This window comes from Saccostrea cucullata, unplaced genomic scaffold, assembly GCF_032062105.1.
Source record: "Saccostrea cucullata isolate Sc308-1 unplaced genomic scaffold, CSIRO_AGI_Scuc_v1 ctg3477, whole genome shotgun sequence".
NCBI lineage: Eukaryota > Metazoa > Mollusca > Bivalvia > Ostreida > Ostreidae > Saccostrea > Saccostrea cuccullata.
In genome coordinates this window covers 1-54,292 of record NW_026932867.1, presented here as the reverse complement: position 1 = coordinate 54,292, position 54,292 = coordinate 1, and the positions used below count along the sequence as shown (strand labels likewise).

Sequence of the window (54,292 nt, the reverse complement as noted above, 5' to 3'; positions counted from 1 at the left end):
TTAGGATTTTACATTTGCAAACATCCATACGAGGCCTGTTCAAGAAATAATGTCCTGAACTGTATGACATACAATACAGATATCATATGACATTAAACTTGAATTTCTCTCTTATTGAATCTTTACTGAATTTATAACAGTTTATGTGACCACTTTTCATCACATAGTTTCATTGTGAGAAGCTGGGAAACAATGGCTATTCGAGACACTGCATTATAAATGAATGGTAAAGAATCAGTAAACTAGAGTGAAAATAAAGGCTACATTCAAGCTGCTGTAAAACTTGTTAAAAATCCCAAAGAAATATGCACTGAAATATGAGTCATTTACAGCTACCGATGCCTGTTTATAGACAAATAACCAGGTGGATTTCAATGATAATTATATAATGGGCATCAAAAATGGGTATCTTCCTTGCCAACAAAACCTATAACAGCCCTCGTACACTGAAGATTTGTATTTTTTCCTCTACATCTCACTTTTCTACAATTGAATGATAGTACAGATGTAAGTTTAAAGTCAAAATGGTGGATATTCCTTTTTTCAAATTATTTCTTAATGTCGTTTACAGAGGAGAAAGGATTTGTGAATATCTTAATGAGCAAGTATAGTTAACTATGTAAAATTCCAAAAGGACACTAATATGATCACTTTAAAGCGGAAAATTTAGTTGCTTAGTCCGACACTTTATACTTGGATATTTTACTTGAAAAAGACGCTAATGGTAATCGAACAACCAAGCTATATGATAAACGGAATGACTTTAACTTTTGTATCGTCAACTTCCCTTACTTATGCAGCAATATACCTTCATCACCTGCATACGGAGTATAAATATCTCAGTTGATTCGATATGCAAGAGCATGGTCTACGTATGAACAATTTCTTAAACGAGGTAAATTATTGACAAGCAAGTTGATGAAACAAGAATATCAGCAGTCTCATTTAAAGTCATCATTTCGTAAGTTCTATGGTCGACACAATGACCTTGTCAGCAAACACAATTTATCATTGAGTCAAATGCTGACTGATGTTTTTTCTTACCAATTGTTAGACCATTATTTATACACTGAATTGACGACGGATTTTTTCCCGTTATTTCCTGATCATGACAACGAGCACACGGTGGGTGTGAACGGTTGGCAGGGGATGCTAACTCCTCCATGGCACCTGATCCCACCTCTGATGTTTCGGGGGTCCGTGTTTGCTCTGCTCTTATTTTGCCTATTGTTTAATGGACTTTGAGATTGAATACTGTTCGTTATCTCTATATACTTCCTTTGTTTAAATTTAAAATGAGTTCATTAGCTCAAAATGGCGATTCAAAATGACGTAAAAGATCGTTTCGCTGGAGTTCGAAAAAGATTAATCTCACTGTGGGCCGCTAGAAAAATCGAAATCCTTCCAAAACGGATTATTTAAACTGATAGTCCTCCGAAACATGGCTGAAATCTTGCCGACTCAGCGTTAAACAATATACAGTCAATCAATCAACACTTAAGGAACAACACTTTTGTGTTCAAATTTTAAAAGTCTATTTTGTTTTCCAAAACCTTCAAGGAATGTGTCTCTTTATTTCGTGACAGCGTATAGATTTTTTTGTCTTTTAGGGCAGAAAGATCATTCTATTAGCAAGAAAATTCTCAAACTTTGTCATCTGGAATCACAATGTGTGCATATTTTAGTACTAAAAGTTGTATAATTATGCAATTCAAGTGTGCCTGCAGATTCCTCGTGATTACTATCACTTACAACCTTTCGTACCAATAGGCCTGAGCCATTCTTGACTTCGATCTAGTCAACACTTCTCTTGACAACACAATTTTCTTGTCTAATACTCCAAGAACTTTACAAGGCAACTTGATCCACACTTCTTTGTTAGGATTGTGTGCAGTTGAAGTTTTGACTGAGAATAACAAAATGCAAATATAGGGACACAAAATTAGAGCTGGACAATGAAGAAAAAATGATGGTTTACGTATATCATACTGATAATTTTGTAATAAATATGTTTATAATTGGATATTTTAATATATTCAGATTTATATAATGTAACAATTACTAGTCCTCTAATTGGTCGTGGTTCATCATTTTAAAAACTCTACTAAGTTATGTTGCACTAGACCTTCCGCATGAACAGAAATATTTATTAATTTTATTTCTTTTTCTACACTTGACTAAAAATAGATCAAGAATTTCTAACATCTGAAATGATTTGGCAGCCCTCGAACTAAAATGTTCACTCGCCTTCATGCTCGGGGTATATTGCTCTTGGGGTAGCTTAATTTTCATATTGTCCCCAAAACAGCAATTATTGTATGATATTATGAACTTTTTATATAAGGAAGCATGATAAGACGGGTAATAGGTAAAATGTCTTTGAAATTTATCTTAATAATGGAAGTAATTAAACAAAAATCCGTGTTATAAAAATTAATAAGTCATCAACAAAAATATCCCCCAACTTTCATTATATGTTTTAACATTATTTCATGAATAAAGTAAAACATATTATTTATTTTCTGCAAAACGAATCCGAAATAGTCAGTTTGGGTATTTCAACATATCTAGTGTATAAATCATCATTTGAACTGCCATTTTGAGCCAAATAACACATTTTAAATTCAAACGACAATTTTTTTCCGATTAAAAGTGATCATATTAGTGGAATTTTACATAGTTGTATTTCGCTCAGAAAAATAATTGTAAATCCTTTTCCTATGTAAACGGCATTAAGAAATGATTTGAAAAGAGGAATATCCGCCATTTTGAATCGGCATTTTGACTTTTAACTTACAGCTGCACCATCATTCAATTGTAGAATAGTGAGATGTAGAGGAGAAAATACTAGCCTGCAGTGTATGGATGTTTGCAAATGTAAAATCCTGAACAAAGAAGAAAAAAGAAACAATAGACAAATAAATCAAAGAAAATTCAAATTAAGTGTAGAAAAGATTAAATTTTATGGGCTAAACTAATAATGTTAGCATTCTATTGTCCTTTTTATAGTTTTATTGCACTCAGTTAGATATTCACTCATTACCTCTCCATTTTGAACGACATAAAAAGAACATTAGAAAAAATGGATGTCCATCATTTTGAATCGCCATTTTTACCTCTTAAATGCCATTTTTATGAAGACCAGCATATTTTTTCGGATTAAGCATACCCGGAATAGTTTAAAAAACTATGCTGGACCAAATAATAATTACTTGCCGTTAGAAGTTATTTCTAGTCTTCTATTTAAAAATCAGGAATAGACTATTATAAGTTACAGAGTTTATACTTAAAAGCATAATTTTAAAATTATTTGAAACTTCTTTAAGGATTTCTTTTTAATATGAAAAAATAAAAATTGTACAGAAGTACAATTATTGACTATTCAAAAATTTTCTTAAAACAGGAAATGATGTTATCCATCAATTAACCAATGGAAGACCTTCATACCTATATGCTTCGATCACTCTAGACGACGGAAGGAATCTGTACGAGTTGTACGATAAGTTTTCTGTTTTCGGTGAAGCAGAGAAATATAAACTGTTTTTGGCTAGACCTGCCACGGGGACCTTAGGTAATTAAAATTAAATTAACTATGTACAAAATGAACAGGAGAGAGAAAGAGAGAAAGAGAAGATTGAAAATAATTATTAATAATTTATAATTCGGGAAATAAATATTTTTACAAGTAAAGTGTTTAGTATGGAGTCTAAAATTATCTAAATTTATTTTAAAGATACATGTAACACATTTGTTATTTATATTACATATTTGTTAAATACATACATTTTTCACCCACCCATTAGATGAGTATTCAAATTAAGTAATTTTGTTCTTTCTTCCTCTAATCATAGACGATTTTTTTATGTTAATATTTTTTTTCAACGTCTTAAAGCTCTCATAGGCCTATTCAAATTAGACAGAATGTCCACCAGGCACTTTTTCTGTACAGGTACAATACATGTAGCTTATTTATTCAATTGTTCATTATCCCCATATTCCAACTTTTTATTCTTAGTTCAAGTACATGTATTTGTTTCCAATAGCCCTGAATCTGACCATTTAGATTATGTATATATGGTATATTTTAATTAATGGCATCAAACAAGGATGTCTTCTAGTCTTCTATGCCCCTTTCGCTATGTACCCGTGACACACATACTTTTTCAGATCATTTAATTCTTAATTTAGGTACCATTGTCCTCAGGTTTACTATGTTACATTTTAAATGATGGCATCAAAAAAAGATATCTTTAATGCCCCTTTCTCAATGTATGCTTGACAAACCTTTTTTATTGAAATGTCCATTCTCTTTGTCTGGAATGCACTTCCCACTGTCCTTAATCGGACTATAAACTATAGATGTGCTACAGTGTATTATACAGTTAAAGTATATCATTGAGGGAGTTAGCAAATTCCAGTTCCCCCAAGGCCAGGACTATTCCTTGGGGCGCAGCCGAGGGAAATAGTCCTGTAGCCTTTTTCACAAAGAAATCTTAATTGTTTCTTACTATTTAACTTACGAATCTCTTACGACAAATCTTAAGTGCTTTTCACGAACGCATTTGTAGCATATTGAACTTAAGAATTTACTTACAATAAACTTCGTCCTTAGCAACATTCTAAAAATACTTTATAATCCTTAAATTAGTAGATGATAGTAAAAATATAGCTCTGTTTTCATCATTTACCAGCAAATATAAACGTTATTGACAATAAATAACAAGTGCAAACAACAAGTTTGAAATGTGACGTCTCAATCACAAGTCTGACGTACGAGTAGGTCGTACGAAAATCTTCGGTGAAACTTAAAACATAAATATTTTGTAATGTATTTCATGTAATTTTTTTTTTAAATAAGCGTGAAAAAATATGAAATATTATTGGAAGTTACTTTCAAAAGATCAATTCAATGTGTATTTTGATTTTGTTGTTATATTTTAACAATAAAATCGATCGGTTTGAAAATAATTAATAGAGGGTTGGGGTTCTCGTAAAGTAACGATAGATTTGGCACTTGGGACGTTCTTAAAATTTTTTTGTGAAAACGACTTTTATCGTAAGTTTTCACTTAAGATAAAAAAAAATGTCGTAAGATTTTTTTGTGAAAATGGGTACTGATCCAGGGGAAGTGGAATCTTGCTAACTCCTCAATATTATATTTTTTCATTGTTCTTTTATACAAAAATAAAAGATAGAGAATTCCGAATAACGGGGAATCAGCTTTTGGGGCGAGGATAACCTAACTTAACTAACGCACGGGGATAAGGCCAATTATAGCATATTATACCGATACAAAAGTAAAATCTAGAGGATTACAAATAAGTGGCTTAATTAGCTTCCCGAAGCGTGAATTTGACTAACGCAGGAGGATAAGTTTCATTACAGTGATTTCTATTTATTATTCACATTTTACTATCTTATTTTATATTTGAAAATAATCAGTAGAGGTATAATAAATCTAAATAAAACATGACATCAAACAAGTATGTCTTTTATGCCCCTGTTATGTTATTATATATATCTTAATATTTTTATTTATTCCGTAGGTGACACTATGATGAACACGGCCGACCCTGCCTATAATTTGTCCGGTATGTACTTCAGCACATATGACAAGGATAACGACAGGTGGACTGACAACTGTGCCTCGTATAATCAAGGAGGTTGGTGGTTTAATGAGTGTCATTACGTCTTCCTTAATGGTGTCTGGTTATCCAACCATCGCTGGCAGAACCCCTGGTTTCCTATAGTGAGGAGAGGTATTTTTGTACGGGAGACAGTGATGCTGATCAAACGTCATTATTAGGTAATCATCTTTTTTATCATATATATACAATTTATTTGTGGATTATTGAAATGCAAAAATATAAAAGATGTGATTTGTTTCATGTATTTAGGGTTTTTGAGGATTCTGTACAATTGTTAAAGGATATAAATAAATATTATTGTTCTTTTTATTTAAAAGAAATATATTTCTTTGTTTATGCTTTGCAGATGTGGAGAGCTTGGAAGAGAAGAGAAGCCATAGATTAACTATGCTATAAACGCTGACAACAGAAGTGTGACAAAATAAGCATTTTTCCTTATGTTAATCATTTGGTCCTTATCAATTTGATTTTGACAAGCAAGTTGCATAGATTTTTTTAGGGGGAGGGGACAGAAAATAAACAAAAAAGCAGGGTAATACCAGGGTAAAAACATTGCATAAAAGGGAAAACTGATAACCCAAAAACTAAATTCAATGGAAAGAGTGGGGCGAACCAACCTTTCAATGAAAAATCAATATTAAATTAAGAACAAAACTTAGTGTTTGGAATTGTAATATTTAAATAATATTTCATAAAAAAGTGGAAAGTATATGACCCCCAACCTCAAAGTTCCCTGCTTTTAATTGCATGCTTCTTTTTTAAATAATAAAGAAATAAAGATTAAAGATAACGCGTTTTGCTGATTTTTTTCTACATTGAATGAACAGTGTAATGTTGTATTTCTAAGTGTTGTTTACAAATAAATTAGAATGAAAAATATTTTGTTGAAACTTTCAAGTACTGCAATCTGAAGAGAGAGAGGCACAAAAGTAAACAAAAAGCAGATGTAATTACGCAGACAACAGAAGTGTGACAAAACAAACTGTTAATCATTTGGTTCTTCTCAATCTTTATGTTGACAAGCACGTTGCATATAATTTGACGGAGTACAATTCTACGAAGGTTATGGTTTTTTTTTCAAAGAGAGATACACGTGTATATCTCCCATTATATACATGTACCTTATCTTTGTAATATAAACATAATTAACAAGTTATGCGTTTCATAGTCCCTATTTATAAACATGCTATAACGTGTCACAATCCCTTTTCACAAACATGCTCTCATTTATTAAAATCGCAAGTAGTTGTGTAATTTTATTTTTTTCAACGAATTGTTATGCTTTATTATATGCAAATATTACAAACGACTGACGACACATCTTTGCAACTGAAAAAAATAAGGTAACTTTGGATGATAAAGTATTTTTAAGTATCAACAAACAAAAAAAGAGGTCCGTAAATCTTTTTCGAAGCCTTCTTACTGAGAAGAATACAAGCTAGAGGTTTGAAAGCTTTCTAAACGCTAACTTCGAAATAATTTTTTGACAGTCGAAATCAATAATATTCAATATAAAAAAATAATAGTGCATGTTTTTAGTGTAGCAGTTTGAATTGACTGCCCCCCGGAAACCATTGGCGATTATTTTTATCTGCTAATATGTTGGCAAATCAAATGTCACATATTTCAGCAAAGGAGGATAGGCAAAGACAAGATCCCCTTCCCGATAGGTATTACGGGCAGGGGTTTCGATGGGAGCTATTTTTTGCAAACTCTAAAATATCTAGGATTGTCATTTATAATTTGACAAGTGAATATAATAAAAACATTTTTTACAGGTATATTATTATATAAACACTACTTTAAAAAACACTGAACTTACTTTTTACTCTGCTTAGAAAATATGGAAACTTTCATAAATTTAATATGATTCACAAATTCATTAACATTTTAAAATTATATTAAAAGAGGAAAGAATCTTATTTTGCTAGGGTAGACGTACTTTTTTCCACGGGATCATAATTCCGCAAAATCTCAATTTCTCTGTAATCCGCGGGTAGAAAATTACGCCGATTTTCTAGATTTTTACTATATGCCATACATTTATCTTAAGTACGCTTGGACAGATTTCCGCAAAAAAAAAGGTGACCGCGTACATAGCGTAAATTAATACCATGCGGAAAAATAGTACTTCTACAGTATTACCAGAACTGCTTTTATTTCCATCTGATATTTGATATAACTCACAAAGGCACTCCTCTCACGCCATTGTGTTTTTTCTCGCATTTAGAAAAATAAATATATACAACATATTCTTTTGTAATGGTTAGGGCCGTGGATTTCGGCCTGGATAGCTCAGTTGGTAGAGCACCTGACTAGAGATGCAGGGGTCCCGGGTTCGATTCCCGGTCCAGCCATGCATTTTCTCCTTTCCTGTTACAGATTTGGTACCGTGCCATGCCCTGGAATTGACAGGTGAAAGACTTGCCAGGGATGAACCTGGGTTGGGGTCTTTGGAGGGCCAAAGACCTTTAAGGAGGGAGGAATGTAATGGTTAGGGCCGTGAATATGGGCCTGGATAGCTCAGTTGGTAGAGCACCTGACTAGAGATGCAGGGGTCCCGGGTTCGATTCCCGGTTCAGCCATGCATTTTCTCCTTTCCTGTTACACTTTAATATCAAGATTACGTCCTGTTTAAATATATCCTTTGTAAAATTGATGTAATCCCCACCTTTCAATTTTTCTACATTTTATAAGTAAAATAAAGGGCTTTGGTTTAGATATCGTAAATATCAAAATATCTATTGAGAGAATATATTCAAAAAATGAGTTTGTCTTTAAATTTGTTTCGAAAATTGCGTATTTTATTCAAGCTATATGCAGTTTGGAATAAAAAATCTTGCCTTAAGAAGCACATTTTGAAATATTTCTTTAAAAAAGATACCTCCTCCACCTCTTTTTTTTGTTTGTTTTTTTTTTAATTCTAGCTATAAATTCAGTGATATCAACACGAAGAATCAAAACTTTATACAGACACGGTAAGGAACAATATTTCTTCCGCAATATCTCATTATTAAGGCCAAGATCTAGTAAATGCCTTACTAACTTTTTGGTGCTAGATCTATCATGTCATAATCTTTTCCAACGTTCCTTTCCCTTTACTTTACCTTTCTAATACAATTACGAGGTCGTAAATTTAGATCTAAGATCGCCGCAACATAGGAAAAATGCATAGTTGCCAACTCACCCGATTTCATCGGATCACATCCGATTTTTCAACCCGTAACCCGGATTTGTTTCGTAAATTAGGTTGCACTTTTAACTTCCAGTTACAACCCAAGCTTAGATCTACGTGAACAATGCCGATGGATTAATTATCAATGCAGATGTAAACAATTAATTGGGTGTTGTTTTGACAAGTCAGTGTTTGAAGTCAGTTAAAATGGCTTCCAATAGACCTAGATCGTTATCAGGGCCAGCAGGAACAAACTGAAACAAACACATGTCTCTGATTGAACCAAGAAAAAGAGAAACGATATTTATGTACATATCAAGGGAAAAAAACTTTCATTCTAGATAAAACAAAGTGATCAAAGTCAGTGTAGGCCTAACTTCACATTTAAAACATATTGCAGTAGTTAATTAATCAAGAGAAAGAGGAAAAATAACTTCAAAACTGAAATTGGTATACTTTCAGTTTCAAATTGAGCAGAAACTGAAAAGGCTTTTTTTTAAGAAAATGCACACTTACTTCAGGTCAGTACTGATGAAAAATGAAAGCTTCAATTCTCATTTTTAACATGTAAATTAAATCAAATTATGTATGACTTTTTTGTCATAGTTAATAAAATCCTTTTTCAATAAAGGAAATCTCAATACACAAATACATTGTATATATATGTGTATAGAATTTAAACATGGTAAATATGTCGTGAATGCTGTTACGCGTTATGACCAGATTTTTTACTTTCCAAATCTGGTCATGACCAGATTTTTACATGCTGGAGGTTGGCAAGTATGAAAATGATTATTGCACATATATTTGACCAGCTCATCAAAAGTCTATTGTAAGACCGCATAATCATGCAGAAACTTCTTTTTAGGATTTCTTTTCAATATACAAAAATGAAAAATTGTACAGAGTTACAGTTTTTGACTATTCAAAATATATCTTAATACAGAAAATGACGTAATCCATCAATTGACCAATGGAAGGTCTTCACACATCTGTGTTTGGATCACTCTTGACGACGGAAGGAATCTGTATGAGTTGTATGATCAGTTCTCTGTTTCCAGTGAAGCGGAACAATATTTACTATTTTTGCGGGACCGGCCACGGGGACCTTAGGTAAGTAAAAACTAAATCAACTGGGAAAGAGAAAAGACAGAGCCTTTTTAGTTATTTATTAAACTGTTCGTTATCTCCATATTTCTTCATTCCCTTCTTAATTCAGGTTTTCATTTTCAATTGGCCTCAATCTGACAATTAACAATAAGTGTAATATTTAATGAAAAGATGCCGTCAATCTAGGATGTCTTCTATGCACCTCTCTTTCTATATACGTGACAAAACTACATTTTTCATTTCATTTCAATCATAATTAACTAAAGGTAAATATCTCCCATTGTCCTCAGTTTGACTATTGATAATAAGTTTTGTTTATGTAAATAAAACAAGGTTTCAAAGAATGATCTTTTTCTATCCAGTGGCACCTTTTACTATATATGTATTCGTGACAGAATTTCTTTTTATCATGAATATTGTTCTTTATCTCCATATATTTTATTCTTCTTTATTCAGGTATCTATCTTCCATTGTGCTCAGTCTGATTGTAAACGAAAAGTATTATTCCTAAATCAAACATGGCATCAAACAAGGATTTCTTCTTTGCCCCTTATATTTTTTTTTATATTTTAATGTATATACAATGCATTATAATAATTTTTATTCTGTAGGTGACAGTATGATACACAGTAGTCGATCCTGCTTATAATTTGTCCGGTATGTACTTTAGCACTTAGGACAAGGATAACGACAGACGGACTTTAGGTAACCGTGCCGGGGCTTTTGGAGGCGGGTAGTGGTATAACAATTGTCGTCACGCCTTCCTTATTGGCTCCTGGCTGTACAGCTTCTGGTAGTACCCCTGGAATCCTACAGTGAGGAGAGGGACTGATGCATAGGAACAATAATGGTGATCAAACGTCATTAGCTAAATATTTTTCCAAAAACTGCATAGGGGGAGTTTTTCACTCCCGGTTTATTTTCGCCCGTTTTGCTCTACACAGAGGTGGTTTAATTTTAAATAAATCAGAAATGTAATAAGGCTAATTTTTCAAAAGGGCAAAATTGTTTGCATTTTTAGATGTACTGGTCAGAGACCAGAAGAGCTTATGCGATAGTAATGCGTCCGGCGTCCGTCTGTCTGTCTGTCTGTCCGTCTGTCTGTAAACAATTTTTCAAAATGCTACTCTTCCTACAGTTTTGGTCTAATTTCAATATAACTTGGCACACAAGTAGACTACACTAAGAAACATAATTCTGTGTATCGGTTTATGATTTCGATGAACGGTGTTGCCGTGGTTACTAAAAATAGAAATTTCTGTGAAATTTTTCAAAATGCTACTCCTCCTACAGTTTTGGTCTAATTTCAATGTAACTTGGCACACAAGTAGACTACACCAAGATACATAATTCTGTATATCGGTTTTTGATTTCAATGAAGGGTGTTGCCGTGGTTACTAAAAATAGAAATTTCTGTGAAATTCTTTCAAAATGCTACTCCTCCTACAGTGTTGGTCTGATTTCAGTATAACTTAGCACACAAGTAGACTGCACTAAGAACATAAAGAAACGTTATCAACGATCATTAATCTATTTAATGCTGTTTATAAAGTTTCAAATCCCAGCTACTTAATTACTTTCTCTTCCTTTGCTATAAGTTCAAACCAGTAGAGCTTCAGTCTCGACAGAGACTTCTGGTTAAAGAATGAAAATAACATGGCACGAAAATAACCGTGTTTGCAGTTTATATATACAGTATTTGTAGATTTATCAATGAAAAAACTAAAAGAGGTAATTCATTTCATTTATACCAGTTTCTGTCGATTCAAACAATTGCTGGTCATAAAAGGTATGCTGAGTATATTTCTGACCTTAAATATTTTTTTATTATTTTCAAAATAATATTTTCATTGTTTAAGGTTCAACAGATATTGATCAAGAAAAGAACTCATGGATAAGCAATTCTATAGACGACGACCTAAGGAATGTGAAATAATAGACTCTTTTCTCTTTGTGTTAATCATTAGGTTATTGATAATCTGATTTTGACAGGTAAAAAGCATTGATTTTCAAAGGGGGAGGGGCAGCCAGAAAAAAAAGAAACAAAAAAAATTGCTTTGCCATATATATTGTGTTAAACAAAAAAGGGAAAATTGTCCAAAATCGAAAAAAAACGAATCCTGAGAATCTCTTACAATGGGTGAGTGGGGGTTTAATTCAACAACTTCACCTAAGCCATATATTGGAATATATTCATTGTATGTGAAAGAGTTTAATTGAAAAGCAAAATTTTTGTTGTGGTTGGTGGTGATGGGGAGTTTCAAAGCATTCTTTCAATGAAATATCTATTCTGAATAAACAGCAAAAGATCATGCTTGAAAAAAATATTTTTAAACATTATTCGAGAAAAAACTTGGAAACTCCAATCCCAACCTCCAGGATTGCTTTTGTTGTTTATAAATAATAAAGGAATACATGTAGTTATAACTGATTATACAAACCGATTTTCTGGGATACATACTTTTATAACTGATTATATAAAGTGATTTTTGGGGATACATACTTTTATAACTGTGATTTTCTTGGATACATACTTTTATAAATGATTATATAAAGCGATTTTCTAGGATGCATACTTTTCAGAAAAATATAGACTTAAGGAGGAATGCCACACCTAATTTTTATTTTATAGATCTGTGAGTCAACCTTTTTAAATAATGGTTTCAGCATTGAAGGGCCGACATTAGCTCTCAATTATTTTATATGAATTTTTTTGTATTTTTTCAAAGAAAATGAAAAGAATTATTTTAATGAAAATACAACGCAAGATGTAATAACAACGCGAATTGTAATAAACCTGGATTATTACAATTTGCGGAATTACAATTTGGGCGTCAAAATCAGCGCAAAATGCAATAACGCAAAATGTAACAAAATAGTTTTGATTTTCATTTTGCTTTGACCTCGACGCAAATGTAATAACGCAAAATGTAATAATCTAGAGATCGTGTTATTACATTTTGCGTTGATCTCGATGCAAAACGTAATGATGTAAAATGAAAAATCCAGGTTTTATTACATTTTGCGTTGTAACAACAATGTCTTGTAAAATCTTTGCTGTAAATTAATGCAGCACATTAATATCTAATAAAATATTTGTAGAAAAGCCGTATAGATATAAAAAAAAAATTAAAATAAAAAAATATTTCTGAAAATAAAACACATACTTTGTGAATGATTTTTAAATGTGTGGTTAAAATTTTCGTAAAACAAGTCACAACTGGGGAGAACATGTTCATTTATTATATATTATAAAAGAAATTGAAACGGAAAATATTTTTTTTTCAATTTTGGCCGATCCCGATCAAAATTAAACCGATTCCAACCATAATTTTATATTTATTGGAAATAAATACAATTCCCCAAGAACACTAGTCTGATTAAATGTTATAAGGATTAAAACATTAATGAATCTGACAATGAAATAGATTTCTTAAATGTAAATACAGTAAATTAGCATTATATTAATTTTGAATTAATTTTGATCGGGATCAGTTTAATTTTGATCGGGTTAGTTCCAAATATTAAAAAAAATCAATTTCTGTAAAATTTCGCAATTTCGCTTCAATTTCTTTTATAGATATGATTGATAAACATGTTGTCTTCAGTTGTGACTAGTTTTATTGTTATTTTATTTATAGATTTAAAAATTATCACAAATAATGTGTTTTATTTTTATAAATATTGTTTATAAATAAAATTAGAAAGTCTAAAAATCCTTTCTTTACATATTTTATTAGTTATCTATATGATACATTCATTTACAGCAAACTTTTAAATCAAAAACATCTTAGTTGAATTTAATTTTTTTTTTCATTTTCTCTTAAAAAATACAGAAAAATTCATATAAAATTGATATTTGAGCTAATGACAACCTTTCAATGCTAAAACCCTTGTTTTAAAAGGATGACTCAAAGATCTATGAAATAAAAAGGTGGTGAAGCATTCCACCTTAATAGTTTTTCGATACTGAATGAACAGTGCAAAAGATATAATTGTTGTGAATATTCCAAAGCCAGAAACAAAAATATTTTGTTTGTACTATCAGGTTCTACGAAGATTGATTAATTGATTGTACTATTGTTTATAACGCCCCTCTCGAGAATTTTTGACTCATATGGAGACGTCTTCTACCAAAATATCTTGGGACAAAATTAAAAAGAAAAACAACTGTTTTGTAAAACATATGATCATCAGACGGAGTACAAACAAAACATGATATATCTGCCATTTTATATATAATCTGGGAATGTACCTCCTACAGAATAAATCGGATACATGTATACATGCATATATGTACATGTACTCGGGCAAATGTTTTTTCAGTCAGTGTTCACTTAGAAAAAATCAAATAATAAATTTTAAAATCATACTTCAATAACATTTTTTGGCAATAAATTAATTTCATATAAAGAAAAAAAACTATTTTTAAGTTTCTTTTTGGCCAAAAACCAATCACTATTTATTTATAGGTCGAGAATAAGTCCCAAAGCATGACACTTTACTACGTGTTCACTATTCACTATTCATTATTTACGTGGTTTTTGTCGGTTTACTGCACAATATTTAACTCGTTTCAGAAAAAACTGCAGAGCTTCTTTATCACTTTATAAGACGGGAATTGAAAAATTATATTACAAAGACACTGCACCATGTTTACATATTGGAGAGGTTTTAGATAATTACAATGTAATAGTTCTTCGAAAACTGTACAAACGCTTTGACGTTTGCATGTACAAAAAACCACTTTCTGATAGTACATGTATTGATGGGTTGAATAATAATTGCACACCTTCTCCCGCTGTCTAAAACAAAGAAGCTTTTAACTACCTGCTTAAACTATGTATACGTAACTCAATGTTTTATCGAGACGATAGCATCGACGTCATTATGAAGAATGGTTTAGGCCGAAGTATTATAAGTTAATATAAGGCTTCATAAAGGGAATTGTGTAAATATGAGCATAAAAATGAAAGATTATACATCATTTTAAATATTTCTTTCACATATCTAAAAAAAAAGAAATTGAAAATAAGTTTTCATCGGACAATTCATTTTTTTTTTCAACACAGCTGGGAACTTGTACTAGCCCAAAACGTATTGCGGCTCATTCAGCAGTAGGTAAAGTAAACAGATAGCTAATTTACATGCAAAGAGTCATAACGCATTTGATAGTCACTTTCGCCTACTCTATAAGTGATTTGAGAGATTATTGTATACAACTTTACACTTTTAAAAGTTTATCGGGACAAAACAGGGCTGAATTATTTCAATGACCTAAACTCATAGTTGCTAGCTTGTTTTATTTTTAAAATTTTCTAAAACGTTTGTTTAGAATAAGAGTATCATAACAAGAATTGCACTAAAATAAGATTGTAACACGTTTTTTGTGTATTTTGCTCTCTTCGGCAGAGAAAAATAACGCGAGCTTTGAAGACCTAAAAATAAACATATAGATGCTGTCCTCTAGGGTGATCTTTTAACCTGATCGAACGATTCCCAGAATATACGATTCATAAGAATGCGATTATTTACTTGTTTATTGGAAAATGTTTTTGGTTAGGAGGAAGAAGAACCAATGAGATAAGAGTGACCAGAGTTCAGGTGTTTGGATAATTTAACTACGGAAAACAATATTTCAAAATTATGCATTGATAATTATTTTAAAAGTGCATTAGAAGTTTAAAAAGTACTCAAGGTCAGACTAATAGTAATCAAAATTTAAATCATAATAAAAAGTAATTATTGCAAATTTGGAAGGAGTTAAAAATATGGAGATGCAAATCTACAAACGTAAATCTTGTATGAAATGAACGGTCGTGATAGACAGGATTTCAGTGGAAAGCTGAATCTTGACTGCCTTGGTTGCATTTCATACATATGAGATAATTTTCTAGACTTGCGCGGTTTTTGTCAAATTATTAAAATTTTCATATGGCTTAATTTATTTAAAGGTTTAATTTTTTTTATGAAAACTAAAAATGTTAAGCATAATGTTTTGTATATTGTAAGAAATTATTTATTGTAATCATAAAGATTACAAATAGATTGTTTAAATTTATAAAGAATGGAAAGCTGAATCTTGACTGTCTTGGTTGCATTTCATACAGGTTTGTAACATCGCTCTTCTCCAACCATGGCAGACGCTCAGGTCCGGAAAGGTCCTTGGGAAAGAAAATGTCGAGGAATTATATAATAAAAGAAATAACTGAAATGAGTCATCCCGATGCCTCTTCACAAGTCCAAGTGAATGAAGTAAACCTGATCATGGAAATCGAACTTTAAATTGCTTATTTTTTTATGGAAAGAGTATTGAACTAGTAAGATTATTGTCATGTAACAAAATTGTAACTATGAAAATATAACTCAGGCAAACATGTAGTTTGATCTTGAATTGAAAAGTCGCGTGTTTCTATAAATAGAAACAGGTGATTTCCTTTAAAAACTTGTGTCGGTAATGTCCTCGGTAAGGCAGCTATGGCTCTTTATTCTGACATCAGAAAATATAGTGGTCTCGACCTGTTTAATGAGACCCTGTAATCATCAGTGGCGTCAACATGAGTTTGAACAATGGTTTTGATTCGCTTAGCAAAAAATAAATTTCCTTGTAAATATATTTTTTACAGATGGAGCCCGAAATCAGAATAAAAAAAATCAACTTTAAACTGTAAATAGGGTTATTTTCGCCCCGTCTTATTTTCGTCCTTTCACACTTAAGGTAGGTCGCGGGTTTACTGCACAAAAATTCTTACGAGAAAACATATCCTGAAATTTTGATAAAATGTTTGTTAGAAATTAAAGCGTATCATCTGCAATTTTTATTAAATTTGCCTAAGTAGTTTTAATGTTATAGTGCTGTAAACGCGCTTTTACCATTGAAATATATGGGAAAATGACGTTTTAAGCCAAGTTTGTGAAAATAGTTTCTTTTAAAAAGGTTTGATAACTTTTTAAAGACGTAGACGAATTATTCAGGAATTTCAAAATGTCAAGATGAGGTAAAATCAAAACCATTTATATAAAAAAATCAATATGTTTTCTCGCTAGATTTTTTGCTAAATAATTTCAAAGTTTTCCTTTAAAATGCTTAAATTTGGCGTTTATGGCGCTATTAATATGTACAACGTCATTTGTTGAAAGTAGTCACGTTTATAGTACGAGTATAAATATATTGACCTATGGAATATGCAAGGATTAAAAGGTGATATCAATACAAAATTAAATTTTATTCATCATTTAATTTATTGCGGAGACATATTAGGATGACCAGCAACTTATTTTCACTAGTATCGTGAAATTCATATTCTGATCACAAAGTCAGAATGAACGGTATAAATAATCTTCGTGCAGCGACATTAACAGACAGTGACAATGTTCACCGCGAGTGAAAAAAATTTAAGGAAATGCATGGTCAATAGGATTTCAGGCATAAAACAAAAATTTGATCACTTTATTTGAAAATGGTAGGAAAAACATCCCTATAATGAGGAAAAATAATTGGGCAAGGTAGAGGGGGGGGGGTACCTGCAATGTTCTTTCTATATTAGTCGCAAGCTATAGTATATGGCTCTTAATCCCAAGCATTTTTTAATTTCGAAATTTCTGAACTAAATTAAAATGCGCAAAATGTAAAACACTTGCAATTAGCTTTTACACTTTGAGCTTTTGCCATAAAAATATATGTAGAAAAAAATATACTTGTAAATTGTTTATAATTTTTAGTAAGTCTTAAAATCCAGGTGTTTGAATAAATTTCAATTTTAACTGCATTTCACAATTTATTAGAAAGCAGAGCAAGGCAAATGCACGAGATTAAAATACATAACAACCAACCAATATTAATAATGATAATTTAAAAAAACAAGACAAAACTGGAAAATACTTGTAATTAAATAGGCCTATAACTCGTTTTTAGTGATGAGGATTAATTTCCATCCTGAAAAGTATAGGCATATTTTCGCCCTGGCTTTGATTTGAAGTCAAGTTCCCCTGAGTTTCAAATAACTTGCGTTAGTATACTCTCCCTCAAGTCACTCGCTAAACAATTTTTATTCATGATAACTTTCTTTCTGCAAGCCATAACTTTTTACGCTGATTTATTCTGCTTGACTTTTATCAGTTTAGTTACACTTCAAATATAATTAATAGCTTTCATTTGGTATTTTAATTAGTCCTAAGACATTACATAATCACACCAGAATTCAGACTGAAATTTAATTATAAAACATGTACGAGGTTTACGTACAAAAGCATGCACTTCGTGTTAAATCTACTTTTAAATTCGTACAGACTTGAAATCATTTGCAGAGAATTAAACGGGAAAAAACGTGACGTTGCCTTTGTGACGTAACTGACGTCATAATCAAATGTGCACAAAACAACCGCTCGAATCGTCAGAATTGATGACAAAAGCAAACCCGCGACCTACCTTAAAAACAAGTTTGCCCCGTTTTAAATTCGCCCAATCATAGTTTTGTTTAAGGAATTATACTGTATTAATTGAATTTGCCCCGTCTCAAATTAGCCCAAACTGATGTTAGGCGAAAATAAAACAGTGGCGAAAATATCCCTGTATATACAGTAATGAATAATATGAAAATACACCTATTAGAATAGATTAGAATAGGATACAACAGAATTTATTCCCAAATTATGGCCTCATGGATCATCACATGTAACGATTATGATAACATAAAAATACACAGAAATCACATTAGTACCTTACTTATTAGCTCGTTGCACAGTTTGCATAGTATTATAATGGTATTATGGCTACAAGGCAACTTTTCAAAACAACTCATTGTTTAGCTTGTTATATTACAATATTATGATGACTAGATACAAAAGTTGAAAAAAATATATGATCAATTTTGTTCAGAAACACTTATATAAGCACATCTTAATGTATATGGATAATTGATACAAAATTAACAGTTTGAAAATCATTAGATAAAGGATTACACATATACATGTATGCCCAAGGAAAGAAGGATAGTGAGATAACGAACAGTGTTCAATCTCAAAGTCCATTAAACAATATACAAAAGCAAACACAGAGCAGAGCCAACACAAACCCCTGAAACATCAGAGGTGAGACCAGGTATCATGGAGGAGTAAGCATCCCCTGCCAACCGGTCACACCCGCCGTGTGCTCGTTGTCATGATCAGGAAATAACAGGAAAAAATCCGTTGTCATTGCAGTGTAAAAATAATGGACTTACAATTGGTATGAAAAACGTCAGTCAGCGTTTGACTCAATGATAGATTGTATTTGCAGAAACAAAAGGCGGTTCAAAAGGACATCAGTTAGTCCAATTTAACTTGGTGCATTACGTCAATGCTATATATACATGTTGAAGTATAGTATCATAATAATGAAAATGTATATATAAAGAGAACTGCATAATACATAATGATAACGATACACAAAGAATAAATTCACAGAGACAGTGCTACATGACATATCAATTCTACTCATGCTTAGTGCAATAGATACATATACAATTCATTTTATTATGTATAAAATCCAAGAAGATGGCATTGTGATAAATATCATAAAAAGATACACCTTTACCTAATGAGCTAAGCATCTGACAAAGTATGCAGAGAATATCATAGTCGTCACTGTTCAGTAGATAGTAATATTTTTTGATAGTGTTAAATCATTAATTAAGTGACAGATGTTCTGTATTTAAAAAAAAATGCATTTTCCTGTTTGAAAAATTCCTGGGCCAAATAATACTAAAATGTATTTCATATTCAATCTCATAAGGTGAACAGTTTATACAAATTCTGGTAGTACTATACAAACCCAAATTTCTTTCTTCTTTCAATCCTATGTTTCTGTGCAGATATTCTATATTTAGTGAGTGTCTTTCCTTGATCAAAATTACCAAGCTTTCATAGCCAAAATTTTGCTTAGTCTTACAATATATATCAAAGTGCTGAAAGTTTCTTAATTTTGGGAGGCATTTCAATAAAGAAAATATACTTCCATACCAATATGTTTTTTTCAATTTTTAGAATCATCTGCATTGTTAGATTGTTGAAAACAACGTAAAAGTTCCAACTCTTTGATATGAAAAATCGGGCGAGGTATTTTGTTCTGTTGTGTGAAAGACAATAAGATTTGAACAAGTACGGTTAAATTACGACTTACTTACTATTCATTGCAATTCTGATAGAAAATGTCAATCATATTTCTTGTTGAATAAATTTACATTACACTACTTATATAAAAGAGGTGCATTATGCATGTACTATGCCTAAATAGTAGGCAGGGTTTGACACATGGTGCGCGAGCCGGAGGAAATTGTTTCTTTGGTGTAGCTACACAAAGGCCTATTTAGGCATAGTACATGCATAATGCAACACTATATGTTATACTTAGACTGACCGTTATAATTATCTATGTGGCAATTTGAGTTTTTCATGAAAATATCAGTGCTAACACGACGCACTTGCAAGAACTCATTCAAAATCCCCATGCTAAAATTAGTTACATGCTTCGTTTTTTGGATTTAAGGTCAGGATTTTCTGTCCCAAAGCGACTCATCTTTATTTTCTGTTTAGTTAGTATGACTAATTTGTTTGCAGACTTCATTTCTCATTGATAATTTTCGTTCATATCCTTTAATCAAGAGTTATAAAAAGCGCTTTAATGACTCCATGACAACAGTTCATCTTACAATCTGTATGTAATTAGTTTGAAACTTTGTTGTATAAATTTACTCAAGGGTTCCTAAGAATAATACATTTTATGACTGTTTTCAAATAATATTTGCCTATTTTCTTCTTATTGTGTCAATTGTATAAATTGAGTTTATATATTTGATAAAATTCCACCAATCAGTGATTGTATCTGTGGCGTAATCGAACTGACAACCTTATGGTCGTAAGTTTGATTCCCGGCGTATGCATCAAAGGATTTTGTTCAGTAAGTAGGTCCGTGCACTATTTGGGCATAGTATGCTTACGCTATATAAATCCTTAGAACTCTGTGCGAGAATAGTAGGGTATGGTTTATAAAGAGATAAGCTGACAGGATAATACTTGGTGAAGATAGTCATTAACAAGTTATACCCTATTTCGTCATGACACTTTAAAAATAAAATTCCTTTCTTATTATGTAAAGGGAATTTAATGGTCATCATGTAAGGAAGCAGAATGATTACAAAATCATACACGAGAAGACGAAAACACTTCCTGAGGCCTTCAACTAGACATTTAGATACAAGTATATCGAGAACGTAATATCTATAAACAGAAGTCATTTTCATTAATAATAAAAGAATAAAGATGGTTATCGCTTATTAAACGGTTTGGAACACAAAGAGTAATGACACAATACAAGTAACAGCTTTTTAAAAAGCTTGCCTGACTAAATCAATCATTATCTGCATGAGGAGTAATAAACCTTTTGAGCAATACTTTTGTTTTTTAGAAACTTGCGTAAAAGAAATCTTGATTTTATTTAACTGTTAGAAGAATCATCTCTACACTGCATATACTCAAGAGTTGGTATTCTGTGGGGTTTTCTGCATGCAAGTGAAGTGATCTGCCCTTGGATTTAATTGATTTCGAGCTACTTATATTGTTACACCTATTATAAAATATGTTACCATTCTAAAAGATGGATATAATTAAATACACATTTTGTTGGAGTGTATTTTCTCCACTGAAGCCGAAGTTATGTGTGTTAATTTTTTTTTCTTAAAAGGGGGAGGGTAGTTCCACTATCATATATTGAGAATGAAATAAGTAAATTCACTACCTAAACCTGTGTGAAAATAAAAATATTTTGCACTTGTTTCTTATTTATTACGTGTGCATCAGAACAGAGACATATAATTGTTCATCATCTGGAGATCATGACTTTGTTGAAATGCGTTGTTTATTATTTGACCAGTCCATTTATAGAATAACCCAACCGCGGGATCGGGAAAAGAATTCTAAAAATCATTTCTTTTATAGTGTTGCATGTCAGTATACTGATATACTATACGATATACTGTTTAAAAGAATGAGATAAAACAATTATTTGTAGACAGAATTTCTGAAACATCAGAAGGAGGTTGAAAGGATAAACTCTAATTCCATGGAAGTTTAAAAAAAACACTCATTCATACAATAGAACAATCCAAGGAAAAGGCGCGAAGAAAGCAGTGACATTTGGCGCGAAAAGAGCGATTCACCCCTTTAGTAGAACATAAATGGACTGATCCAGTAGTATAGAAATGCAGAAAAAAAGATACACGGACATGTTGAAACATTGAATCACATAGAATAATCGTTCCATGCAAAAAGATTAAATGAAGTAAACACTACAGTATATTCTATCAGTAGTATCATTCTTTTTTTCTGAAAACTGTTCCTTTTAAAATGCAGGTAAAGAATTCCAATGTAAATCAGCTTGCACAAAATCAAGCTCTCTAGGTATGATCTATTAGTTTCGGATTAAGCAAATATCAATCTTTATACAGCCTGACGCCGTGACGTCAGGCAATTAACAAATGGATGCAATTGAAGATATGGAAGAATTCGAATGTGCTGGAGATAATCGATTTGCAAAATCTGATGCATCACTGTCCAAATCCTCATGACCAGAATATTTAATGTTTGCAGCCTCACTGCCTATATCACTATCGTCGCTGCTATTACACTCAATATCAGGGTAATCTTGGGAAAATGCTCTAAGAGATGCAGTTAAAGATATTTTTTTAGATGTAGCAGTATTCTGAAAAAGTTTCTCTAATACTTGATGACCTGATTCTAAACCAACATCTAACGGTGAATTACCGCGTTCATCGCATTTATTGCAATCAGCACCATTTGCAGTTAGTATCTCTACTACTGATAGATGTCTTGATTTAGCTGCAACATATAGCGGTGACCTGTTTTCCCAATCGCATTGGTCACACTCCACACCCTGCTCAATAAGTTTCTCTACAACTGAGAGATGACCTGATTTTGCGGCTACATATAATGGTGACCTGTTTTTCCAGTCGCTTATGCCGCAGTCCACACCCTGCTCAATAAGTTTTTCTACAACTGACAGATGACCTGAATTTGAAGCAGCGTATAACGGTGACTTGCCATTCCCTTCGCACTTGTCACATTCAGCACCGCTCTTAATTAGTTTATCCACCACTGTCAGATGACCTGATTTTGAAGAAACATATAACGGTGACTTGCCATATCTATCGCATTTGTTACATTCAGCGCCATGTTCAAGTAGTTTCTCTACAATTGACAGGTGACCTGACTCAGAAGCAACGTATAACGGTGACTTGCCATAAATATCGCATTTGTTAGAATCAGCGCCATATTCAATAAGTTTCCCTACAAGTGACACATGACCCGATTTTGAAGCAACATAAATTGGTGACTTGAAAGCTCTATCCAGTTTGTTACACTCTGCACCCTGCTCAATAAGTTTTTCTACTACTGACAGGTGGCCTGACTTTGAAGCAACAAATAACGGTGACTTTCCATCTCGATCGCACATGTTACACTCAGCACCATGCTCAAAAAGTTTTTCTACTACTGACAGGTGGCCTAACTCAGAAGCAACATATACCGGCGACTTGCCATCTCTATCGCACTTGTTACACTCAGCACCATGCGCAATTAGTGTTTCTACTACTGACAGGTGACCTGACTCAGAAGCAACGTATAACGGTGACTTGCCATATCTATCGCACTTGTTACACTCAGCACCATGCGCAATTAGTGTTTCTACTACTGACAGGTGACCTGACTCAGAAGCAACGTATAACGGTGACTTGCCATAAATATAACGGTTGTCACTTTCAGCATCTGATTTTGAAAGCAAAAGATATAACAGTAACATGCCACGTTTATTGCGCTCGTTACACTCAGCGCCATGTTCAAGTAGTTTCTCTACTATTGTCAGGTGTCCTGACTCAGAAGCAACGTATAACGGTGACTTACCATAAATATCGTTCTTGTTACATTCAGCACCATGCTTAATTAGTTTCTCCACCACTGGCAGATAGCCTGATTTTGAAGAAACATATAACGGTGACCTGCCACAATTATCGCAATTGTTACAGTCAGCGCCATGTTCAAGTAGTTTCTCTACAACTAACAGGTGACCTGACTCTAAAGCAACATATAACGGTGACTTGCCCTCATTATCGCACTTGTTACAATCAGCTCCATATTCAATAAGTTTCTCTACAACTGACAGATGTCCCGATTTTGAAGCAACGTATAACGGTGACTTGCCATCACTATCGCACTTATTACATTCCGCAAAATTCTCAATTAGTTTCTCTACTACTAAAAAGTGACCCAATTTTGAACAAATGTATAACGGTGACTTGCCGTCTCTATCGCACTTGTTCAAATTTGCCCCACATTCAATTAGCTTTTCTACCACTGAGAGGTGTCCTGATTTTGAAGCTATATATAATGGTGACTGACCATAGGTATCACATTTGCTACAGTCAGCTCCTTGTTCAAGTAGTTTTTCTACTATTGACGTATGACCCAATTCTGAAGCAACATGCAATGGTGAATGCTCTTCATCATTGATTGTGATACACTCAACACCATGTCTGATTAATTTATCTACAACCGACAGCTGACCAACTTCTGAGGCAATATATAATGGTGATCTACCAAAAGCATCACCTTTACTACAATCAGCACCACATTCAATAAGTTTTTCAATCACTAATAGATGACCAGATCTGGAAGCAATATGCAAGGGTGACGTCTTACATGTATCGCATATATTACAATCAGCACCATGTTGGATAAGTTTCTCTACTATTGACAGGTATCCTAAATCTGAAGCAACATGTAACGGTGATCTGCCAAATGAATCACATTTGTTACAGTCAGCACCATGCTCAAGTAGTTTTTCTACTATGGACAAGTTACCAGATCTGCAAGCAATATGTAAAGGTGTCTTCTTAGTAGTATCGCATTTATTACGCGCAGCACCATGTTCAATTAGTTTCTCCACTACCGACAGATGGCCAAATTTAGACGCAATATATAACGGTGTTCTATCATACCTATCACATTTGTTACACTCAGCACCATATTCGATGAGAATCTCTACTATTGACAGTTGTCCTGATTCTGAAGCGACATATAACGGCGATCTGCCAAAATCATCGGATTTGTTACAGTCAGCTCCATGCTCAAGTAGTTTCTCTACTACTGACAGGTGACCTGATTTTGTAGCAACATATAACGGTGACTTGCCGTCACTATCGCACTTGTTGCACTCAGCACCAACCTCAAGTAGTTTCTCTACTACTGACAGGTGACTTGCCTCAGAAGCAACATGCAAAGGTGATTTGTCCGCACTATCGCATTTGTTACATATAGCACCGTGTTCAACTAGTTTCTCTATAATGCAGGGGGTATCTGATTTTGAAGCAACATGCAAAAGTGTCCTCCCTGCTTCATCACAGGCATTACATTCCATACCATTCATTATAAATGCCTCAATCACAGAAGGGCTACCAAGCTTTATCGCAACAGAGACAAGGAATTGAACGTTTACATTTTCAGAAATCACAGCAGTCTCAAACGCTCTCATATTGTTACAATTGTCATTTTCGTATGCAATCGGAATACAGTTGTTGCCGAGGGAATATTTCTTTTCGGAAATATGTGGTAGCAATTTTGTATCGTTTTTAAGAATTAAATCAATCAACTCACGTTCTCCGCTGTAACAGGCACATAAGAGAACTTTTTCCTGTACTTCTAAGCAAGATCCTGAATTCACTGATACGTCATGTCGAAATGCAATATCAAGGAGAAATTCTAAAATTTTAACACGACCGTAATAAGCAAGATAGCATACTGCATTTGTATCAGCCGGATTGTTCAAAAAGCATTTTAAAAACATACTTGATCGATCTGAGTGGGAGTCGAGATTAACGTTTTCTGATTGCCATGGGAGAAAATATGTACTTTTGAGTTGCAAGTATGGCTTTGACTTCAATAGTCGAATGAAGGATGTGGTAAAGTCGCGATCAGAGAAAAGACATGATTCGAAAACAAATAGTTTTCCATTTTCTATCTCTTTGTAAAATCTCTCAGCTAGTAATCTAAGGAAACGTCCTTCTGGATTAACATAACGATTCTCATCACCAGCATCGTTCGGTGAAAATCCATTTACTAGAAATGTTGTGGAGGCATGTCTGATAACTGTTTCTGGGGATATCTGATAATAATGGGTCGTAACAATATGTAACAATAAAGAATGAGAGAGAGCAAAGTAAGAATCCTTCTTTGTAACATAAGAACCAAGTAAACTTGCTAGGGAATCTAAAATTTCATCTATTTTGTAAGATCTATTGAGTCTGCAAGAATCAAAAACGTCATCTAAAATACCGCTGTTTTCAAGAATACTCTCTGATATTTTGTTTTCATGGAGTACACACAATACCATGGACACATAGTATAGATTTTGTTTTTCAAGAAGTCTGTCGAGCTCTTGACGTAAGCATGACCAAGGTTTTTTGAAATACGATTGTTCAAAAACTCTAAGTTTAGGATTAGCACAGAATAATCTACATAAATATAGAAAAGAAGGATGACTGAAATCAGAAATGTCATCATATGCTATTTTTGGAATGTTTGCTTTTTTGGTAAAGCTTCGTAGAATGTCATGCTTTTCTTTATCGTTCAAATGAAAATTGTGGAAGCTCTGATTCTTTGCTAAAGATTGCAAAATAGCTGTACTCATATTTACATTGTCGGAACATGTAATTAAAATCCTTGATTTAGTGCCTTCCAGAAAAGCAAAAACATTCTCAGAGAACAAAACGGAAGAAAGTCTGTTTTCCATTGAAACATTGAGTAAAAATATATAAGATTTCACATCACAATCAAAATTGATAATTGCTGATAACTGAGAAATTGGAACTATTTCATATGTTTCTTTCATCTGCAGAGCAAGATGACGAATCAATGAAGTTTTTCCTAACCCAGGAACTCCAAATAAGACAATGACGTTTCTTCTCTGAAACTGGTCCAAAACTTCTTTGTATATCTCAGTCTCATAGTAGGAATTATCATCCATTTCCCATTTCTGTAACATCTTCTGACGATAATCTAAATTGGTCAGATAATCGTAATAATAAATGCACTAAAAATATCTCAGAAATATTGCTTGATTCAATTTCTTGCTATGAAGTTATATACCTAAATACATATTAATTCACAATTTTATAAATTTTGTCTATCTATATAAAAAGATGTCATAAAAGTATAGAATGCAAAAAGAAATTAAGTTGGTATTTGACAACGCAGCACAAGTAAGGCTACAAAAAGGGGGCGGAGCCTTTTTTGTGTGATAAAACTGAACTATGACATACAAACCAACAATTCTTAAAATACCACAAAATGAGGTGATTTGCTATTTTAACCTGTAGGAAACCATCAAACTATATAAAAACTTACTACCGAATGCTGTTTGTCGTTATTTGAATTCCATATAAGTTATAAACAAGTCACTGCAATTGTCAATGTGACGTCCTTTTGTAAAACTTGACGCAGTTTGTATGCAATGAGAGACAAATCATGTAATATTTTCTCCACGAAAAATGTATTTTATAATTAAATGAAATATTATTTCCAGATATTTTATAGGCCATTAACTTGGATTCAATGTCTTCTTCACGATTTTATTAATATTTTTTCGTTTATTTACTGTTTGATTGATAATGCTGTATGCTGTATGCAAGTACATCGGAGGGTATTGTGAGGACCTTAATAAATCGATCTAGTGCAAGGACATACACTCATATCAATGGATCATAGTTAGCTTTTACAAAACAACAAAATATGCAGGTATCTAAAAGTGCTGCAATCCTAATAAAATCTTGAAATGAAATCTTGATTATAATAATAAGATCAATATTTTAAGCCGTTGGCCAGCAAAAAAAAAAAACATTCGGTCATACAAACATGATTTTAACAATGATATTACAGAATCTAAATAGGATCCCAGCATTTTTCAGAAACTCCAATGCGCGTTGAAAATTTTTTATAATTTTTAAACTTTGTTTTGCCCTTTGCAAGAGAGAAATTTATGACTGGTCTAAATTCTGTCCAGTCTAATATATATATATATATATATATATATATATATATATATATATATATATATATATATATATATATATATATATATATATATATATATGTATTCAATGTATGTATTGGCACTATTTTGCGGGGAGAGAGATAACAGATGCGAGTTCTGAAGATAAGAATAAATGTAAGTGTTGGTTACTAGGGTTGACCTTATAACCTAAATGGTTCTAAGAAATTTATTCATTAAAATGTCGATGTTTATTTTTTTATTTTTTTTATCGGAAGATAACCAATAGGGTTAAATTGACCAGAGTTTAGGTGCTGGTAAAAATTAGCTACAACATATTACATGTACATTTAAATATTATACAAAAGTTTAAAAATTGCATTCGGAAATCTATAAATGTTGGAAGAAAGGACTATTGTAATTAAAATTTCAAAATAAAATTATAAGTAGTTATTGCAAATTTTAAAGGAATAATAAATTGGGTATCTGATGCACGGATTAAGGCATAAAACAGGCAGCGGGGGCAGACACATCTTCAGTGGAAAGCTGAAAAGTGACTGTCTTGGTTGCATTTTATACAGGTGCGATAAGTTTCTAAACGCGCGATTTTTGTAAAATTACTATATTTTTGATTGGCTTATTTCAATAAGATGTGAAAATATTTATGTTGTAAGTTGTAATAATCAGCCGCGCAGATCAAGATGGGTCAGGAAAGGCCCTCCTATATTTGAAAGGGAATTTTAATGGCCAAAAGTAATTTTGCATAAATAAAAATCATGGATTGCAGGAGTTGTTCCCTTTGACATATCCGCTCGGAAATACCAAGAATCCCGGTATCTCCTCAATTTCAGTGAATGCTATATGCTCTTTTATGCTAAATGGCAGAAATCCCGGGTTGTGATGGAAGCAGAGTATCCAATATGAGATTGACAGGGTTTTAACCCTAGACTCCAGATGGACAAAGGCCCCACCGATGATATTTCAATGATACACCTTAACTACACTGCGAATTGGATTCTCAAAAGATGATGAACAAGTTGAAGACAGGCTGGTTCCAAGATCTTAAACTTAGAAAAGACTTAAGTCATGATATAGAATTTTAATATCTTCAGTTTCATTCCGAAGCATTAGCTTAAATCTTTGCAATTGTGCAAAACACTTCAAATAAAACAAATGACTTTTGACTGTTCTCAGTTTATGGTCTTGGGGCCTGTATTATTAAAAGCATTTAGAACATTTCTCAACTGTACTTTACTCGCAGATTCTATTCTATGATTTTTCTACTTACATTGTTCATTTGTTGCTATATAAATCGTGTAATCAGCAAAAGTTATTCTGTCCACAGAATATCTTCCTAATGCAGCTAGCTGTTCAGCAGTCAAAGATTTCAGTTTCTCTGCATATTCATCGCTCATTGTGATGATAAGAGTAAAACTGGAAGAGGGGCGCATGCCATTAATGCGTAAACATTGATTACAGTCCTCGGGACATCCAACAAGTTCTGCAATCATCTGCCTGATCTTTTCTGCATATTCAGCTGGGTAGTTTATAATATTTTCAGAAATGTGAAAATGAACATGTGTATATCCATTCACTGCAAGATAAAGATTTTCATATCTAAAATTGTCTAGTATAGGCAAATATATTTTGGCACAATAAATATACACTTCAAAACAAAAAAATACCTGGCTTCTCACTTTCAGCAAAATAACATAATGCTTGTAATTTTGATTTTGCATAAGAAACACATTTCTCCTCCAAGTCATAGCGTTCAATGCATCGTAAAAGTAACTGCATTATAACGACATCCGTGCTGGTAAAATAGCCTTCAGCCAAAAGATATTTAAAGAATTTCAGCATGGTATCCAAATTATCAATCTTTGCTTTGTCAACTTTGCTGTAACCAGGCAAATCTAAAATATACAACAAAATATAATATGTAATAGTTTCTATTTTGATCAAATCAAATACAAAATGATAAAGATGTATTCAAGTATCAATCGGATATCATTAGGCAACTTATGGTAAACAAAAAAGGCCTAGCTTTATGATAATATTTCAGTTCAGATTTTGAAAAAAAAGATAATATTGCTATTCATTTGACAATCAAAACAATAGTGTCGGTAAATCTAGGTAAATCGTACCCAGGCAAATTAAGTAGTATTTTAATAAATCAAGATCTTCTTCTTTCAATGATTTTCGAAGACTGTCACTTAAGAGAAGAAATCGAACTTGAGTAGGGCCATTCTGGTACAATTTATGCAATCTCTCTGGTTGAAAAAAATAAAAATCGAATATAACATTCATACATGTAGAGATATTACTTTTTCCCTCTAAAATTACATAAAAGCGTGCTTTTAATAGTGTATGCATTTCATGATTATTTATGTATACAAATAAACTATTTTAAAGCACTCATCAAGGAAAGAAAATAATAATAATAATTTACCTCCACTATTAGTCTCTAAAGAAGACTGTTCATTCTTTCTGTCCTTATCTTCTGGAAATTCAAAAATAATAATTATAAGGCTGGAAAACCGAAGTTTTTTTTAAAATCATAGTAATGGAGATTTGTTTTATTGCATCTTACCTTTCATTACATACTCCGTCCGCCCTATAAAATTCTCCGCTATAATTTTGTAGGATATCTCCCTAGAAGTCTTGCCTTTGTGAATTTTATTTATAACTAACTTTGGGAATGAAGATGAACTGGAACTTCCGATGTACACGTCATCGTCAATATTTACGTGATGGTATTGCGTGTTTTCGCCCTCTGTCTGTTCCTCAAACCATTGAACGACTGTAACAGGCAGAATGGATCTTATTGCAACTGAATAGACGTCTTTCTCTTTGTTTTGGGATGTGCTCACATAGCGTATTTCAGGAGGCTCTGAAAGAAATTGATTCATATGAAAAAAATTCGTTAAATCTTATAGCACTTTTCATACATGTTCTTTAATATATGAAATTGTTTCAACATTTTTTATGCAATTATTGATTCTCAATCAATTGTGTAAATTTACTTTCCTGGCAAAATTGCTTAAAATGTCTTCGACGAATCAAAAGTGTTCGATTACGATAATCAAAAGAAGAGGACAACGGGTCACATAGATCACCTGAATACCCATGACCATACAGTTCTTTAACAGATCCCCAACCCCCAACATTGCAAAACTTTTACCAATTCAGAATCTTCACTTAGCTAGAACGCTTGCATACAAGTTTTAGCTTTTCTGGCCCAGTGGTTCTTGAGAATCTTCTCAAAGATTTTTCTTATATACAATGAAGCCTCATTTATCCGGACGCTTTTGTTCCTAATTATTTATCCGGATATGTGAAGCGTCCGAATACCTGAAGCACCAGTTAAACAAGACAACATAACATTTGAAAATTTCGTCACGCCGAAAAGTCGTCCGGATAAACAACCATCCGGATATCTGAGGGCCCACTGTATTTCAATGTAAAACTCGGATTCCTTGTTGTTGTCGCGCCCCTCTCCCAGGGATCATAATACTGCACACTACTTCAGGATGCTTTCACTTAAGTTTCAGCTTCCCTGAACATGTTGTATTTGAGAAGAAGAAATAAAGTTTACCTATATATTACAATGTAAAATTCGTATTCCATATTGTGGCCCCTGGGGTTGTGATTTTTATCCTAACTATTCATATTCTACACTACCCCAAAATGGTTGCACTTTTTCTGACCATATGGTTCTTGAGAAGATTTTCATAGACATTTCTTATACACATCTTATATACCCCCGAATAAAAATATATTTATCGAGAATTTGATTTTACAGAATGAGCCATTGTGCTAAATCGATTTCAAATAAATCATGGTGGTCAACAGCTTTTATATATTTTAATATACCGGAGTATTCTATTTTGTCTATGAATGTTAGAATTCTCGGAAAGATTTATCACCACACTGATACACCATTGCTGAGTACACTTTCCGTAAACATCGAGAAGAATTTCGGATTACAAAAATAGGGGCATTCTTTCCCTATTGATGTAATGACATTGTCGATAGTATTGGAAATATTTCCAGCCCATAGTGAAATAATGTAAATGTGATGGGACTCATAAACCATACACAGAGACGTAAACGTTTTCATGTGCATCGGTCGTACAATAAACCTTCAATATACAACGTCTCTTTTGATTCATTACTACCTTATGTAAATCAAGAGTTATGTCTACATCATATTCGCACCAAACTTTACTCTGTCCTTTTAAAGCTATATGGTCACACATTTGAAGTTAATATTTTCTGTATAATATCACGAATTATATATACTAACGGAAAAAAGAAACTGTGCATAATATTTATTATGAAAAGAAATACAAAAAATAACAATGAACAAATTTTATTTTTGTAATTCTTATAACAAATGTATTCGTTACAACATTACCTAATCCATAAAAGTTAACGTCAACTAACGTCAATTTGAGCACACTTGAAAGACACTGGTATTCAAACTTGAATTAACAAAGTTAATAACGCGTGTGACCACCATTTGCATTCACACATGCTTGACACCGGCGCCTCATTGATGCAACTGAAGTGTTCAGAAATGCTTGAGGGATGTTGTTCCAGATGTTGGTTAAGGCCTGACCTAAATCAGCCAACGTCATTGGCTGATTTGGCAAACGGCGTAGACGTCGTTCCATTTCATCCCAAACGTGCTCGATAGGCGATAAATCGGGAGAAACAGCTGGCCAAGGCAAGACATCGACATTCTGTTGAACAAAAACATCCCTGACTACACGGGCAACATGTTGCCTTGCGTTGTCTTGCTGAAGAGTGATGTGATTTTGTTGTCTCTGTATGAAGGGTATCACATGTCGCTGAATAATTTCATCTAAATTACGTACGCCGGTGAGATTTCCATTGACAATTTGTAGATGGGTTCTTCCACGTGCTGTGATTCCACCCCACACCATTACGCTACCTCCACCGAATTGTCGCCGTTGCACAACACAAGCGTCCTGGTACCGCTCCCCAGTGCGACGATACACTCTACAACGGCCGTCACTGCTATCCAAATGAAATCTGGATTCATCAGTAAACAGAATATTGGCCCAATCTTGTATTCTGAATCGTAGATGTCGTCTGCACCACGCTAGCCTAGCGGTACGATGACGTTGTAGCAGTACTGGGCGCACAGCTGGACGTCTTGGTCGGATGTTGCGCTCTCGCAGACGATTTCGCACAGTTCTTGGACTGATTGGTCGAAGTCCAGGAATGCTTCGAGCAGTCAAACTTGCAGTCTGGAAACAATTTCTCAGGTGCACGAGTCTAATGTGGTTGTCCTGTCGACGCGACGTCACGCGAGGACGCCCAGAACGTGGTCGATCCCGAGTATTACCAGATTGATGAAAACGTCTCCATAATGACTGGATGGTGTTCCGATGAACTCCAAAGTGTCCTGCTACAATATTTTGTGCCATTCCTGCTTGAAGCATTCCAACAGCAATATTACGTTGGTTTTCGCTGAGTCGTGGCATGACAGAATAGTAAATTTGGTCAAAACTAAAGTGCTTTCCTAAACGAATAGAGTCTAAATAAACGTTATACAGTTTTTTCTCAAAACAATTTTGGCCAGTAAAACCCCTGCATACGAACACGTCAATAAACAAAACGTGCTCACTAACCATGAAAAGTCCGTGCAACTGAGTCGGGTATTATCCGATATTGTTAAGAACCATCACCTTTATCGGTTGTTTACATTGTATTAATATAAACAATAAATATATAATTTTTTTACTAAATATTATAATGCACAGTTTCTTTTTTCCGCTAGTATATTTCAATAGCGTTTCACACAAAAATTAATTGAAAGTCTTATTTCATTTAATGCTATGGGTTTGATGCACATTCTTGTACTTTCACAAATTTTAACTTTATTCTTATACTAAAGAAGAGTGGAAATCTTTTTGTGTATTAATGAGAAATATTTTAACTTCTAAGGGAGAAGATTTTTAAAAATTTTTTTATATAATTGAAGGAAAAACTTGGATTTTGTATTGTGGCTCTATCCTACCTTTAGGGGTTATGGTTTTAAAATTTAAAAAATACACTACCCAAGGGTATTTCCACATAAATTTCAGCTTTCCGGGCTCAGTTGTTCTTGAGAAGGAGATTTTTCCTATAGATTCTAACATAAAGTTATGATTCCTTGTTGTGGAACCGTCCTACAATGTATCTCGGCGAACATGAATTGAACAATTTAGAATATACACGACTCACTGCTTACACATAACTTTCGGTTTTTCTGGCCAACAGGTTCTTAAGAAGAGTTTTAATGACTGATAACCCACCTTATTTTTGTCTTTACTTGATGATCTTCCCTTGCAAGGGGAATTGTCCTTTATTTTAATACTTGAAACTTCACCAAAAGATGTGTTGTACTAGTTTTTTTGTGTTTTTTTTGTGGTTTTTTTTTTGAGAAATTGAAAAAAAAATGAAAAGTTAACATAAGGATGGAGTAACGGACGGGCAACTGATCAGATAAGCTCATTTTAGGTAAAAATAGTCAAATAAGGTGGCATGCTTTTCGGCGCAATGAAGAAACCTTTAAGAATATATTAGGATCAAGAAGCAAAATGAAAAAAATAGATTCCTTATTAATTTTCCAGCAATGCAGAGCTGCACATATGTTTTAAGAAAATGATATAAAATAAGAATTATGGCAGTTTATTCATTTAATCAAACATTATTTTCTATTTGTATGACATTTTCTATTATCATACCTCTACAATAATTACTCTATATAAAATTAAATAGCAAATTCACCGCCTCGGGTAATAGTTTTCTTCCTAGAGAACTATAAATTTGCTATTTCCCTCGTACCCATTCCATAATTGTATAATATCTACATAATGTTTAAGTTCTTACAATTAAGTTGGATTCTATAATGCTTTTAAGGATTTTCCATTAATAACCCCTGATTTCATATAGTTGTTAGTCCATTATTTATACACTGAACCGATTACGGCTTTTTTCCGTTTTTATCTGATCATGACAAGGAGCACACGACGGGTGTGACCGGTCGGCAGGGGATGCTAACTCCTCCATGTCTCCTCTGAAGTCTTGGGGTTCTAAGTTTGCTCTACTGTTTTGTATTGTTTTATGGACTTTTGATCTTGAATACTGTTCGTTACCTCCATATGTTTCATTCCATACAGAAAACATTTAGTGAATAACTATATTTTGTGGCGGAAGGTTAGAAGAAGAAGATCAATTTTATATCTTTCAAAGTATTCAGAATTGTTAAATTTGCATATCAATTTTTACATACAGTCTGCATATAGAGTAATTGTGCTGTGAAATGTTCTATTCTGGTCTTAAATTACTTATTTAATTATTAACTGTCCTGGATTCTATCATCGTATTCTAAAAATGTTTCAAATACATCGTCCTTGAATAAAAAATGCCAATTCAAGCTTTAAGTTAGAACTATTTTATCTAATTATATTGCAAGGAGGTCATATTAATTGCGCCATAGTACAAAAAACAAAAACAAAAACCTCAAATGCATCAGTTGCCCTGAATGTCCATTTAAAAATGCTTACGTATTTCGTTAACTTACTGTGACTTTTTCCCTATAAGTTTAAACTTTCATTTTGGCCATGCTCGCGGGTGTCATGATTTCAACAAATTTGTATATACACTACCTGAGGATTCTTCCTTTAATATATGATAAATCATGGCTTTATTGATGTAATTATTCGAGGTCCGTGTTTGCTCTGCTCTTATTTTGCATATTTGTTTAATTTTTATTTCCTGATCATGACAACGAGCACATGGCGGGTGTGACCGGTCGGCAGGGGATGCTCACTCCTCCATGGCACCTGATCCCACTTCTGATGTTTCGGAGGTCCGTGTTTCCTCTGCTCTTATTTTGTATATTTGTTAAATGGACGTTGAGATTGAATACTGTTCGTTATTCCCATATCCTTCCTCAGAAGAAGATTGATTCATTGATTGTATACTGTTTAACGTCTCTCTCTAGAATATTTCACTGATATGGAGACGTCACCATTGCCGGTGAAGAGCTGCAAATTTAGGCCTATGCTCGGCACTCAGAGCCATTGAGCAGGGAGGGATCTTTATCGTGCGACACCTGCTTTGACACGGGGCCTCGGTTTATACGGTCTCATCCGAAGGATGTCGTCTTTTACGACAAACAAGGAGGTAATGAGGACCTATTCTAACCCGAATCCCTACGGCGCTCAGAAGAAGATATTTAATGTTTTTTCCCTATGTATTCCTTTGTACGGGTAAAACTTTGATTTTCCATTGTGGCCGTGTCCTACCACCAGGGATCCTGATTTGAACAAATTTGAATCTTAACAACCTGAGGATGCTTCCTTAAAACATGGCTAATCATAGATTTGTTGATCAACATCAATAGATTGTTTAAGCTTTGATCTTACATTGTATCCCCCTACTCCCATGGGTTATGATTTGAACAAACTTTATTAAAATTAAAATGACCTGAGGACGCTTTGATATAGATTTTACCAATCATACATTTGCTGATATTCAGAAGATTTTGAAAGTTTTTTATCCAGTATTACTCACTTACTTATCCTCTCCGTGCCCCGGAGGACGCATGAGGCAGTTTTATCCAATAAACATTTATATTAAACTTTGATCGTTCAATGTTGCACAACAGTACTCCCAGGTTTCATGATTTGAGAAAAACTTATTTCTACACAGCCTGAGGATGTTTCCTTTTAAATCAAGGGTCTGTTAATTTTTATCAAAGATTTTTTTGAATTCAATGGTCCATTGTCTTCCAATCCTACATCCCCTCCTGGGGTCATGATTTAAGCAAACTTAAATCTATACTAACTGAGGATGCGTACATATCAAAATGACCAATATGGGTTTTAGGTTCTTCTTCAGATTTTAAAATATGTTTCTTGTATATTATTTGCAAAACTTTGATCGTCCATTGTGGCTCCGCCATACAACCGGGGGTCATATTTTGAACAAACTTGAATTTAAACTACCTGAGGATGCTTCCACATTATTTTCATCTTGCCTTACCCATTGTTTCAAAGAGGAAGATTATAAAACATGACACCAAAGTTTCATTATTTCTTAATTACCTCCCCTTGAAAAAAGGGTTGGACCTTCACATGGGCAAAACTGAATCCCATTCATCAAGTAATGCTCACTTCAAATGTGAAATTGACCCAGTTGTTCTGGAGAAGAAATCGAAAATGTGAAAAGTTTAAAGCAGACAAACGGATAGTCCAACGCAGTACAAAATGTGATCCGAAAAATCACTCAAGCTTTCTGCTCAGCTAGGTGATCTTAAAAGAGGACGGGATGCAGGGAGATTAGAAATGTATATGATTCGAATTAAAATATAGAATTTAGATCTTAAGGCCCTTTCAAAATTGGCGCACGAGCAGAAGCGACAAAATATTTGCGCGACCGAATAATTTTGTTTAGGATCGTAAACACTGTTGCCAATTAAAATAATCGCATATGAAAAAAGTGTTCGTAGGAAATTCTCACGATTTAAAGGGACTGTTGTGCATTAAATCTTGCGTCTATATGCGACTGTTGTAGAATGAAAGCGATTGTTGTAAGATAATGCGATAGGATTGCAAGACTGATCAGAAAATCAGACGATTGAACGTGCGACAATACGATTGGACGGGCGGTGCTCGTGCGCCCATGCATTCCATAGTACGAATGTTCGTGCGAGTCAGAGGGCCGGGTATATATACTACCCGTTTCCGACGCTCTTCAGTTGACAGAGTTAAGATGCTTATAATTATACACGGTATATTTACCTGTTGCAAAGAATGGCAATTGAAGGTGATAAATCAAGCAATGGTAGTAAAACCTTGCAAGATTACATGAGACATGTTGAGCAACAGTCTCATGGTCGCAAAACACACGCAAAGACAGCTGCGATTCATCTTACGATCTTTAAAAATCGACGAGGGTTGTTCAAAAATTATTGAGACATTGTGTATATTTTGCTTTCTTGTGAACGTCTTTCAGTAAAAATTGGCATATACGTTTGACATACACTTAAAATTAATAAGAACAAGAAATATTTTACGAATATTAAATATTTTCTCTACAATGGTATATAAATGTGCTAATAGCAGGGGTACCTGGAGCAGTGTTATATATGTAATAACAAAGAAGGAAGAGTATTAAATGCTTCCCTATCGATTCATAATTATACAAAACAATCTACGGCTAACGTAACGTTAAATGACGTAGCGAGGCTGCTCCGGGTCGATAGACATATGCAAATTTATTTCTTCTCAGAAACTTATATAATTATCGTAGGAATTAGAAAATTTGCTTAAGTGCTTTAGAAGTTCTTTATAAGATGTTGATGAATTTTCATGAAATTATCTCCGTCCTTTATAGAGTAAATGTAATTGTCTCAATAATTTCCGAACAGCCCTCGTACATCACTCTTACGAGTACATAACACGTTGTAAGACGTTCGTACTAATTTTTGAGCGATGAATTGCGATAATTTGGATCGCATTTGGTCGCGTCTGAATAGTGTGCATGTTGACTATTTTGAAGAGACTTGATGCGACCACTTAAACACAAACAATGAATGCGAGACACCGTTCAACGTATGCGAGAGCTCGTGCGAAGGTTAAATTATCCGATTGCAAAGTGTTGTAAAGTGCTCGTGCGCCATTTGTGAAAGGGTCTTTATGCGGAAATCTATTACCTAGACTGATAACTTGAGTCTCGGATGTACCAACTATATTTGTTGCGACACACTGGTAGTTTCCAGCATCAGAGTCGTCCACATTCAGTATCAGTAAGGATGGGTCTGCCATACTACCACTGATGTATTTGTTGCCGTCTAGCGTAATTCGCTTTGTATTTTTTATCCAGTGAACGTCGGTCAACGGAGGAGAATCTTCGCTCAAGGAGATTTCACAAAGCAGCTTTATTGACCTCTTCTGTAAATTTGCTTTGTAACCAATTGATATTAAAGGAGGAGCTGTTAAATAAAATAATAGGAAGATATCAAGTTAAATAAAATAATAATTAAGAAGATATCGAGTTAAATAAAATAATAATTAGAAAGATATCAAGTTTTGGGGTTTACAATTTCAGTTTTCTTGATTTAAATAATACAAGAGACCCATGGCCAACATCGCTCATCTGAGTTAATATGGCCATGATTTCCTTGACCGGATCCCAAATTCGACAAGTTATAATTAGCATTACCTTTGGATGCTTCCACATTAGTTTCAGCTTTTCTGGCCTGGTGGTTCTTAAGAAGAAGATTGTACGTTTACATTTTTGTGTAAATCTTGGATTTCTTTTTTTTTCTCCGCCCTGCCCCAGGGGGTCATGATTTTCTAGTCCAGTATTCCTTGAGAAAAAGATTTTCAAGATTCTTCCTATACATTTCCATGTAAAACTTGGATATCCTATTGCAGCGCCACTCTTTTCTTTAGGGTCAAGGTTTGAACAGTTAATGATCTCCGCTACCCCAGGATGCTTTCACTTGAGTTTTAGCTCTTCTGGTACAGTGGTTCTTGGGGCAATTTCTTTCAAGAATTTTCCTATACATTTCAAATAAATGTAAAATTTGGATTCCTATTACAACCTAACTCTTCCCATGGAGGTCGTGGTTTGAACAATTTAAAATCTGCATTACCTCAGAATGCTTCCACAAACGTTTCAGCCTTTCTTGCCCTGTTGTTCTTGATAACATTTTTAATAACCCCCTTTTTGTTTTCTTGATTTTCTCCTCTTTTGAGGGAACTTTGTTTTTACGTTTCATCTACGGATGCTTTGATCTGGTTAAAATTGGACCAGTGGCTCTTGAGAAGAAGTCAAAAATGTGAAAAAAATATACAGACAGACGGACAGACGACGTAAAAAAAGTTTTCGTTTGAAAAACTCACTTGAGCCTTAGGCTCAGGTCAGCTAAAAAGCATATAATTTGTCAATAAAATCGAAATCATAAAAACATAAAGTAGAATTCAAAGATAAACATACAACCACTGATGTGCAAAAGCAAAGGTTGACTTATGCTTTCTCCCATAGCGTTTGAAACAAAGAACTGATATTGGTGCCCGTCTTCAAATGCGGCATTGTTGATGACAAGCTTTGACTCAGGGAATTTCAGTACACTGCCTTGAAACTTCGGGAGGTCTACATTGATGTCACTAACTTTTTCTCCAAGGACAGTTTGCCATTTCAAATGGAGTACTGGGAGATCAGATTGAATACGTGCAAATATTTCCGCAGAATTTCCAAAATGTGTCGATCGAGGGCATGATATTTGAACACTGGGTTTGCCTTGTGAATAAAAAAAAACATAACAGCAGTATGAAAAAGAAAAGTTTTTGTTTCAAAACATTTGCAGATAAAACATATTTTTTTGCAACATGGTTTTTTGCTCGAATAATTGTGTGTATATGTTAAATACTTTTAAAATAATTAATATACAATTGCTATGGAATTTACATGAGAAATAAGCTTATCCTACTTGTAAAAATCTTACTTCCTGTAACTTCCAGAATGATTTTGTTGGTATGAATACAAACACTCCTCAAGTCAGTACCGACGATAGCTTGATATTCACCTTCGTCATCAGGAGAAACTTCACAAATGACTAGTTTATGACTTGAACTACCTCTGTAAGCTTCATCTGTTATATCGATTTCTTTACATTCCTGTTTTTTCCTTTTCATCCAGCGAACACATTTGAGGTCTACTGAGCACTCCGAAGGTCCAGAATCGAATTCAAGGTATATTTCTGCTTTACTTCCACATTGGATGGTATTGGGTCCATTTATTTTAGGATTTTTGAATACTTTACACAAGAAATAATATGTTATTAATTTAAATTGTCATTTAATTCGAGGTTATTGTAAATCAATTTCATTAAGATGGAAATTATTTTATTCTTAAAGTAGGAATTTAACAATCCACCTAACAAAAATATTTTTATTTCTTTTAAAAATGATTATTTTTACTTTAACATAATAAATCTGCCTCAACAGACGGTAAATGATGAAAACATGTGCATTTTTAATACCTCTAATGTTTATTAGATAAAATAATTACCCTCTTTTTTATGTAGAGAAACGAGAGTTTGCATTTGATTGGAAAGCTCCTCAATTTTTTCAGCAACATTGTGACAATTCGATGCTATCAATGACTGATAGTCTTCCAATGATTTAGAACCCAGATCTTTTTTTAAAACATTTGATAATCCACTTTTATAAATTGTATGGCAAGGGATGTTTTTCGTATGGATTTCCATTCTTTTGCAAATGTTTTCTAGTTCTGTCCATAGATTTTTGAATTCTAAATCTGGTATAGAAGACTGACTTGAATGCGCAATTGAGCCATTTCGAATGATTCTTAGTCTTTCAATGTCATCTCCTACAGTTAAATTCGTGGAAGAAGGTGTTTCTCCCCACTTTTGGGATGGTCTTAATACTGGACATAAATTTCGAAGGAGGGTGTAAAGTAAGGTAACATCAAACACGTCATAGTTTGGATTCTTTCCTGATTTTGGACATACTATATTGAGCTGCTCTTGACGAAGGTTTATTGTGGAACATTTTTGCACCGCTGAGGATAATTTACGTGGTGGAATTTGACTTTCCAAAAGAATTCTCAAAACTCTTGGAATTTCTTCTACTGTTGCCAAACCATAATAAATAAAATTTTGTTCATTCGACGTTAGATGAGCATATGCCATGTTTGGAATATCTTATGGTTTTCCCAATAAACTGCAAATATATAGATAAAATATGTTTATACTCATCATGATTTTCTTTCACATTTATTTTTTTTAATCGGAATATGTGCATGATTCAAATTAGAATACAGTATCATTATAAAATATTGTCATATGTTCAATGTGACTTTGCTACAAATGAGAGAATTCTTTTGTTTAAATAATTTAACATTATAAATACAAATGTACAATTTGTAAATTAAACCATTAAATTAGACCAGTGAGAAATCAGAAGCTTTAATAATGATAACTTAAATTAAAAGGGGGTATATAGTGTGCATGTTGTGTTCAGTATAAAATAGTTTAGAGGAAACACTCTAAGAGAAGGATGTTTTTTTCTAAAATGATTAGCGCTATTGATTACTTGTTTTTTGATATGAATTATCCGTTTTTGACTCCAAGGAAACATTGATCCATTCCTACACTTATATGCTCTAAAGTCATTTGAAACATGTATCTTCTCTTGCTTAGAAAATATCATATTTTTCTTTTGTAATAATTCATGTAAAGAAGAATTATAAAATGACCCCGCCCTACACAGCTGCTACATTTGCTTCTTATTTCATCAGTTGTGCAGTGCAGTACAGTGCCTTTTCTCTGTTTAATATTAAAGTGTCAATACCCCATGCTAGTTTTGTTTGTTTGCAATAGGCGTATAGGGTCAAACAGTCTAGCTTAGTTTAAATGTTGTTAAAATATTACTTAGTAAAGCATTTCTAGGTGATTCTCTGTTTGGGTCATAATAAATAAATTGCTTGATTCTCATCCGATTTTTTTATAAAAATCGGGGCGGGCGGGCGGCTTTTATTCTATATTTTTTCAATTTTTCAGATTTTTTATTGACCTAGTCAATCGGTGTAATTTTCTCTAAATACCAGAATAAAAAGTCATAGTAAAGGTTCCATTATCTCTTACTTCACATCATCACCAATCTTTTCCACTTAGGACTCTTGAGTCAAATATATACGCGTGTATTACAGCAAAATTTACCATCTTTTCAGCTGTAAAAGTCATGCTAACATTCGCGGGATTTAAAACGAAAGTAGAATGATAGATGAATACCGATCGTGATCAGAATTAAGACGAAGAAAAACAGAAATAAAAAAAAAACGAGGCGGGGGTTTAAAATCGAGGCGGGTGGGGATGAGAATCTAGGAATATTTCTATTATGGCCTAATGAAAGTTTTTGACTACATATATTTCTTTTGTTTCTTGTTTCATTCTTGGTATACAAACAATCCAAAAATGTCAGTGCAGGGTAGAAATTGCATGCAAAATCAATTATTTTATTCTCAAACTTTCTGTACTGTTATTATTAACACAGACTCTACTACACTCCACTCAGCTTTTTACCCCAAGCCGGGAAAATTGCTACCCTCATAAAGCAAATATATGATAAAATTAATTATGATTTCCGATGTTTACAGTAAATCATAAACAATATAAATAGTATTATTAGTTCAGACCATTTAACGTAATTGTTTGGTAGAAAAAAACGTCTATCCAAACTAGGAGACTTATTGTTCACAGAACAATAAGAGGTCTTTCCACCTTCTTTGAATTTCAAATTTGTTTCATATCTGACTCCTAAAAATTAAATTCCATGAAAAAGAAACGAAAACTCTCTTAAACCATAAAAAAATGAAAATAAAAAAAAGAATGACCTTTGACCTTGAAAAAATATTCAAGGTCAAAGGTCAAGGGTCACAGTGCATATGAACCCATGCTTCTATTACTTAAAGTTTTCAAGTTATAAGGTTTAAAAGTAAGTACAAAGAAGGGCAATAACTAATATAAGGGGTCATCAGATGCTTTTGCACTTTTATACTGAAGTTAGGCCTAAAGACCCTGAGGACCTTAGTGAAGGTTTGGTGTCTCTACCGTCTATGGTTTCGGAGGAGTAGCGATAACAAGGTTTCTCGCATAAGGGAAAATAACTTTTAAAGGGGTTAATGTTAGGGGACAAGAAGGAAATCTTTGAAACAGTTTTAAGAGTACATACTAATGATGCATAGACATTAAGTATATGTTGAAAGACAAAAGAGATATAAAAAGAGCTAAATTTCTCATTTCTGGAATGACCTTGACCTTTGACCTTTACATGAATTTTAAGGTCAAAGGTCAATGAATCTTATGCAAATAGTCCCATGTCTCTACAACTTGTCGTTTTAAAAAAATTAATTATTTGTTAGATTCAAAAAGTTTCAGGGGCAATAACTCATTGAAGGGGTCACCGAATGCTTTCGCAATAGATTGAAGAATCTCCTTAATTAGTCAAAGACATTGGTAAAGGTTTCATACTTCTATGGTTTACGGTTTCGAAGGAGTAGCGATGACAAGCATTTCTTTCAAAAGGGGCAATAACTTCGAAAGCGGTCAAGGTTCATTTACGCAGGGTGAACTGCAATAATCTTTTACGGAGTACAATCTTACGGACTATAAATCTTTTCGATAAATCTTGAAACAAAAAATCACACGGCGGAAAAATAATAAAAAAGAAGAAACAGAAAGGTGGAAAGACCTAATAAGCAGAAAATGGCTTACCAACAATGAATAAAAATGGCTGACGAGGAGATTTCCAAATAGATGTTTTAATAAAGATGTCAGCGTGTATTGGTCGGCTTTACATGCTGCATTCTTGGTCCTCTAAATTCCTCTACGATCTTCGTTATTGAAAGGCACAAATCAAGTTCATATCAATGCATAATCGGAGTTAACCTAAACAAAAAAATTGCATTCATTGGAAAGCACGGACTCTAAATTTAAACTCATGGTCCTGTTTATAACGTGTCTTTATTTTTAGACAAAGTAAGTGATTGGTACGGAAGCCCGATAATACAACCAAAACTGAATAAAAGATAAAAAAAACAAAATAAGTACATATATATAAAAAAAAAGAAACTTTAGGTAACTGAATTATAATGACATATACATGTACATGTAAAAACAAAATCATTTAATAAAAAGCGAAATTATCAAATAAAAAGCTGAATTTCAGTTAAATGCAAAATTTGGATAAAGGGCCGGTGTCGCATAATACATGTATTTGGTCCGCCTCGTTTAAAGGTCCGGTCGGTGTTGTATAGTAGCCTTTCCCCCTAGCCACCTTTCCCCCGGAAACATGGCTATATAGTAGTTTCCCCCCCCCCCGGGAAAATGGCTATATGGTAGATTTTCCCCCACGGAAAGATGGCTATATAGTGGGATTTCCCCTCTTTTATAGCCAGATTACCCCCAGGGAAAACCTACTATATAGTACATTTTCCCCCCTTTTTTCATTCCGGTTAAGTTTATGGAGGACCATTCTTTGTAATAATTTGCAATTCATGCGTATTTGAAAAGACATTGATTATCACCGACACGTAATTAAGTAGACTGATATTTCTTTTTGTTATGAAATCAATCCATTACGAGAAGGAAATTGTTTTCACGAGTGGGACAGAACTTTTGTATAATATTTCACTTGTGAAATAATATAAAAAAAATCTTGTCCCACTAGACGTGAAATAAATTCAATATCCAACCACCAACATTGAATATCCTCTACGAAAAAATATGTAACGTTCCAAATAAGATTCCTCTTGCGTAGGATTGTTTCTTTTATATTTATAAAATTCAACGGAAGACTTGAATGATTCAAGTGTTTCCTCACTATTTTAAGTTTTTAATCAAATTTTGTTCTCATGATTTCATGAATTCAAATCTATCGAATCGATTTCACAGAATATTCTGCCAAAGATAAATTGATAATTGATATTTTAATATCCAACCGATATTCTATGATGTCATTTCAAATCATGATTTATTTAACTGATACCCCCCCCTTTTTTTGCGCAATATAGTTCTCGAGAATTACTCAAGCAAATGCGAATTTTTCATGATACATGATTTGGCTGTCGGACTCTAAAGGGAGCAAAGAATCGGATCTCTCTACGGCGCAAAAAATTAGAACAAATAGTTCCACAAAATCTTGATTTGTTTTCATTTATATTTTTTTCCAAAGAATATTTTGTCAATCATTTTCACCAAACGTACAGAATGAAAGGTCCTTTTGTACGATTTGAATAAAAAGGGTTGGAGTCTGAAAGGAAGGGCCCAGAAGCTCAAAATCGTATTAATTAACAAACTTAAGAACTTTTAATCCATTATGAAAGGAAATAATGTTTTAAAACATAAAAATATTAATCTAAAAATAACTTTAAGAATATAGGGGGCCAAAATTTTCAGTCTTTGATGTCCAATTTCTGAAATTGGGACATAGAGTACAATTTTTTTCTAAATCATTGTAGTAGAAAAATATTTAGACTGATGATTCTTATTGAATGGCCACTATCTCTCTATTAGGGATCTATAAACACTAAAACAAACCATCTCTGAAATCACAACAAAAATAACGGAGATGTAAAAACAAATTGGTAGCATTCCTCAGATCTTTCGTTTGAAATAACGAAAATGTGTGGTTCTTTAAGTATAATTTAAGTTTTAAATATAGTATCCAAGTAGTTTGATGAATTGCCTGCATGATAAATTCTTTACGTTTATACAGTTGACAATAAACACCTTTTCGTTCATTAATGTATACAAGTACATACTAGTATATGTAACGTACTTAAGTCACTGTTCAAAACATCGATTTAAAGCCTAATCAGCTTTCCATAAACAATTTTCAAAAATCTAAACCAAAAACGTTAGGGGGAAACCCTACTATGGGGGAAAATCTGCTATGTAGTAGCTTTTCTCCCTAGGGGGAAAACTACTATTTAGCCAGTTTTCCGGGGGAAAAAGCTACTATGGGGGAAAAACTACTATACAACACCGGACCAAATACGATACCATATTTGGTCCGCCTGGCTCTATAAGAAAAGGTCCGCCCTCGGCCTACTAATATACAAATTGTATGCCTCGCTTCGCTCCCTCCGCCCCTTCTTAACCACTAAAATTTTACTTAATATGATCTAACTATTACTTAATGGCCAGTGTTTCCTCCAAGAGAATGTAGTAAACAATAAGTAAGAAATTAATACATAAATAATATATTTATTCAAGAAATGTATAGATTTATTGATCGAGTTTCTTGTCGGGAAGATGGGACATGCTTATTTTGTCGTTTAGATACCATGGTATCAACATTATCATTTAAAAAATATTAAGAATACAAATGTACGTACATTTATACGGTGGCTTGTATAGGACATGGTATGAGAATTTTTTTATTTATTCGTGGCCACGAAATAAAAATTCGTGGGAACGAAATAAAATTCGTGGCCACGAAATAAAATTTGTGGGAACGAAATAATATTCGTGGCCACGAAATAAAATTCGTGGGAACGAAATAAAAATTTGTGGGAACGAAATAATATTCGTGGCCAAGAAATAAAATTCGTGGGAACGAAATAAAAATTCGTGGGAACGAAATAAAATTCGTGACCACGAAATAAAATTCGTGACCACGAAATAAAATTTGTGGGAACGAAATAAAAATTCGTGGCCACGAAATAAATTTTCTGCTAAAAAATGTATTATTTAGCTTCTTCTCTTGTATGTCAAGCAATGCCTTAACAATTACTTGTACCTTTATTTAAGTAAACACACTTTCATTTGTATTAAACAGTTGAGTTTTATGTGAAAACAATCATGACAATATTATATGAATATTGCTCTAATTTTTAAGATGTCACGTTCCCGATGATAGGGGCCTATTCTCCCACTAATTGTTAAATAAATAAACATTGAGTGTTTGACTAAACAAGCAATACAAGAACATTCTATTTATTGAAACATCTAGCAATAAATGTGTGAAATACATTAAAAAATGCACTGGAAATAATCTTGGCTATTGTAAATAACATGTATTCTCAGTTTTTGTCTGCAGATCCGCGCGCGTGTCTATGGACACATCTGAATTACGAACACGATCTGTCAATACACTAAATTATTTATCTTTTATTTCGTGGCCACGAATTTTTATTTCGTACCCACGAATTTTATTTCGTGGCCACGAATTTTTATTTTGTGGCCACGAATTTTTATTTGGTTCCCACGAATTTTATTTCGTGGCCACGAATTAATTAAAAAAATTCTCATACGATGTCCTATTCCAGCCACCGTACATTTACCTTCACCGCCTGTTTACTGGCAGATTAATCAGTATGCAATGAACTACGAAAGCAATGAAGGGACACGTTGATTTTTCAAAAAAGTAAAATTAATTTGAGATCTCGAATTATACAATCCGTTCCCACGGATTATCAATTCGTTCCCTCGGTTTATAATTCGAGAATTCGAATTATACAATCCGATCCCACGGATTACTAATTCGTTGCCTCGATTTATAATTCGATATCTCAATTTACACAGTCCGATGCCACGGATTAATAATTCGAGATCTCGATTTGATACATCAGTCTTATGATTTTGGCAATCAGTGCTCGCAGATTTATTACATGTATATATGTATATAATTATGTAATGTCGGATACCCTCAAATCCAACTATTTGAATCAATTAATGCGAGTCATGTTTTTTGTTTCAGCAACCGCGGTCGTTCCGAACCTCTTTTATAACTAATTCAACGTATATTTCATTTAGATAAAGAACAATTACACAGGAGCCATACGAGGGCTGTTCAATAAATAATGTCCTGAACTATAAAACATACATTTTAGATATCATTTGACATTAAACTTGACTTTCTCTCATTATTGAATCCTTCATGAAATTATAACAGTTTATGTGACCACTTTTCATCACATAGTTTTATCGTGAGAAGCTGGGAAACAAGGTCTTTTTGAGACACTGCATTATAAATGAATGGTAAAGAATCAGTAAACTAGAGTGAAAATTAAAGCTTCATTTTAGCTGTCGTTAAACTTGTTAAAAATCCCAAAGAAATATTTACTGGAATATATTGTTTTACAGACAAAAGAGCAGGTAAATTTCAATGATCAAAAATTATATAATGGGCATCAAAAATGGGTACCCTCCTTGCCAACAAAAAATATAACAACTTATGTACTGTTTGCCAAATTTCAACATATAATATTTGATGATGTATGATTGACCTTAAGACACATAGCAAATTTGATAGACATCATATCGGGAGCAGTTTACACTGTCAAAAAAAGCTTGGTACTCAAAGGTCACCCTATATTTTGAAAAATGAGTGAAAATGACAGCGTATACGAAATTCTTATCAATTATTTTAAAATATCTGTAATTTTTGTTATTCACGTTTATTTTATTTTTAAATAGATATTGGAACATGAATCTATTGATTAAAACCCTCAAAACAAAATTTACCATTAGATCTACTTGATAAAAACAGCAAATGTCTGACATCAGCACAGAAATTCAAGAGCAAAGAGACAGATTTATATGTAAATTTCTTAAAAATTAGTGGTATTGTTGTTCAAATTCGTATTCGGAGAGACAGTTTAATTTCTGGAGGAGTCTAGAAAGCATTTTATTTTGCAAAAAGATCAAAAAGGTTTATTAGAGGAAGGACCCACAATCAGGAATCCACTACATTGAATTTCTTCAAGACAGCGTCCAAACCCGCATGCCCTGAAGAGTAAAGGGGTTTTCGGGATAAACAGAAAGTTAATGTTTTTTCTACGAAAGCCATGAAGGGACACGTCGGTTTTTCAAAAAAGTAAAAATCAATTTGAGATCTCGAATTACACAATCCGTTCCCTCGATTTATAATTCGAGATCTCGAAATACACAATCCGTTCCCATGGATTATTAATTCGTTCTCACAGATTATCAATTCGTTCCCTCAAATAACACAATCCGTTATCTCGGATTGTAATTCATTCTCTCAGTTTAAACAATTCGTTCCCACGGAATGTTAACCCTTCTCATGATTTCATTAATTCAGCTATCTGTACATACTAGTATCGGATATGGCAATACGTGTTTAATGAATAAAATATTGTAGTTGTTTACATCCTACCTTTTATTACATATTACGGTCCAAAATGAGAAAATTACATGAACATGACTCAAATCCATATTCTAGAACTGATATTTATACAAAAAAGTCCTGGGTTTTGTTTAACATGTATAGAATAATTGAAAGTCCTATAAAGCAAAAGTAATTATGGCTCCTGTGTAATTATTATTTATCTGAATAAATATACGTTGAATTAGTTAAAAAAGAGGTTCGGAACGACCGCGGTTGCTAAAACAAATTACATGAATCGCATTAATTGATTGAAATAGTTGGATGTGAGTGTATCCAACATTACATGTATACATATATGGGTCATTTTCAAAAAATGTCCAAATTCCTGTTATTCAAGCTTTTTTGAAAATTTTGCAATAAAAATCAAATCTTTTTTTACCCGATGAATTTAACAACAATCTATAAGTGTAGAAAAAAATTAAGTGCGATTAAAAATTGACTTGAATGCTGAAAAAAGTCCTTCAACCTGAGTAAAATTAAAGAGAATTGCTTGTGATTTCGCCGGATGTTTGACTTCAACTCTGATTATTGGTGTAGTACATATAATTAAGCAGTGTAAATTGACCTTTATTGTGTTGTACATGTTTAATACTGTCTAAATGCATGCTAAAATGTGATTGAAAAAGAGTAAGAATATGATTTTTTTAATGGTAAGTGTGTGTTATTTTTGCCGTGTCCTTGGAGTAACCAGGACATAAAAGTTATCTGTAACAGTTATCTTTCCTAAAGAAACTCTTCACTATCAGCCTCCCTCTTTTGGTCTTGTTCCCTCCAAAATATCATGAGACACTTAACACAGATCTTTTATACCATAGGCACAATATGTGGTTGAAGGCAAGTTTGATTGCAAGAGTAATTTATTTTTGAGTCCTAGGAGTTACTTCGATATTGTGATGATAAATTAATTTGCCATTTCTTTGATGCATTGAGCAAGTTTATAACAAAATACCTATTATCTAGGAGCTGTGCTTTATGTTCATAAGTCAGTCATTGCTTTTATACTTCCAATTATTTATATAATAATTCCCTGGTGTTACTGTCCATTTTGTTACTGCAAGAAAAGTTACTCTAAGGACGTATCTAATTACTCCATGGACAATTTACATAGAAAATAATTTAAAAGAATGAAAGCTGGAGTCATATGTTTTATTTTCCTCCATTATTTAAAACTAACCAGTAACTAATTTTGTTTTTAAATGCCAAATTATTTACTAAATGTTTTTACCATTTGAAAATCATATGATTTTGCAGTCTTGGTTATGCAAAGGACAGAATTGGGTAACTCCACGGACCAATTGAAAAAAAACCCCTTTAAATTGCCAATTTTAATACAACATTTGTGTAAAGTTTATTACAATATAAAATAATATACTCTTGCATGTTCTTTTGTTTCTGTAGGAAAATATACAACTTTTACTCCTTTTGAATAAATTGAAATATCAAAATTCATTATGTAATGCAATCATATCCCCTTTTATGCTCTTTAAAGTAACCTATGGTAACACCATAGACAAATTCAGTTACTCAAGGGACACAGCAAGGATTAAAGATAGAAAAATGAAACAAGCGTATCGCATATGGAGTGGTAATTGCGTTCATTGTATTGCAGAAAACAAATGTGGTGGGATATTGCAATTCACTAACAATAAATAATGAAGTGCTAAAAATATATGATGGTTAAAAATGGTAACACAAAGGAAGTTTTAGGTAACACAAGGGAATGTGAAATAAGGCAGAATATGATTTGTTTTCTTTAGTCTGAGGATTCTAGTTATGTTCTCTTGATGAAGATGATGTAAACAAGACACATTAAAAAGTTGCAATGAAGCCAATAGAATCCAAGACGTAAAAGATAGATTTATATCATTGAATTGAAAATACCTTTAAAGTTATATCAGATACAGAACATTTCTTTGCAAATGCATTTAAAGTCCTTTAATCATGTAAACCCTTAGATGAAAAAGTCACAAATTGTTCATAACTGTTCTAGAAGGATTTCAAAAGATGTTTTTAAGGAGACAATGTACCAGTCATTACCCTAGAATACAGTTTTGCATTTAGTTGAGGACGTTCTTCAGATTTGTCCAACTGAAATCCCTCATGACTGTGTTCCACATCCTGTAAAAGTTGGTGCTGAAAGAAGTTTTTAACCTTGGATGTACATAAGCTTTTGGAAAGTGGTGGTGAAGATTATATAGTCGAGGCAGCATTGGACAACAACAAGGCCAGATATGATGGCAGACCACTACATTTCAAGCCACTTTGTTGGATTGTTACCCTGAAGAACTGTCAATGAAAGTTTGGCAAACGATCAGTGGATGCAAGAGCAAAAAGGGCAGAAAAATATCAATGAAAAAAATGAAAAAGAGTACAGATTAAAAAAAGTCAAAGAATTCCTGATAGGAAATTCGACTAAAGAAACTGAAAAGACTGACACCCTGGAAGAGAAAGAATTGGAGTCAATAATGAACATCAGACTACAGATGAAGAGAAATCAGATCCCTTGGAAGAGAGACTGGATAAAGATACAGAAAAAATTGAACTTAAATGTATCCACAGGGTTAGATAGAACCTAAAACCACGTTCCTTTTTAACAGGCCAAAAACTCTAAAAGATAAAAGCTGGTATAGCATTGCTAATGTTTTAATAATATTGTCACCATCATATCTTGTAGATGTGTATTAAGTAGAGAGCTCATTGTGGAAAGAGGCTAGCTGTAGATAAATGAAATGAAAATGTAAAATCCATAAAAAGATTAATGCATTCTATATGTTTGAAATCTGGTCATTTACAAATACATGTACATGTTCTAGTTTCACAATTATTTCTTCATTAAAAATTAGTTCTAGCTGATCTAAGACTCATCTATGTAAACCTTTGGATCTTTTAAAGGTGTCCTTTGTGTTATTTTTTGTCATTGGTGTTACAGCTTCTGCTTGGATATGTAAATACACTAACAAGTACTGATCAATGATTCAAAGTCATTTGATAGTAATTATTTATTATTTGGGGATAACAATTTGATTTCATTTTTCTACTGTAATATATCTTATGATTGGATAGTTATGTCTATGTCGTTACTGTTTTATCCTTGGTGTTACTAGTCAGACTCAAAATGTATAATGAAAGAAATCCCCCGCCAATTTCTTATGTTAAAACCATATACTCTTATATTCACCTCTAGGGTAATTTCCTTATTATCCTTTTCTGAAGGAAGGAGAACAACTTTATTATTTCTTTCTAAGTATTACACAAAATATCCTTAGTGTAACCTTTATGTCCTTTGTGTTATGCAAATATCCTTGGTGTTACCAACACATTTTTCCTATATTTATGTTCTAAATCTTTATACAATTTTATCGAAACTTGCAACACAATTCTGTCGTTTTCTAATACTAAGTTTATTTGCAAAGCAAGTAATTTGTGCTGAGGTAAATGATGTATGCCTTAAGTAAACGTGTAAGATATAGACAAAAGTTACAACACTTACAACTTCCAGCTATACTTTATCTGATAATTTTCTGTTATGAAACTTCAGTTTGATTCCATAGAATAATTTTATCACTATGTTGAGATTGTTATTCTAAAAACCTTAATTTTTTTTTTTAAATTATGATTTTACTATGACTTTTAACTAAGTAACACCATGGACATTTATTGTTGGGTCCATGTACATATAATGGTTTTTTTAGTATAAGTTAATAGAATTCTTTGTGCTTTAACATTGTTTATGCATCTATGATGTTTAAATGCTAAAATAAAACTTTAAAAAGTTTAGATCACCACATTTATTTTTGCAAAATACTGGTGGTGGAATTTGGACAAATTTTGAAAATGACTCATATACATTTAATAAAATTCGCGCGCACTGATTGCCAAAGTTATAATCCTGATGTTAAAAATCGAGATCTCGAATTATTTATCCGTGGGATCGGATTGTGTAATTCGAGATCTCGAATTATAAATCGAGGGAACGAATTAGTAATCCGTGGGATCGGATTGTGTAATTCGAGATATCGAATTATAAACCGAGAGAACAAATTAGTAATCCGTGTGATCGGATTGTGTAATTCGAGATCTCGAATCATAAACCGAGAGAACGAATTGATAATCCGTGGGAACGGAATGTGTAATTTAAGATCTCAAATTAATTTTTACTTTTTTGAAAAATTGACGTGTCCCTTGATTACGAAAGCCATGAAGGGACACGTTGGTTTTTCAAAAAAGTAAAAATTAATTCGAGATCTCGAATTACACAATCCGTTCCCACGGATGATCAATTCGTTCCCTCGGTTTATAATTCGAGATCTCGAAATACACAATCCGTTCCCACGGATTATCAATTCGTTCCCTCGGTTTATAATTCGAGATCTCGAAATACACAATCCGATCCCACGGATTATTAATTCGTTCCCTCAGTTTATAATTCGAGATCTCGAATTACACAATCCGTTCCCACAGACTACCAATCCGTTATCACAGATTATCAATTCATTCCCTCAAATTACAAAATCCGTTA

At 33.1% G+C, this 54,292-nt stretch overlaps 1 protein-coding gene across 1 annotated transcript; it reads right to left on the bottom strand.

Moving 5' to 3' along the window:
- Positions 1 to 22,438: 22,438 nt before the first annotated feature.
- On the bottom strand, positions 22,439 to 44,449 carry LOC134236361 (uncharacterized). Its single transcript, XM_062718526.1, has 11 exons — positions 44,352 to 44,449; positions 41,126 to 41,799; positions 40,560 to 40,871; positions 40,052 to 40,354; positions 38,763 to 39,041; positions 30,618 to 30,917; positions 30,477 to 30,527; positions 30,172 to 30,297; positions 29,713 to 29,940; positions 29,316 to 29,621; positions 22,439 to 27,036 (listed from the first exon to the last, which is right to left on the bottom strand). Exons 2-11 carry the CDS (start codon positions 41,766 to 41,768, stop codon positions 22,439 to 22,441), a joined length of 7,146 nt encoding a protein of 2,381 aa, XP_062574510.1. The 5' UTR covers positions 41,769 to 41,799; positions 44,352 to 44,449.
- Positions 44,450 to 54,292: the final 9,843 nt, after the last annotated feature.

What these genes read in the sequence shown, in the direction of transcription:
- LOC134236361 (XM_062718526.1), bottom strand. Translation starts at nt 41,768, where the DNA reads ATGGCATATGCTCATCTAACGTCGAATGAACAAAATTTTATTTATTAT. An exon ending in GACGGAGTATGTAATGAAAG is followed by an intron (nt 30,528 to 30,617) that starts GTAAGATGCAAT and finishes TTGAATTTCCAG; the next exon opens with AAGATAAGGACAGAAAGAAT. An exon ending in ATACTACTTAATTTGCCTGG is followed by an intron (nt 29,941 to 30,171) that starts GTACGATTTACC and finishes TGTATATTTTAG; the next exon opens with ATTTGCCTGGTTACAGCAAA.